Below are 72,089 nucleotides of genomic sequence, written 5' to 3'. Positions count from 1 at the left end.
CTCTTGGAAGCAAATGACGCAGAGCAACATAGGTTCGAATCCGGGGGCGTGTAATTAATAACCAATTATTATTATTATTATTATTATTATTATTATTATTATTATTATTATGTAGACGTCTCAGGGGTAAGAGTTCATTAACCCGTTGGCAGGCGCATGATTCAGAAAGTTGTGCAGAAATCTGATCGCACAGGGACGAACCAGAACGTGTTTCAACGTGCAGAGTAAGTCAGTAGGCCACACAATCAAAGGTTGCAGGAAGAGTTCCCATGACAGAAAGAAGAAAGAGAATGGCCCTGCCAAAGGGAGGAGGATACAGTGCTGAAGTGGAGAAAAACAACAGCAACAGCACAGTGCAAACAAAAGCACCACTATGAATTGAGGATAAGCAGAAATCGAGCAAAAGCAACCAGACCTGAGGTGTGATGTAAAGGAGGAGAGTGCAGCGGTGGAAGCTAGAGAAAGAGACAGAGAAGGAACTGGAGACGTTAGCCAAGCACAACTTCATTTTGCAGTAACCAAAAAGGCAACACGCAAGGGTCAAGCAAAGGCCGCCCAGAGAGCCAGGCAAGGTTCAGAAACTAAGTATTCAAAAGGCAGATACGACATGGGTTAGGCTTACTCACTCCAGAAGGCTGGCAAATAAGTAACAGCAGACCAATTTAACATTACTCCAACTTGTTGGGAACCAAGCATAAGGACATTCTGTTTATCTCAGCTGACGACAGTGCACCAGGCATGGATGCTCTGCAGCACTGGGCATGCTGGAAGTTGGAGTGCACACGCATGTCTGTGTACTCCTGTGTACTCCTGTGGGGATGGGACGTGTATGCCTTGTCCATGATTTCCTATGCAGGCTTCATTCTGGACCACTGAATGGTGTGAGGATGTTAAGGATGTTAAGGCCAGGGTGCTATCAGTGACATTAAATGAAATGCAGTAGGGGCATAGAGGTATGTGCCAGCGCCCCCTACTGCACCACTGAAACAACAAAGAAATAATGGCAAATAGCACCAGAAAATAGCTTCACTCCAGAACAGGCGATACTAAATGTGCAGGCCATATTTAGCACAGCCAGGCAGGGATTGAAATTGCTGGGCACTATTTAGCTCCTGCTTCTACCCTAGGAGAGCCGAGTTAGGTGGAAACACACATCTCCCTGGAGATATTTTTGGCTCCACAGGCCAACTAGTGCCTTACGAACATCCATATGTGACATTAACTTTGAGTGTTTCAGAAGGTAAATAAAGAATAATTTGGACACATCTAGTACACATTTAAACATAATGGTCAAAAGGTAAAGTGAGCATCTCATGTGAAAGTTAGATTTGAAGTGTGCTGTGTACTTGATCCTGGTTCCCCAGTAGTAGCACCTGCCTACTGGGTGATGCCTGACACGCAGGAGGTAGTTTTAACTTCTGTTAATGGAATCATAATTTCAACCCCTGCCTATCCAGCAGAAAATGAAAGTAAGGTGCAGGAGATGTCATCAACAATATATTTTATTAATCTGAGCACTCAGGTAACATTACAAAGGGACCTGGGTCAATGAGATCGCTCATACTGTGCGTCATGTCCGGTGGTATGGGCATGCAATACAAGCCCTCCTGGAGACACTCACCACCTGCATCTTACCCATTCTCCCCTCTAGTGATCTGATACCTGATGAACTCTGTTTGACTTCTTCATGCCTTCCACATCTCCGTGGACCAGCAATGCTCGGCCTCTTGCACTTACCTACACCAACCAGCCACCTATACATTTAAGCGTGCACCCTTTCACCATGCACTCACAGATGCACGCGGTGAAAGGGTGTACATTTAAATGTATGTATGGCTGCCTGGGTGTGCCTGTATGCTGAAAGGGTGCACACTTAAATGTATGGGTTGCTGCTTGGGTGTGCCTATATTGTGAAAGGGTACACAAAGAGCACACACTTAAATGTATGGGTGGCTGGGTGTGCATGTGTGTGTATGGTGAATGGTGTGTGTGCTTGTGTGAGCTATAGCCCCCTGAAAAAGGACCCCACAAAGGAGCTACAGCTAGAAATCTCAGAAGCAATTGCATTTGGTCACCAGCAAGGATGGATCACAGATAAAGAAGCGGATTTCCTTAATACATCTCAAGGCTGGACCTTATGTATCTTTATCTTGGGCAGTGCATGTATGCACTGCCCAAGATACATAAAGATTCGCAAATTCCTCCATGAATACCGATTGTGTCAGGGTGCGGATCAATACTGGAGATCATCTGTAAATTTCCCAATACCTTTCTGAAGCCTATGAGTATCTCGACAGAAACATACCTTAGGGATACTACCCACATGATTCAAATATTTGAGAATCTAGACTTCAAGGCAACAACACAATACTTGGTCACTATGGATATAAAATCCCTATACACGAGCATTCCACAAGAAGCGGCCTTTGAATGCCTCTGTGAGCACCTTACTAATACCAACCTGCAGTCTCACGTTCCACCCAACTTCATAGTAGAGCTCATGACAATAGCTTTATGTAAAAAGAAATGTGCGTTTCATAGCCAGTTCTATCTCCAGACAAAAGGAATCGCAACGGGGGCAGCATTTGAACCCAGTCTGGCCATCTTATATATGGCGACATATGAGAAAAAGTCCATCCTCACTGAACAGAAGCACTGGTTGCCTCATTTAAAATGCTGGTGAAGGCATATTTATGATATCATCTGCATCTGGGAGGCAATGAAGAAGATTTAAATACTTTTGTTCACCTGGGTCAAAACATGCAATTTACAATGGAGTATGACAATCAAACCATCCATTTTCTAGACCTGAAGATTAGCCAACAGGGTGGAAAACTGCATGTTGCCTATACCAGAGGCCTACAGACCAGAATACTCTTCTCCATTTCTCCATTAATCACCCAGTACATATTAAAGAGAATTTACCATATGGACAATTCCTGAGACTGCCCAGGAACCGTACTTCCCTGGATGAATTCTATGAACATGCCTCATCTCTAGAAAGCAGACTCGGACATCAGGGTTACCCGAAAAAACTATTGGCCAACTCCATCAAAAGAGCCAGATTTACAGATAGGGAAGCACTACTTAACCCACGAGATGCAACATCTGAGGAAGAACATGGACAGCTGGCATGTGTTATTTCACATGACCCCCAAACATTTGAGATCAAGAAGATCATACGTAAATATGGGCCTCTGGCACATCTCAATCTACCAGAAGAACCTGTTCCATGGTTTGCATTCAAACGGTCCCGCAACATACAAGAACATCTGGTCCATTTGCAGTACATTAAGAAAACCCCAACAACGGGCCTCTGAATTTACGTACCACCAAGGGCCACTACCCATGCGGGAATTGTGTGGCCTGTAAATTTACCAGAAAAACACAAACTTTCCAAATTGGTACTAAAACATGGACCCTCAAAGAGATGACAAACTGCAAGTCCAACCAGGTGGTGTATTGTATACAATGCCCTGTGGCTTGAGATACGTGGATCAAACCATGAGAAGCATCAATACCCGAATATCTGAGCATACATATAGGATCTGGTGCAAACATTGAACTGCTCCCTTAGTGGAGCACTACATGGACGCTAGACATATACCTGATGATCTAATGTGGTGGGTCCTAGAAAAAGTGAAGGGGGGCCCAAACATACTGGAACGTCTCCTTGACTTGGAATGCAGATGGATACACAGACATGATACTGTCAAACATGGACTCAATGAACACTATCTACCCCCACCCACATAATAGGATCAGAAAAAATTGGTTACCTCCCCCAGGACAGCCCATGATACCTCCCATGGCTCCTACTCATCATCCAAATGAGGCCATGATTCCCGGAACCCACCTGCAGGCTCTCCCCTTGCTTCCTGGCACCGCTGTCTGTGCGATTAGGCATATCTGACCACCCTTCAACCAGGTCACAAAATTACACATTAGTTTCCTTTTTCTGACAACAGGGGGAATATAAACTCCCCGTGTTCGAGCTACCACAGAGTAGGACATAATTTGGCTCACCTCTATGGAGAGCGTCCCACGCATGTATGTTGGGACAAAACGGCCCACCAATAGACTCCCCTGGGACACTTTATCTGTGAATACGAGGGCACACAGAGGTTCATGCCACTGCGTCACATATTTTCACCACAGGCAGGGAACAATGAGGGCACACAGCTTGTTACTCACATCTCGGTATTGCCGGGCACGCTGCAGCAATACGTGCTGCCAGGGCCAATATCCATTATCTCTCACCAAATGCCAGGGCCACTGATCCCTCTTAGCGCACTGCACATGCGCATGGGCACAGACCCATACAGAAGCTCTGCTAGCCGACGACCCAGCGTGAGTTCTCACAGGTCAATTTGAATTTCCAATGCAGTGTGATCAATAATCCTCTGCACAATATGGCAGGTTTGTGCATCTTCGCATAATTTATATCCGAAAGTATTTTAATCAAACACAGTCCCATTATGAACACACACAGATACTCCCACGGCCCAACATGTTCCGCATCCTCCGTTGCCCAGCAACGTGGCGCTCCATGTACGGGTTTCCATAGCTACGGCGCAAAATGGAAGCCTTTTTTGATTCCCACGTACACAGCATACTTCCCAGATGCTCCACCGCTGCCTGAGGACGCCACAGCCAAATCTAAGAGATGTGAATCTTCTCAAATGCTGAGAATGACACAAGAGCTGCAGATGCCGGTACCTTGATCTATTCATGTCTGCCATTAGGCACGCCCCGGTAAGTCTTTTCACCATCCGATTCACAGACAATAGAACCTTTTTGGTTCTACACGCACTTTGGTGCAGAGATTGCAATCCCCACGGGGACTCACCCCGTTTTTAACAATTGTTTTTAGAGTTTTAGAGCCTGACGTCCGAGAGCCCTCTCCAGTCTGCTACAGAAGGCTATTTCACGACAACGGATTGACATACTCGCTCCTCCCATTCGCGAGATGCCTCCAGGTAAGACCCTTTCCTTGGGTCTATGAATGACAGGCCTCTCTATTTTTTGTTACACCTCAGACTATTATTTAAATGTATGCACACACAACACTCTCAATGTGCTGCAACATAGAGGCATTCACCTTAGTTTTCCTCCCGCTTTGCCTCCTGTCTAGAGTCTGACCAGTGGATCTAACCACTTCTGATAAACGGACTACCACTTCCAATTCACAGGCAGCCTACAATAATTTACCAATACTAATTGCACCAGCCACATACCACAGACAGGGTTCAAGCTTCCCAGTTGATGAGAATTTGAGCACTACTACTCCATGGTAAGTTTCACCCATGGGCTACCTCTCTTTTTGCCGAAACCCCACTTTTTGCCATGATTTACTCGCAGTTTCATACCCACAAAAATTCAGACCTAACCAGATTTGTATATATATATCCATAGTGTCTTTGTAGCCACGTCCTGTAGAAGGCGGCTCTAAACCACTAAATCCTGTCGAAACGTGACTTGAATTGGGGGTCCCCATCAGCCCACTTAAGAGAACTGCATCCCTACATTGGAATTAGAACCCCCTACTGTCACATAGGCAGACCCATTGGTTTCCCCTTTCTGGTTCATAAAAACGACTCCATTTGAAACCCAGAAAGGGGCCTATTTGAAAAATAAATGGGAGCAATTAGCCCCTATTAGCTAAAACAGTAATCAAATATTCGTGAATTTCTGCTGCTGTTTTATTATTTGTTTCTGCAAGAAAAATTATTTAAAAAAGAAACATTTGAATAATTATCTGATTAAACTACAAATCCTGAAAAATAGTTCTTACTGTACAATCTAAGAATTTGTCTTGCTACGAAGAAAGTATTGAGATAGTCTTGATGATCAAGAGTATTTACCTTACTTTTAAGTTTCCGTTTCACTTTCCAACTATCTTCTGATCTGTTTGTTTCATACTTACACTGGGTCTTTTCCCTTCTCTAACACCACTCTTTATCTTCTCACTTCAATTGTGCTCCCTAGCTACGAGTAGGTTTTAAATATACTTGTCTTGTTGATGTTTTTCAATGAGTCAATGTAAAAATGTCTGAGTAAAAATTAAGGGCCTGATTCATCGAACTTTTTCCTATGGGATTGCACCATTACAAAACACGTCCATGAATCAGGCCCTAAATGTATGGTCTATTTGATACGTTCAAGTTATCTGCATGATATTATGTGGATACGAATACAAATGTAATGAATCATTTGTTACAATATGTTGATACAATTAGGTTAAAATCAATAACCAAACAAGTACCAACAATGGTAGCAGTCCCTTTCTTTTGTTTTTTGTGTTCAGGGGCGCAGCAAAACCTAAATTTCAGAGGCGGGGGGTGCTAACACTTCAAATGTTTGGAGAGGTCCTAACTTCATATTCTAATTCATACTATTGAGACTATTCAAGTGCAGATTCAATGTTACACACAGTTAACTCTCTCCTTTAAGTCTGAAAGCATGCACTTATGGACTGGTGTGAGAATAAGCGGTCTCCTGTCCCCTCTCTTCCCTTCCAATCACTTCTCTGACATGCAAGTACTAAACTCACATCAAGATTTCAATTGCCTAAACAATTATGCACTTGAATGCAGGTACCAACAGTGAAATACTTTATGTTAGTAATTGCTGGGTCTTTGTTAACAGCGAAACCCAGGTGCCGTTTAACATCTGCGTCCTGTTCTGTCTGGCAACGGCTCTGTAGGTCAGCCAGACCAAGTCAACATAGCCCAATATTTCAAGGGGGTGGGGTGGAGGGTCCGAAGCCCATTCAGCTCAATGGTGTTGCACCACTACTTGCGTTTAATCCCTTAGTTACCTATTAGTAATCTTCATTACTCATAGCCCTATTCTTCCTCGACCCAGTACTTGTGTCTGAGGCACTTTGACTCATGCACAAGTGCTGGGATGAGGTAGAGGGACATGGAGGTAATGCCTGGCTTAGTTACCTGTAATATTCATTACTCCTAGTCCCACTCTTCCTCATCCCAGTACTTACCTATGAGGCAAGGAGATTCATATGCAAGCACTGGGACAAGGAAAAGGGATGTGGAGGGAATTCTGGGCCAAGAAGCTGATTTTGGGGTTTGGGGTGGGGGGTGGAAGCGAGAGGGGATGTGTGGGGAAGTGAGGTTGGAGGGGGATTGTGCAATAAATCGTAGCGGTCATCCATGTCCAGGCTAAGCAGCCACGATATGTGGTATTAGTGGCTAGAGAGGCATTTTGGTGCAGCCAGTCTAGTCATCTCCTAGTTTGGCTTGGCTTTTTTTGTTACTGGGCATCTCTGATAAAGCAGTCTTGCTAAGTGTAATTACCTGGCTAGAATGGCATTTGGGTGCTGCCATTCTAGCCGTTTCTTACTGCAGCATTGTATATTTTTCTGGGCATCTGTGATAAAATAGCCATGATAAGTGTTATTGCTTCGACTAACATTTTGGTGCAACCAGTCTACGTATGTCTAAATGTGGCCTGGCATGCTTTACTGTAACATGTTATTACGTGTCTAGACTGGTCTACATTGTGCAGCCAGTTGGGCATGTTTTCATTGTGGCATGGCATTTGTAATAGCAAAGCATATTAATAAAAGCATTAAGGTTCCTGCATAGCACTGTAAACTTCAGGAAACAGTCAGCATCTTGAAGTGTTGTCGGAAGTGGCTGTGAGCTCTCAAGTTGATGAGACACTCTCCAGTGCGGCTTGACTCTCACTGATTCGTGCTGTTAGGTTATTTCCTCTAGTGTGGACGAGGAACGTCAGCCGAGGACCGTAGAAGGCTGAACTCCTCGAAGACTGTGCGTGCCATATGGGGTATAGGTGCCGGGCATCTGTAGCACACAGACCACACTGTAGCGGGGAAACACCGAGCTTCACTGAAGGTTCCTGAGGTTATCTCGGACGCCGGGTGTACCGCTGTATATAAGGTGCCTATAGCTCCATAGAACCCTGGGAACAGACGCCGAGAGAGCGCAGTGAGTAAAGGGGGCATTTTGTGGTGCCCTGAAGGTAGCTGCCGTGCTTTCATTCCCCTCTGCGGCATAATTTAATGAATCCAACTAATCTATTTAGCCGCTTATCTCGTCTATAATATTACACCCTTAATCCTTGCTTTTAGCCTGTGTTACCTCGTTGTGACCTTACGCTTCTAACCAGATGAGCTAAGTTTAGCCCTGCAGAGTGAAGCTCACTGGTTGTACAGTGGCTTTTTGGGGCCCTTTAATTACTGGCAAATCATTGTCTTGCTGAGTGGCTCAGGCATCACTGCTCTGACCTGAGGAAGGGGTGTCAATGTGGGGATGGTATAACCTTCAACCTGCAAAGAGTTGATTTAACTCAATAACCCTCTCTACCCCCCAACTCCCCTTCAGCTGACCTACCATCTCCCTGCGATCTGGTTACAGTGACCATAATTAACTTTGAGTACCTGGCAATAGTTACATACTGCCGTAATAAGTGGATTTGTCTAACTCACAACACTAGTGATTCAAAACAATTAACCCATTTAGCCTGTCTTGTCCATCGCTCACCTGTGAGAAGTGACAGTGGAAAAATTATTCCGGGGGACTGTCGGAGTCATCCTTTGATCCTGGCTAAGTCTGTGTGGAGTTTTTAACTCTATCAAGTGCTTATATTGAAAGATCACTCATTGGTACTAAACAGCACTGAGCTACAGGCTGTTTGTGTTCATTTAAATTGGGCTGAGCCATCTACAAGTTTAGCACAGATTAGATATCTATCAAAGCAGAGCTAAGATGGCAACGCACAGAAAAGCACCTCATACCAACTAATGATAAAATAATAACCTACAACCTATGAAGAAAAAAGGGGAAAGAAACGGTGGAAATCGCCGACAGAGCCGTGGCCAAAAGTAAATTGAAAAATCAAGCATCATCAAGCAAGAGGAATATGACCTCATTCTTCTTGCCAAATGCACAATCTGAGAAGAATTCTACTATCCTCCAGGAAGGGGAACCTATTGTACTAAATGGCAGCAATCCCAAAGACATTACAAACAAAGGTAATATAGATAACAACTCCTTCCTGGAGCTATTCTTGTCGATGGAAAGGTCGATGACACCTGTTTTTAGTAAATCATTAGAGGTAAATGCCCAGGGGCAGGCATCTGAAGAGCATCCAGTGCCCCCGCCATCAGCCGACATGTTATCCATACCCCCGAACCTGGCGGCACACTCAGGAGTGTCGGAATTGGAAACAAATGCTGAATCCTTTGCATGTTCTTCCGCAGTGGCGGAATTACAAGCTTCAGTGGCTTCAGTACAATTCGCATTGAGCATACTTCGAAAAATGTGCGGACGGATACTGGAGAGCACAATGAATACAGCTCTGATGAATGCCACAAATGAAAGCTTCAATGATGAGGTGGAGAATAATCTGTCGGAAACTGCCCGGATGATAGCTGAAACAACTACGAGCTTAGAGCCGGACTTGAATGATACTAACAGTTCAATGATATATTACTCCAGAAAAAATCGACGTCTGGCAAAAAGAGTGGCAACAAGGAAACTTCCCTGCATTATTCCCTCCCCACTTCCTGATACTGCATTACCGAATAAAGGCACAAAAAAATCTAAGAAAAAGATGCCCGGGCACGAAAAAGAAATCTCAATAGGGCCAGGCACCTGACAAGCTGGCTTATTTCAGAGAAGGATAATGACTCTTCTGAGGGTGAAGAGGAATTGCCAGAACCTGGGAGGCACCAATTAGATCTGGTACCCAATAAGATTTCTTCTAGTCATAGAAAAAGTCCAAGACAATAGGATAGGGGAAGTTCCTAAATCACTACCAACTGACAATGGAACAAAGGTTAATCAGACTGGCAACTGAATCTGTATTATCAAGAACTTATACTAAAACAGTAATCATTACTGGCTTACGAGGATGGAGTTTATGATCAGATTGCATTCGATTCCCCAGTTGGGAGTATTAAGATCTGGAGACTTCGAGTTCATAGAGCCTCTTAGCGGTCTGAACTCCAATGTTTCTGCCGTCCACTGTAAATTCTGTGTGACTACTGACTTAATGCAGAATTATAGTGAGAGACTGTTGGAAGCCAATGTCGAGATCGATGCCGACCCAGAAAAAGAAGACCCTAAATGGCCAAAGAAACTGGAACCAGAAATTAAGAGCACAACTAGAGGGCCTCAACTGCCGACTGGGAAAGAGGTCCAGTTGGCCGATATCCAGAATATCCTAAAATGGCTGGCTGAGTTCTTGCCGGTGGTCGTCCAGAAACAGTGAGATTGTTCGATCTTGTCATGGAACTGTAGAGGTTTTAGCCATTTACTGTCCCTGGAGGGCTCTTTGACTTATATAACTAACCATACTTGTACTCCAGGAGACTTGGCTAACTTCTCCAATTGCTTTGAACGGATATACAGTATACCAGTCCCTAGCTAAAAAGGGTATACGTGAACAACCCTATGGGGGTCTGATGGTTGGAGTTGCCCACACTATAAAATCTTGCCATAAACACTCCACCGTGGACAATTTCATCATTGCTGTAGAGTTAGAAATGCATTATAAAGGTGTATTAGACAAGATACTAGTGCTTAGCCTATACAGTCCACCAGGGGCCATACAGAGAGAAAATATCCAGGAGGCAATCCATGATCTCTTGATTAATTGGACACTAAATCAGGAGAACAAAGCCATGATAATTGTGGGAGATTTTAACTGTCATATGACGGGTCAGACGGGGACTCTTAGCAATCCCTATTTAAAGCCTAGGAGTCTTATCTCTCACTCGTTGTATGACCCTGAGGGGCAGTATTGGCTCAGTTGTTTTGGGATGTGGGACCTTGAAATGATAAATGGTAGGACCCCTAGCGATTACCCAGGCAAAGAAACATGGCATAATGGGAACTTGTGGAGCACACTAGATTATATTTTTGTCAGCCCAGACGTAGCTGCTAGGGTTCTGGATATGGAGATATGTTTGAATAAATGGAGCGACCTTGCGGCACTCACCTTAAAAGTAATGCTCGACGATGTTCCTTATATTATTAAACCTTTAGGGAACTTGAGGATTAACCACACTAGGACTCGTATATGTTGTTCTGAGAGAAACATCTATAATATAGTTCAGGCATTGTCTGGTGAATGTTCGCCAAATCAAAGCTCCTTTTTGGCTATGTCTATCAACGACATCGAGAATTGGATCTCCTCTTTTGCCAGTATCCATGCTATGCCGAGATTAGGTATGGTAATAAATGACACAACTGTAAAGAAACCATATGACAGAGAAATAAGAGATGCTAAAAGATTATTGCAAGCCGAGATACGTGCAACTAAGAAGACCAGTTCCGCATTCAAGTCCTACCTTTCCATCTGTAGATCTCTCAAGGTTAAGTATATATCTTGGGTTAAACAAAAACAATACACTAGGAAATTAAAACAGTGTCAGGAAACGGTCCTAGTGTTATGTTCTAAGAATACTCGTAATATATGGGATCTACTTGGTGAAGCAAGGGGCAATACAAGCACTCCCCTGATTAATCCTATTGAAGCTGATAGATGCGAGAGCTATCTGAGGGAGCGGAATATTCCAATTTATGAAGAGGGCAATTCGATAATGAATTCTTGCATTTATTGACTTCGCCCACGCGTTTCACAGTATCGATCGGGAAACATATGGTCAAAATTAGTCAGTTGGAACTGCCCTTCAAGCTTACTAATGGCAATAAGAGAACTCCACATGAATACTAACATCAGAATTCGATTAGATCGAGCTGGGAAATTATCAATACCAATATCTACTTTTTGTGGAGTAAAGCAAGGATGTCCGCTGGCATCCATCATCTTTAATCTTTTCTTGTCCGATATTGCCCATACTCTTGATTGTGCCTTAGCATTTCCAGATGATCTAATTCTGCTATATTTAACGCCCATAGGGCTACAAAGACAACTAAATGCCCTGGAAACATATGTCCAGTCTAATGGTCTCAGCATAAATGTTGTCAACTCGGAAATCATTGTCCTTGAAAAACTAAAAGGGACCAACAGGACTCGCAGGTGTAAATTTCAGTGGCACATTGAGAAGATTTCCCTTCGAGTGACATCGACCATTAGATATTTGGGGATGCTAATCAACTCAAACATAAATGATGCACCATGTGTTGCGAATGTAAAAAATAAAATGCCATCAACTAGCAACCCAAGCTTCGATCCTACACAAAAAATACGGTCGATACTCACTTCTGCCAGGCTTGGGTTTTATAAACAGAAAGTAGTATCCGCGCTCATATATTGAGCTGAAAGCGCTTTTGGCACCTCACCCCATGTGTGGAACACCCTTGAAAACATCTTTTGGTCGAAAGTTCTACGACTACCACAAGGAAATCTTACAGCATGTATCATACATGAACTCAGCTTAATATTCAAGATCCTCCCTTACAGTTTAAAATCCTGCAAAATGCGAATAACGATAATCAACAGAATGTACTAACAGCTTGGGTTGGTTGTTGCAAAACGATTCGAAATGACTTAAATACTTGTATTGACACACTGCACACTAACCCAAACCTCGTCAAAAACCTGCTGGAAAAGTGACTGGATCGCAATTGGGGACCAAAGAAGAAGTCACAACATCATGAAAGACATCCACAGTGACAAAAGATCCCTCAAATAAAACACAAAATTACTTAAAACTGTTTCCTGATCCCTACCGAAGAGACATTTACATCAAATTCATGTGTTCAAAACAAAAGAGAGGGAAGCTCAGTGGGAGAAAAATAGCTCCACATCTAAGTTTTGCAGACTATGCAGTCAGCATGATGAAACATTGAAACATGTTACTCTATTTTGTACAGAGCTGCGCTCAGTGAGAACTAGGTGCCTTGGACAATTCATCTTGGAAAGACCAACTATAAATGCCAACGAATGGTGGCAAAAACTTGTTGATGAAACAGAGAGAAAATTAACAATTGCTCTAACCTTTTTTCTGGAAATATTAAAGGAGAGACTTATAGAAGTATCTGGTAATGCTATACAGCCACTGGCCGCTGTTGTATCAATTCCAAACCCAGTTGCTTGATTATTTCTTACCTTCTCTCTGTTCTGCTACCTGAGAACTCTGTTGTGACTATAGGTCGATTTCCTGCTTATGATGTGGATTTTTGATTTCTTTCATCCTTCTTTTTCTGTTTGCTTTCTTATTTGTACTAAACTACACAATGCACTTTAAGTCTAAACTTATGAAGAAGGAAAATATGTAGTGTCACCATGCTTGTCAAATGTTGCATCAGATGTGCTCATATTTTAAAGGTTTGTAATAAACCATACACATTTTTTTTTTTTAAATAATGAATTCTATACCTCCTAGCCCACCCTTCAAAGTGTCTGCCGATAACCTGCTCTCTAAGATAAAAAAACTAAAATCATCTCGAGCGCTGGGTCCCAATGGCCTTGCTAATATAGCGTTAAAAAGCAAACCCGAATTCTGGGCTGAGCTATTAAAGATTTTGTTTGAAAAAGTTTTGATTGAAGGCAGTATACCTAAATCATGGCAGACAGCCACCATTATTCCTGTATTTAAGAAGGGGGATAGGGCTGAGCCTAGCAATTACAGACTGTTATCTATGCTGGATTGCACTGGCAATCTGTTTGCCACACTCCTATTAGACGAATTACAGGAATGGGTCGACAAAGTAGGGCTTTTGAACCACTTTCAAAGTGGATTCAGGCACGGGTACTCCACACTCACAATCTGGTGTTATTAGATACCCTACGCTCTAACACCCGGAGAAGTGGCAATCCACCCCTATACGCTCTTTACGTAGACTTTAAATCGGCCTTTGACCTACACCACAAAGAATTACTGTAGTCTAAATTGGAGTATTTAGGATGCCCACCAGGTGTGTTATACTATCTAAGGTTATTACACAAAAACAATACTGTGCCCCTCAAACTTGACACCCAGGGGACTATGATCGCCCTGGTTGAGCAGAACAGAGGAGTCAAACAAAGCTGTATCACGGCTCCGCTCCTATACAATCTTTTTGTTTGTGGTCTCCCAGTGACGTTCTTAGCCATACACAATTGCCCCCCTAAAATTGGATCGGTACATTGCCCAGTGCTCGCCTATGCAGACGATTTGGTAATTCTAGACCATACGTTTAGTGGCCTGCGTAGGCCAGCTGAAGCTCTATGGTCCTATGCTAATACCAATGGATAAATATTAATCTTGACAAAACCCAAGTGATGGCTTTTTCGGTGAAAAAGATGACCCGCTCAAGGTTACAGCTGCAAGAATCTGAGATTATATATGCCCCACATTATAAATACCTAGGGGTTGTGATCAAATCTAGTGGTGATTATACCCAATGCAGACAAGCTCAAATAATTAAAGCTGCTCAAATTACTGCATTGGTTCACCGTTTTACTATCACTCATGGTGGATTTACCATTTGGGCTGCTCGACAGGTTCCAACACTTATGATTATTTATGGTCTTGAATCTCTTCAGTCGATGGACCTCAAATGGTTGCAGGTAGTGGAAGGCAAATATTGGAAAAAGATATTAGGCCTCCCTACTTGCATACCCATGCCCATTATTCGGCTAGAATTAGGGTTACTCTCGCTGAAATCTATAGTGCTGAAGAAAAGGACGGAACTTTTTATGAGAATGCACGAGAACTCGGATAATCTACTCTTGGCTAAGAAATTTCTAAGGAAACCACTAATTCTTTACTAAAAAAGAATATGATAAAATATCTTAGCGAAATCTGCTGGACAATGAGAGCGGTGAAATATTCTTCTGTGACAAAGCACGCTTTATCAAAACGAGTCGACCTATGCGATTGGCTCAAAAATTATGCTCATCTCGATAATCTGAAAAGTTACCAATTTGTGACATATATGCTATATACATTTAAGAAACCGCAATTGCATTTAAATATGTGCCCCTCTATTGGATTAAGGCGTTTCATCCTATTAACTAGGATTAATCATCTTCCTCTTCTGGCGAATAGTGGAATAATCAATCAGCTACCTCTCTCCGAACAGTTCTGCCGGCTATGCCAGAACAAAGAAATCACAGAGAAAGGAAAATATGTGCTAATAGGCTGTCCTAATATGACTAAGACCTATAATAAGTATTATGGCAGATATGTGCATGATAAAGATTATATTGCTGGGTCAATTTTTTGGCTATGTAGCATTAACTCTGTAAATATTAAGTTCTACATAGCGATCTATAAGGTCTGGTTGGTTGTAGAGAGCTTGTTAGGAATATCCATTTAACCAAATCTGTAAAAGTTGGCACTGAATAAGCCAGGTGGTAAAAACAAACAAAAAATTATTTCTCTATACATTTTCGTCTGTTTTTATTCTGTTTAAGCTTTCCTTTTTTTTGATTTGTTTGTTTCTTTTTTTTTGGATACATATTTTTGAAGAGATGGTTTATAGTGAAAATACAGATAGTTTAACATTATATGTATAGGTAATTTTGAATTTGATTATGAATTCATTATGAAGTTTTTTATGATTTATGATCTGAGTTTGATTTGTTTTATATTATATGTGAAAAGTTTGTTTATAAACTGCACCACATTAATAAACTATTAATAAACTATATATATTAAGGTGTTCCTGTGCTCTGTTGGTGACTTGCATGTATTGGATTTTTTGAATTTGTCTTATGCTACAAAACAATTGCAAATGTTTTGGTCTTTTAGCCAATTTTTTCAGAAAGTGTGTTGTATAATGCATTAAAACATCGTTCACCTAGTGCAGTGTGCAGCGTACCCCTGCAGCAGCACATTCATGCGCATTGCGCAAGCGTGGTAATCTAGACCGGCCCAGAGTGTGGCATGACCCGTGATTTGTTGCTGAGTTGAGGGGGGCCCTCAGCATGGCTCACAGAGGAGCCCCCAGATTTTGGGTTACGCCACTGATTGCACAGTGATGAATGATAAAATGTATGCACACACCACACTACATCATAGGAGTAGAGCACATTAACAATTACAGATGCACACAGACGCAAGGGAGAGGAAAGAGTATAACAAGTAGGTGTCCCTGATGAACACATGCACATTATCATTTTGTTGGTGAGTCATTGCACTTAGGTAATGTGCAGTCAGGAGTAGGGGTGTTCCAAAATTTGGCTCTGTTTAACTATTCAGCCAAATTCCAGCTGAAAATGAGATATTCAGCTTCGGTAAAATACTTAATTATCACTCGAAGCTTAATAGTTTCCACTACAAAATACATAAAATACTACTTTGACTGTGTGCTTGGAATCATTTAGGCATGTCCCATTTATCCTTTAAAAGGAGCATTAAACAAATGCTGCTATCACTTTTTTGATTGAGTACAGGCAGAGCAGATGTTTTTAAATTCAAACAGAGTCCCTGCCTCAATAAATTCTGATGTTGGAGTTTTGCAAGGAACTTTTAGTGCATCTCTACATTTATTGTAACCTTGATACCCTACGTTGTGCCTTTTAATTGTTAACTCAACTTAAATTTGTATCTTGGACTATTGGTTAGCAAGTATTATAATGATTAATTGTTGATGATTATATCCTGTATTTATCCATTACAAAGCCTAATAAAAATTGCTAAACAAAAAAAAACAGAGTCCCTTCCCTTCATGTGCTGGACAGACAGAATTTTCTATCTGGTGGATTGCTGGGGAGGGGTGAGCTGAAGCAAAACTCTCAATATTTTGAATGTATCTGTGGTCTCCCCTCATTTTGCAGATGAAAAGCATTGAGCTTGAACAATAGTTTTGGAGTCACTATTGGAAAATGGTACTTTATGTAGGCACTTAATGATTTGCTGATGGCGTGTGTGAGAAATCTGAAAGTTACAGGTTCCAATCTCACAAATTCCCAATCCAAATAATACAATTAAGTGGATTAACATAGCTGTTGCACTTATCCCAGTAAGTTCCAAACTGTTAAATATTACAGGAGGTAGTGTACCTGGAGCAAATAACTGTATTCAGCCTGCAGGCCAAGATTATAAATCAAGTAAGATATCTCAGTGGGAAGCGCACATGCAGCAGAGATGTGCTTGTGCTATACAAACATATGTCACAATTCCTGTCCTCCAACTTCCCCATATTGCCAAAATGAGCCCATTTGAATTGAGTAAATGTGACAGATGTCACTGAAAAAGGTAGCTATATTCTTTTCACCAAAATGCCCCAGTCTGTGGCAGCAGAACTATTCCTCCCAATGTTAGAGAGTTAAAAAAAGAGGGATATTTGTGTAATAAAGAAAAGGAGATACAACTGTGATGAATCAACTTCCGGGGGACACCAGTGGTCAAGGGATGAATATTGGTTTGCAAACCATCAATCAGCCCCACACCTCTGGTCACCAGAAGGGATCCAAACAGATTGGAAATACAAGTAAATTATAAATCTTGTTGTCCAATTTTGGTAACCTGGACGGAATGGCATGCTTATCGCCATAAGGTTGTGATCGTTGGTTAGCTGCAACACAGCGAAAATACAATTATTACCCAATGATAAAAGGAACTGTGCAGTCAAGGTTGTATAAAAATATCTACTTTATTATTCTCACAACAGACAGTTCTAGCACACTACAAAATACAACCCACCTGTTATGCTCACTTAGCTCCCGCAGGGGCGTCGATCTGAACTGGACAGCTGCGGCCTCCACAAATGTGACGCGTAGTGCCGAGATGACGTACTGGACTGGCCCACCTAGCTTCGTTTGCTTGGCCTGTAGGAATATTCTTCTGATGGTTTGGAAAGATGAGCTCTCCATCCTGCATTGAGTGCAGGGGCGCGTTGATTCACTGGATCAAAGGAATTGGTGAGTTCCAGAACAATATTGACTCTGAGATTCCCGGCAAGACGCCGTAAGTATATAGTTCGTAAGAGTTCAAATGTCTGACTTTCACTCTTCTCCAATTCCTTGCAGGTTGCAGCTTGACCCGAGCGAAGAGTTCCTCGTGGCAACCGGTAATATTCAGGTAAGGATTTGTATTATCCAACACAGTTCGATAAAATAATGTCAAAATGTAACCTGTTCATTTCTCCCTTATTCAGGTGCTGAGAGAAAATATGAAGTCTCGGGGAATAATGCCTCTGGCAGTAAATCAGGTAAGTCTATTGTGGTGAGGAGGTTTCCCCTTGTTTGTCCCTTTGTTTCACCTTGCTGTCCTTTTGTTTCCCCTTAGCGGCCGGGGTTCGGCGAGGATGCAGTGGAAGCTGCGCCGACCCGTAAAGAGGAATACTACCCCCGGTGGTAAAATCAGGTAAGTCTATGGGGGTAACTAATATTGCCTTTGTGTATTCCCTTGGCTCACCATGTTCTTGTCTTCCCCTTAGGTGCCGGAGTGCGGCGGGAGCATGCAGAAGGATGCAGTCGAATGTGAAGATGCTGCGAAGGCCGGTGAGTTCAGCGCAGCGCTGCTGCAGGCAAGGCGACGCACATAAAATAACTTCTTTCTTCCAGCTCGAAGGCACGATGGATCGGGAATTCAGGTAAGGATCAAAGGTATTGCTCTTGTTCTAACCTTTTCTCCTTCTCTCCTCTTTTTCTAGGAGCTCCGGACTCGAGGCGGGCGTGGCAGAAGACTGGATGCAGACTTGCAAGCACGGTGAGCGTTACGCTGCTGGATACAGAATAACGCGAAGCATGTGCTGCTCTTTGGGCGTGGTTTAAATAGCCTCCAAAGTAGTCCCAGGTAAGTATTCCACCCCAGCCCCACCCAAGTAAAAAAATAGTCCCTTAGGTAAAGTAGTCCCTTCCAAGCCTCCTTTGGCTTGGAGCTCTTGCAGCATGGTCTGCATCAGGTGAGTTTGCAGCATGGTCTGCATCAGGTAAGTTTAAATCTATGAGCCTGGCGCCTATGGCGCCAGGACTGACTCTCCATATGAGCCTGGCACCATAGGCGCCAGGACTGCACCCGAATAGCCCCTAGCAGGGGTTGTTGGGTTTGCTTAGTATAACTTGATGCCTGCTTCCGGGGTTGCTGGACTTGGTCTGGGTCCCCGGGGGTAGGCATCATGACAGCACTCCCCCCCCCCCAAGGCCCCTCCTAAAGTCGTTCTTTCCTGTGGTTTCGGTTTGTCTGGGAAATTTCTGTGGAATTTTTTCACCAATCGGGGTGCATGAACGTGGTCACTAGGTTCCCATGATCTTTCCTGTGGTCCGTAACCTTTCCAGTCGATTAAATAAAAAAGTTTTGACTTTATCAGCTTGGAGTTCAGGATGTTCTTAACTTCAAATTCGGGTTCCCCGTCTACAAAGATGGGGTCTGGTGGCTTGGTTAGTCTTGTCCGTGGTTGCACTGGCTTGAAAAGTGACACATAAAAGACGGGGTGAATTTGCAGGTAAGTCCAAATTGACAGCCACTGGGTTGATAATGGCCTTAATAGAGTAAGGTCCCAAATACCTGGGGTTAAAGGTCTGTGTTCCCTTTAGAGGTATATGTTTTGTGGATAACCATACTTGGTCCCCTATCTAGTATTGTGGAGTATCACTTCTATGCCGATCAGCATCTTTCTTGTATTTTTCTTTCGTCTTTTTTAAATGTTCAGTTGCTTCCCTAAAGGCTTGTGTAATTGTATCGTGCAGATGGTCCACTGCGGGCATTTCTAAGTGTTGGGGTGAGTCAAGGTCTGAGGTTCGAGGATGGTGCCCATATAAGGTATAAAAGGGGCTTTGTTCAGTTCCAGAATGTACTGAATTATTGTATGCATATTCGGCGATCCAAAGAATGTCTTTCCAATTACTCTCAGTCTGATGTAACATACAACGCAGGTATTGTTCGAGAGTCTGGTTGGTCCTCTCCGTTTGATCATCGGTTTGGGGGTGGTGACTGGTCGATAACCTCACATCGATTTGCGCCAATTGACAACATTTTTTCCAAAAATGTGAAATGAATTGACTGCCCTGGTCAGAGACCAATACGGACGGAAATCTGTGTATGCGAACAATGTTTTCGAGGAACTCTTTGGCGAGGATTGAAGCTGAAGGTAATCCCTTTACAGGAATAAAGTGGGCCATCTTGGAAAAAAGATCCACAATGACTAGAATGGTGTTAAATCCATTGCATGGGGGTAGATCAGTAATAAAATCTAACGATAAGGTGTCCCATGGTGTAGGCGGAATGTCTAAAGGTTGTAAGAGTCCAGCTGGTTTTTTCTTTTGACTTTTGTTTTGGGCGCAAATGCCACAAGACATCACAAATGATTTAATATCCTTTCGCCAGGTGGGCCACCAGAATTGTCTCTTAATCTTAGCTTCAGTTTTTGCAATACCTGGGTGCCCCTCCATTAGGGTATAATGATAACGGGAAATGACTAGCTCTTGTAGTTCCTTATGTGGCAGAAATAGCCACCCTTGGTAATAAGGCAGGTCATTGGTGACAGAGTATTCCGGGCCTTTCTTTACCCAGTCCTGCAGGGCTGTAGGATCAAAGAGTTGTTGGATCTTTACCTGAATGTCCTCTAGTGTCTGTAGAGTTGTCATGCCAAGAATCCTTTGTTCGGAAATTATAGGTACTAGTTCTGGGTTCACTTCTGCCTCTCCCATCCCTATTCGGGATAAGACGCCTGCTTTACCATTCTTACAACCTGGTCGATAGGTTATCACGAAGTCGAACTCGGCAATGAACAATGCCCATCGGAGTTGGCGTGACAATTGGGCCTTGGCTGTCTTTAAATACTGTAAGTTACGGTGATCGGTGATCACAGTAATGGTATGCCTGGTACCGAGAAGATAGTGCCGCCAAGCCTTGAAGGCGGATTTAATGGCTAATAACTTCTTGTCGGTAACTGCATAGTTTAACTCGGGTGCCGAGAACTTTCTGGACCAAAATGCTACTGGGTGAAGCTAGCCAGTTTCAGGGTCCTTTTGAGACAGGACAGCTCCCATGGCTAGACTGTATGCATCAGTTTCCACTATCTATGGAAGTTCAGGGCACGGGTGCTTTAATACAGGTGCAGACGTGAATTTTGCTTTCAGCTCTTGGAAGGCATTTTCAGCTTCTTCAGTCCACATAAAGCGTTTATTTTTTCACAAGAGTGCTGTGATGGGATGTACAACATGTGAGAAATCTGGGATAAATCTGCGGTAGAAATTGGCAAAGCCAAGCATGCTTTGTACTCCTTTAACTGAACTTGGTGATGGCCACTTAAGAATTGCGTCCACCTTTCGTGAGTCCATTCAGACTCCTCTTGGGGTCAGGATAAATCCAAGGAATTCAACTTCTGTGGCATGAAAAACGCGTTTTTCCAGTTTTGCATATAGTTTGTGCTGGCGCAATTTCTCAAGGACTGCTCGAACATGCTTCACATGGTCAGATTCTGAAGAGGAGTATACTAGAATATCATCGATATATACGACAACACAAACATCAATGAGTTCACGAAGGACATCGTTCATGAAGTATTGGAAGGCTGCTGGTGCATTGCACCACCCGAAAGGCATCACCTGGTATTCGAATAACCCATACTTAGTGCGAAAAGCAGTCTTCCATTCATCGCCCTCTTTTACACGTACCAGGTGGTATGCCCCCTGGAGATCTACCTTAGTGTATATGCAAGCGTCCTTCACTTGGTCTAGTAGGTCAGGGATCAGAGGCAATGGGTATCGGTTCTTAACAGTTATCTGGTTCAATGCGCGGTAGTCTATGCACGTTCTGAGGTCACCTTCCTTTTTGGGCACGAAGAACAAAGCTGAAGATGCAGGGGACTTGGATGGGCGAATGAAGCCATTAGCAAGGTACTGGTCTAAGTATTGTCGTAGGTGAAGATTCTCAGGTTCCATAAGGGCGTAGATCCTGCTACAAGGGGGTTGTGCACTAGGTATGAGATCGATTTGACAATCGTACGATCTGTGCGGTGGTAAGGTGTTTGCCTGTTCTTTTTGGAAGACATCCTGGAATTCTTGGTATTCTGGAGGTAGTTGCACGACTGCTGTGGTTACTGGGGCCAGGCCTGCGTTCAGATTTTTCTTTGAGTAACAGGTTTGTGCACAATCCGGGAAGGTTATTCTCTTCTCTCGCCAATCAATATAAGGATTATGTGTTTCCAACCAAGGTATCCCCAGTATTAATTGGAACTGTGGGGCTTTGATTAGATCAAACACAATAGTCTCTCGATGCCCATCCTGACCCAATAATGTCATCTCTGCGGTGGAATGAGTTACAGGCCCGGAGGCAATTTCAGTTCCATCGACTGTGGTGATGACATCTGTGGTGTTTTTTTGGCAGAGAGGTAGATTCATCCTGGAAGCCAATTCGTAGTCCACATAGTTTCCTATGGCCCCGCTATCAATGTATGCCCTTACTGCGTGCATACGCGATGGCTGCCTTGGATCTACGAGGACCATTGGTATAATGTAATGCGAGGTCTGAGTATTCTTCTTCAAGCTCGGCAAGTGGACCTCTACGTTTGTCGGGCGTGGTCGTTTCCCGAGTCTGACTCCATATGGCTTTTATCAGCAGCTCCTACCACCTTCTTGGGTGGTTTTACAGGGCAATCTCGTAGAAAATGCCCAGACGTTCCACAATATAGACACAATTGCATTTGCCGTCTCCTTTCTCTTTCCTTCTGGGTTAAGGTTCTTTAACCCCTCCGATTTGCATGTGTTCTGAAGCATCTGCTCCTTTGGGGTTAGTGTGGGTCTTGACCAACACCCGATTCTCAAACTTGGCTCGATCAGCCTTTCTGTTCTGAAGTCTGTGATCTAACTGGACCACCAAGTCTATATATTCAGCACAGTCTTGAGGTGGGTTCACAACTTGAGCCAAGACATCCTTGAGTTCTCCTCGAAGCCCTCGATGAAATAACGTGATTCGTTTTACCTCAGGCCAACCAGTTTCCACTATCAATCTATTAAAGGTTGCGATGTAGGATAGAAGGTCCTGGTTACCTTGTCGTAGTGACAAAAGTTCGTTATCCAGGACCTGTCCTTGGGAGTGCCGGGCAAATAGTCTTTCCATGCTCATTTGAAAGCCCTGAAAATCCCGAAGAATTGGGTCATCCTGAGTAACTAGTGGAATTGACCAATCAGCTGCACTGCCGCTGAGAAATGACAATACGAAGGCTACCTTGGCTTGATCGTTTGGGAAGGCTCCGGGTCTGCATAAAAAGTGCAAGCGGCATTGGTTCATAAACACGGCAAACCTTTTGGGATCTCCGGCAAAGCGTTCGGGCGGAGCTAATTGAATACTTCCCGGTAGGTTTATTTGCACAGGGTTACTCGATGACACAGGAGCTAGATTCCCCCCGGGACCTGGTAGGGGTGTTTGTCCAGCCTGGCTTTGCAGTAGTTGCCTAGCAAGGTCATCAGTTCTCTCCTTTGACAAAATCAGTTCTCTCCTAAGAGCATTGGTTTCTTGACGGGCGGAATGCACTTCAGCCCTCAATTCCCCTAGTAATTGGGCCAATTGATCAGTTTCTGAGGTATCCATAACCCCCGGGTGGGAATTTGTGGGTAGGCTTCACGTTCTGTTACGCTCACCTGGCTCCCACAGGGGCGTCGATCTGAACTGGACAGCTGCGGCCTCCACAAATGTGACGCGTAGTGCCGAGATGACGGACTGGACTAGCCCACCTAGCGTCGTTTGCTTGGCCCGTAGGAATATTCTTCTGATGGTTTAGAAAGATGAGCTCTCCATCCTGCATTGAGCGCAGGGGCGCGTTGATGACCAGTTGCTTCACTGGCTCGAAGGAATTGGTGAGTTCCAGAACAATATTGACTCTGAGATTCCCGGCAAGACGCCGTAAGTATATAGTTCGTAAGAGTTCAAATGTCTGACTTTCACTCTTGTCCGATTCCTTTCAGGTTGCAGCTTGACCCTAGCGAAGAGTTCCTCGTGGCAACCGGTAATATTCAGGTAAGGATTTGTATTATCCAACACAGTTCGATAAAATAATGTCAAAATGTAACCTGTTGCTTTCTCCCTTATTCAGGCGCTGAGAGAAAATATGAAGTCTCGGGGAATAATGCCTCCGATGGTAAATCAGGTAAGTCTATTGTGGTGAGGAGGTTTCCCCTTGTTTGTCTCTTTGTTTCACCTTGCTGTCCTTTTGTTTCCCCTTAAGGGCCGGGGTTCGGCGAGGATGCAGTGGAAGCTGCGCCAACCCGTGAAGAGGAATAGTACCCCCGGTGGTAAAATCAGGTAAGTCTATGGGGGGTAACTAATATTGCCTCTGTGTATTCCCTTGGCTCACCTTGCTGTTCTTGTCTTCCCCTTAGGTGCCGGAGTGCAGCGGGAGCATGCAGAAGGATGCGGTGGAATGTGAAGATGCTGCGAAGGCCGGTGAGTTCAGTGCGGCGCTGCTGCAGGCGAGGCGACGCGCATAAAATAACTTCTTTCTTCCAGCTCGAAGGCACGATGGATCGGGAATTCAGGTAAGGATCAAAGGTATTGCTCTTGTTCTAACCTTTTCTTCTTCTCTCCCCTTTTTCTAGGAGCTCCGGACTCGAGGCGGGCGTGGCAGAAGACTGGATGCAGACTTGCAGGCACAGTGAGCGTTACGCTGCTGGATGCAGAATAACGCGAAGCGTGTGCTGCTCTTCGGGCGTGGTTTAAATAGCCTCCAAAGTAGTCCCAGGTGAGTATTCCTCCCCAGCCCCACCCGGGTAAAAAAATAGTCCCTTAGGTAAAGTAGTCCCTTCCAAGCCTCCTTTGGCTTAGAGCTCTTGCAGCATGGTCTGCATCAGGTGAGTTTGCAGCATGGTCTGCATCAGGCAAGTTTAAATCTATGAGCCTGGTGCCTATGGTGCCAGGACTGACTCTCCATATGAGTCTGGCACCATGGGCGCCAGGACTGCACCTGAATAGCCCCTAGCAGGGGTTGTTGGGTTTGCATAGTATAACGTGATGCCTGCTTCCGGGGTTGCTGGACTTGGTCTGGGTCCCCGGGGGTAGGCATCATGACACCACCCAATAAAGGAATTCAGAGGACATACAGTTTCAAGAAGGAAAGGGGATGCACTCTGGATGCACAGGAGGGTAGTCGTAAAGTAATTAATCGCAATAGCTCAAGGAAACCTGGTTTCAGCACAAACGGAGCAATGGGTCGTAAAATGTCACTGGGGGCCTTCCGGGAAGGACCACGGGGACCGAACCCTAATGTAGCTGTAACGCTCACCTGGTATCCACGGGGACGTCACTCAGCCTGTTCTGACCTCTTTCAACCTTGAACCCTTCCCTGGAGTCTACTCGACTGGAGACTGGGCCTGAAACACAGGATTGGCAGAGTTTAACTCCCTATTGTCTTTGTGTGCTTGAACCCCTTCTTCCCCGGGGTCTAACCCCTCCCTTTGATCCACAACTCACCTTGTTTTCTTGGAAAGTGTGCTCTCCATCCTGCTTTCAGCGCAGGGGCGCGTTGATTGATGCTGGCTCGTTGCTGCCTAGTTACTTCACTGGCAAGAGTCCAACAGGTAAGTATAATGGGCCTCATTACGACCCAGGCGGTAAGTTACCGCCTGGGCCGTGACTTTACCACCATGGCGTAAACTACGTTTACGCCATGGTGGTTGGCGGACTTACCGCCCCATTCCGACCTTGGCGGGGCGGTAAGTCCCCAATCCCCATTTACCCTTCCCCATTCTTGCCCCATAGGGCATAATGGGAGTGGGGAAGGCGTTAATTACGCCACCGTAAATTACGGTGGCGTAATTAACTCCATGGTCCCTTAGCGCCATGGATTTTAACACCTGCTAAAAGCAGGTGTTAAAAGCACCATGGCGCTAAGGGACCTCGTACTCAGGCGGTAAGGGTCGGCGCTGTTAACGCTGCCGTAAACCCCTTACCGCCTGGGTCGTAATGAGGCCCAATGAGTCTTTTTAACAGTTCTCTAACTTTGTTCCTTTCCTTCTTTAGATGATGGCCGGCGTCCGGGGATGGCGACGTGCTGCTGAGATGAGTAGCGCTGAAGGTGGGCGAGAGCGCGATGCGCAATGCAACCCTTTCGTATTTGTATTGAACTGAGTTATTTTTCTGTGTCTTTTAGGTGCCGCAACGTTTTCAGCGTGGATGCCGGTTATGAAGAAGAAATGCGGTGAGTAAGCGTGGTATGCGGCGCCTCTAGATGTTTCCACCTTAACCTGGAGTGTCTTTTCTCTCTTGCAGATGGATGAGAAGTTCCAGAGACAGAGTTCCCTCAGAGCGGCTGGGATTCAGGTAAGCGTTTGAAGCTTGTACAGTCTTTAATAAATAAGCGAAGATTTGCTGAATGCTTACTAATGCCTTTTTTCTGATCTTTTCCCTTTTCCTTAGGAAGCGGCGTGCCGGGATGGGAATGACACCGCCGAAGATGCCCGCAGAACAGAAGGAGCGATGAATGATGGGCAGAAGCGCCGCAAGGTAAGGCTGTTCCTAACAGTGTTTTTGTTCTTGCAGGAGCTGAGTGCAGAAGAAAGATACAGGCCTACTGGAAACCGATCCGAACACGGTGAGTGTCACGCTGCAGGCGCAGAAAACACAAAGCATGTTTCTCAGCCTGGGCGTGGCTTAAATAGTCTCTGGGTATCCCAGGTGTCTCTGGGCTGAACCACACCCAAAAGACTAGACTGCACATGCAGTTCTGGGAACCAAAATATGTGGGGGCATCCATCTTGTCCCCATCAATGCACTACAAGTCCAATCCCCAATGTTATCCTACGGAGTGAGTGAGTCTGGTGCCACAAGCATCAAGTCTGACTCCAAGTGGGTCTTTGGAGGGATGGAGAGGCCCTTGTGGGCCATGTAGATGATCGTGGCCTGGCTCCAGCCTGACATCTTGGAGGGCTGGGGACATGAGGGTCAGGAATCATGACAGTAGCTTGTGCTTGTAGACGTTCTTGGTGTTCGAAAGGGTTGAGTCGGTTCCAGGCCACTTTGCAGCTTCTGCGACAGAGTTCAAAGCGGAAGACAGCTGCGGGTATCAGGCAGCAGGCAGTTTGGCAAGCATGGCTGGGCGGATGGCTGCAGGCTGGCTAAACGATGGCTCAGCGTCAGGAATCATTGTCTTAGTGCTGGTTGGTCGTTTGAAGCACTTGCCGAGACGTCTCGGGTGGTGTGAGCGACAGTGGCTTGACAACAGTCAGCAGTATAGTCAGTTGCAGCGTGAGGGGCCTGAATGCCTTGAAACTGTCCTTAAAACTGAACACTGGTTGATGCTTGTCTGTGCACTCCTCCTAGCTTCTTAGCTGCCCTCGGGTTGTCCTTTAAGGCAGATGGCCCAAAGCTGAGGAGAGTGTTGCAGGCAACAGCCGTGTCCTTTATTTGGTTCAGAGACTCTCTGGCACTCCCCATCTAAAGAGCTTGCTGGCAGAGCACAGCAGGGCACGCTGTGTGCTGGCTGGGTACCGGTTCTGGGGCTGCTTGGTGGATCCTCTGGATTCAGTATCTCCCTCTGTTCCCAGTGAGATGTTTAGGGGAGGGATCTCTCTTCCCTCTTGGATTTCCTGGCCTTCCTTTACTGGCAGAAGCTGTAAGGCACACTGTACCTTCAGCCATGGTCCAAATGAGTCATTCTTCTTAATCCTTTCAAAGTCGTTGGATGATCTGCCAAAAGAGGGTCTGAACCCTCTTTTATAGCCAAATGGGCCCCAGTGATTGGTGTAGGCTAAGCCTACCTTAATGAACCAATCCTGGGTCCCCACCAACAATCTTCTGTTATGCGTGAGGTCATAACCAGAGTGCTTTGCAACAGGAAAGGTAAAGGGGTGACAACATGTACTACTAAGTCCCACCAATCTTCCTGTCTTTTGTGGATAAAAGTGTCTCTATGGTTAATTTAGCTCTCTGTGGTTACTAATTAAAAGTGGCAGGTCTTTCTTGAAGCGGCAGTCAGACCAGACTTATGGTTGCCGCCAAATCACATACTCGTACCTTACTGAATGGGTTCCCCCTGTGAGGATGACAACTGTAAACAGATGTCAGCCACATGACATTTCACTGTCCTTGAAACTAAGGGGCGGGAGATGACTTTAGGTTGACACAGATGCATATCAAAAGGGTGTTGGGTATCCTGTCCTTTGTCAGTCCTGCGACCAGGCCTCTCGCAGGCCTGTTTCAATTAACTGCTCATCAGTATGCGCCGCCACCAGCAGGCCTTCAATGGATAGGGCAGATGCTTGGAGCCTTTGTCTGTTAATGAGGCTGGCTATGGCAGGAGGAAGGTTTTGCCTTCCCCTTCTTGAGATGCTTTGATCTACCCGTTGCTGTTACATTCCAGCTGAATATGACAGGAGGAAAGCGCCTGTAGGCTGTGTCCACCTAGAGTACACATGTTTATGTGTTTGTTGTGCGACGAGCATAGGAAAATGTGTGTGGATTAACCCCACACATTTTCTAGAGGTTGATCTCCGATCATTCAATTTCAATATAATTTTTTTTTAAAAGCCCAGGCGGGAGCACCCTCCCTTTGCGGATGGTCGAATTCCTCACAACAACTTTACAATTTAGAAACATTGGACCAAATGGAAGTACAAGTGAAACAAATAAGTAAATTAAATATGCACATGCTAATTACCGATCTGAAAATCATCACTGTCCCTTCCCAATAGGGTCAGCTGGGAACCATGGAGGACTCAGCCAGTATTACCTATATATTTTTGTCTGGTGTCTTTTACCATGCCCCAAAACACCACAAGCATACCCCTATCCAAAAAGAAAGATAAATATTATCTAATAATTAAAAGACAATTATCAAATGCCTCATCCCCACAAGTAGAAAGCATGGCGTTAGCATTCCAAAGGTTTGTATTCAGTAGCACCTCAGCAGACAGCAGGGAGCTAATTGATGTAATTACTCCTTTTGTGTTTCAGTGCCTTGCTGGAGCAAGAAGGCTAAAGATGGGAGGCCCAAAAGGAACATTTCAAAGTACAAGTAGAGAAATTCCAATCTCCCCTCACAGGGATTGCATACATGCATACTCTGCTTTTGGGCTAGTTTTAGTTACTTGGGTCCTGTTCTTCAAGTGACACCTATGAATGCACAAAAATACAAACTGTGCTGTTATTGAACAGTTTATTTTCTCATAATGTATTCCTTAAATGGTTCACACAATCATCTTTCAAAGACGACAAAGTAAAGAAATGCAATAAAGAATGTATATACATGTTTTAAAGTATCTTTAATTTACAAAGTGTTTTGCTTGTCTACACAACTTTATTTATTGAAAAGGCAACTATTCCGCTCTGTATTCGGCCCCGGCCGAATACTTGTCCAACTATTCGGTATTCGGCCGAATACTTTAATGTACTATTCGGTACAACCCTAGTCAAGAGTGACGTGTGGGCAGATCCCAGTGTCACATTGGAGTGTAGGACTAGTAAGAGCTGCCAACGGAGATAGATGCCACTTGTGTGGTGCTAATGTTGTCTATAGTCTAAGAGAGAGTCATTTAGGAATAGGTTTGAGCACTGATGTGAGGTTTTGCAAAGTGTGACTCTCTGTTCTTGATTAGGTTAGTAGCTCAGTAATGGTGTCATGCTGAGTGTGTCTGTCCCAAGTAAAGTACAGCCTCTACTGATGTTTAGTTGCTATCGAAATCTAACCTTTCCCAGTTCCACTGTGTCTTATGAGCATGAACCCTTTATGTACTTATGTGTTCAATGGAATGCCAGGGTGGTTTGATTATTCATAATGTAATTTGTTAATTGCTAGTGTATTTAGTTAATAAGCATGAGCGAGCCATTTTGAGCAAAACTCACACCCCTTGGGTTTAACCAAGTTCAAGCTTTTTATGCTTTTCCTGAAGTTTGAGTTAGGTTGTTTGACAGTTCCTGACCCCCCCCCCATATCTATATAAATGCGAGCATTTAGAACATGGGCCAGTCAGTGGTTGGTGATTGAAGAGGCAGGAGGAAATCCACTTAGCTATGGCTGGGGAAGGGATTTTGTCTAGCTAGGGGTACAGCTGGTACCAGCAAATAGTATAAGCGCTAGTGTAAGTGCTATTGTAGGCAACGTTACAGTAGTTTGAAATCATTTATAGGACCTAGCTAGAGTTAGGATTTTGGGAGGAAGGTGGTTGGGAATTGGAGTACATTTGTTGTGAATGTAAGGGTGAGCACACCCAAGTATTCTTAGGGACGTGTTCATTTATTTAGGTTGAAAGAGAGCATACTAAAGCATTCTTAGGCACACGTCATGTTTTACGTGTCAAGAGAGCATGCCAACTCATTCTTAGTCACACAATAATTTCATAGGCAGATGACAGCATGCCAAATCATTCTAAGGCACATTACATTTTTGGAGATGGGAAAAGGGCATGCCAAAACATGCTTAGGCACACATAATTTCTGCAGGTGGGAAGAGTGCACGTCAAAGCATTCTTAATCACACATTCATTTTATAGACAGATAATATGAAACCAAATCATTCTTGGGCACACCCCATTTTTGTAGGTGGGAACAATGCATGCCAAAATATTCTTAGGTGCTCATCATTTCTGTTGGTGGGAAGAGAGCACACAAAGCATTCTTAATCACACATTAATTTTATATGCAAAGGAGAAAGCAAGGCAAAGCATTTTTTTGCACACATCATTTTTGTAGATAGCAAGACAGCATGCCAAAGCAGTCTTAGTCACACTCCATTTTATAGAAAGGGGAGCAAGCATGCTTAATCACACATTGATTGTATAGGTAGAGGAGAGAGCACATCAAAGCATTTTTATTCACATTTTATTTTGGTAGGATGGAAGAGAGAATGCCAAAGCAGTCTTACTCACACATCAATTTTATAGACAGTGGATAACATGCCAAATCATTCTTAGATATGCATCATTTTGTAGGGGGTGAAGAGAGCATGCCAAAGTATTGTTAGTCACAAGTCATTTTAGAGATGGAAGAGAGTACGCTAAAATATTCATAGCTATTTCTCACCTTCCCCCAGAAGCACACTGTCTCCAAAGCCCTGTTTCTCTCCAGGCTGGACTACTGCAACAGCCTCTTTCTCAATCTTCCTAACTCTACTCTTTGCCCCCTGCAACTAATCCAGAACAGCACTGCAAGACTTATTCTTGGCCTCAAGGCCAGGGACTGCATCTCTTCAGCCCTGAAATCTGTCCACTGACTCACAGTGGCGGCAAGGATCAAGTTCAAGACCCTCTGCATCATCCACAAGGCTTTCTGGTGCCGAGGCCCTCACAATATCCAACACTCTGCCTAAATACCTTCCCTTTATAGCCCTTTGCTCAGCTACCTTTAGCTATCTGAGGTGAGGCACTTCTCCAAGCAGAGAGTGGACAGTAGATCTCTCTTCTCTGCAGGTGCCTCACTCTGGAACGGCCTCCCCCCCCTCACACTTGAGCTCGACCACCTGAAGGTCCAGAAGCAGCTCAGGACCTTCCTTTTCTCCTCTGGCTTCTCCCTCTCATTTCCTCGCTAACATATCTATCTGCAGTGCCGACTGTTTGCTTGGTAACACTCAGAGTTTCACTGGGTACAAAGTTCCTCCATGACCAGCCTTCCTTGCACTGCCTCTTGGCCTACCACACACTTAGCCCCCTGCCTCCTTGCACTTACCCAGTGCTGTGATGCCTTGACTGCACCAACTCAGAGCCATGCTGCCCTGTTTACACTTCTCCCTTCCTTTCCCCTGCACTTCCCAATCTCCCTTCTCCCTGCACTCTTGATGTCGCACTTGGATGATCCGGATGTCACAGGCCTAGTAGGCCTAGTAGGATCGCTTGTCTTGTTTTCCCTCTGTCTGCCCTCCCTTGCCTTGTGACACCTAGAAACACTTGTGTACAGGCGTGTTATCAATACCATATCATATCATTAGTTGCATGTCATTTTATAGGCAAAGAAAAGAGCATGCCTAAACACACCTCACTGCATGTAATTCCTGTAGATAGATCATTCTTAGTCATACGCTCATTGTATAGGCGGAGGAGAGAGCATACTAAAACATTTTTAGTAACACATTCCTTCTATAGGCAGAGGAGAAAGCATGCTAAAGACTTTGTATGCACAATTTATTTTTGTAGCAAGAGCATGTCCAAGCATAATTAGTCACATATTCATTAAATAGGCAGAGGAGAGAGCATACCAAGGCATTCTTAGGCAGACATTATTTTTTTTGTAGGTATGAAGAGAGCATGACAAAGCATTCTTCGTTACACATTCATCTTATAGCCAGAGAAGAAAACGACAAAGTATTCTTACTTAAATTTAAGGCAGAGTAGAGCATGCCAATAGTCATTATTATTATTATTCTTAATCTTATTATTCTTCTTCTTATTATTATTATTATTATTATTATTATTATTGTTATTAGGCTATTTATTGAGCAAGTGTGGACATAGCTTTGGGAAGCAACGGAGTGCTTTACAATCATAACACATTCGTATTTTAGGAAGAGGAGAGAGCATGTCAAAGCACGATTAGGCATGCTTTATTTTTGTAGTTGGGAACAGAGCATGTCAAAGCATTCTTAGTCGCACAATCATTTTATAGGTGGAGGATTACACAAGCTTCCATCTGCATAGCCTACGGGAAAATTTGCCCTTCGGACAATTTCTGCGCTATAGGCGCAATTGCTCGAGTCTACAAGAATATGACATCAAATCAAACATCTTGGCAGACAAACTATCGGAACGTGGATACCCCAAAAAACAATGAAAATGGCCAGAAAAAGGGCAAGAAATATCCCAAGAGCAATCACTTTACAGCAGAAAACACGTCCGATAGGCGAAAAAACGATTACAGGTGTGTTTAGCTATTCCAACAAAGAAAACCAAATGAAGAGAGAAATTGTGAAACTCTGGCCACTACTGAATATGGGCCCAGTGACCTTTCCTTTACCATGGTTTGCGATCAAAAAGAGGAAAAACCTACGAGATACCCTTATACATTCATACATGCCACCTCAGGAAGTCACCACACAGACCACTCTTTGGGAAACAACACCGGCGTTTGGACATACACCATGTGGCCAATGTAACGTCTGTGGCCTAACAAAAAAATCCCAAACATTAGGTTTGGGTCTAACAACACTGTGGCGACAACAGTCGCTAACTAACTGCAATACTCCAAATGTGATATACATGATCAATTATCCGTGCAACAAAAAATACATAGGCATGACCACTAGACCCGTTAAAAAACAAATACAAGAACATATGTCATACATAAGAAATGCACGACAAAATGCTCCCTTAGTTGAGCACTTTCAATCACACAGACATAAGGCCAATGAAATCTCTTGGACCGTAATAGAGAAAGTGATTTGTCCGAGAAGAGGTGGAGACATGGCTAGTTTGCTTTTAAAAAGAGAGCAAAAATGGATTTTCCGTCTAAAATTAGACCAAGTTGGGCTCAATGAGAATATTCTCTGGCACACCTTAGCAATGACCAGTTGAGCCCTGGTAGACGTGATATTTTAGTTCTCAATCTGGATTCCCCCTACATGTGCTCCTATAAACCCATAGGATTGGCACATGATTTACACATAGAGAATTCTCTAACACTGGCCTACTGAAATATCACAAGCTGCACTGCCCAGTAATTTACATATAGAGGAAGATGGAAAAATCTGCACCATCTCATGGCCTTAATTGACCACTGGGCCACGTGGTTATAAATTTGTGTAAGAAGCTATTGCATTTCTGGTTCACGAATCTGATTTTTTTAACACCACACGGTTATGGATCTTTAATATATATACCTTTTCAGAAAAACATCTCCATCCGTTCACACTATGTTTACATCTTAAGAATGTGACAAGCTGGCCGTCCAACAACCTAACGATAGAGGTGCCTGACTTCCGGGTTTACGCGCGCGTGTCATCCATGTACACCTGACGCCTCCGGCACCTATTACATGACCCGCTATTTATTTCAGAACGGGTCCTGTATACGCTTCACCGTGTAATCAGTCCGCGAGTTCGGGAGGACACGGACAGAACCGGCGCATGAAAAACAGCCCGGTAAATACGAGAACCCAGACACCGCCCTTATAAACATAGTGCGAAATGCATTTAATGTGCCGGGAAATGGCTTAGAGTGTCTCTAGAGCCCCGGCCATTCACTTTTACTAATATTAAGATCACTTGTGGTTCAAATATCGCGGCAAAAACAGACAGTGATGACAGCCTGTTTTTTCTTTACTTTTTAACCAGGCTTAAGACAATTCACCTGTACTCCAAACCCGGAGGAGACAAGAAGGCCTAGCACCCCCAATGCTCAGGTCAGTGGCATCATTGGGTCTCAATCCATATGATACAAACTAAATTATTTGTGCTACTTTAGACCTTTATAAATATGATGTACTGATTATTAATAACAAACTATTTGCCAAAAAATGCACAGAATGCTTCGGTGTTTCCTTTTTCTTTTTCTTTGCCACATGTACTAATGGACAAAATGTAGCACAATTAAGCAATGACTATGATAAAACGTAAAACCACACCACGCTCAGCGTAGTGTTTTTTAAAATATGGATAGCACTAACAATACTGCTCATTCATAAGCCATTCATTGGCAGTGAATAACCAACGGTGATGTGTGTATATATTTTGTGTTTTACACAGGTCACCCGTCTGCCCCAGCCCCGACATACTATGGAGGTGGTAAAGTATAAATCACCCACCTTCTTTCCCAGAATTCAAAATGGTGGTATAGAAATCAGTAGATTTACCTTTCTGTTGAAAATACCAAAAGATTGTCCTGAAGAAAGTGGCCACAACAAACATGCTGCCACTGAAACCGGTAGACAGTAATTGCTACAATGTATAGATAACAATTCACTCTCTATACTTGAGCAATTGTTTACCACTCTCCACTAGTTGCGATAACAATAAGACCTAGGAAAACGCATAGTGGAATGTGTATTGTCTTTTGTCTTTCATGTTGGTTTAAAACACGATTTCTGAGTTCTTGGAACCTGGATTTATTTTTTCCCTTTTTTTAATAAAATTGCGGTGCACAGGGTCTACACACAAGCCCTGGGCCATTAAAATTATACACAACCCAGTGGATGTCTGTACACCTTAGTATAAAAGCACCGACTTTGCTGCTGGGTATTTGTCTCTTCCAATGCAAACACATAGTGGAAGAGAGTGGTTGAAGGGCATGATTTTTACAAGGCTGAATGTTTTTTAACATTTAGAAGTAGATAGTTTATCTTCTTATCCTGTCCCTTTTTGTAGGCGATACACCAGCGCTGCATAGGGACAAACGCGGGTAAAAGGAAGGGACAATTAGAATTCAACTCTTTGGGCCTCATTACACGGAAGGCGGTAATGGTTAACGGCCACCGTTAATGGTAACGGTGACCGTTAACCATTACCGCCTTACTACGAGGTCCCTTAGCGGGTTGGTGCTTTAACGCCTGCTTTTTGCAGGCGTTAAAAACCAACCCGCTAAGGGACCTCAGAGCTAATTACGGCACCGCAAAATTGCGGTGCCGTAATTAGCGCCTTCCCCATTCCCATAGAGCCCTATGGGGCAGAAATGGGAATGGGGAAGGGCAATGGCGGAAGGGGGATTTACCGCCCCACCAACCTTGGAATGGGGCGGTAAATCCCCTTTCCGCCAAGGCGGTGCCGGTATTTTACCGGCATGAGCCATGGCGCTAATAGCGCCATGGCTCACCGCCTTCCGTGTAATGAGGCCCTATCTTTTTCTGTCCTCCTACACAGCCTTGTCACTGTGGGTGGTAAAACCCACAGCAGCACCTTGCTCTCTTGAAAAATAACTCTGCCCTCAACCACGGTGGTTCTATCCAAAAAAACAGGTCGTTGACCTGGTTTTGGAAAACAGACTTGATTTGGTTTTTTCACTAAAATCATACCACAGTTGGTAATTGCCCAATATTTTCGTGTTACTCAGTTCATAAAGTAAGGGCTCTTCCCTGTTAACCTAATGTTCTGCCCCCCCCCATATGGTGTTGAAGGAGGAGAGAGCACACCAAAGCATTTGTATGCACATTTTATTTTTGAAGGTGGGAAGAGAGAGAATACCCAAGCATTCATAGTCACATGTTAATTTTATAGACGAAAAAGGAGAGCACGCCAAAGCTGTTGTGTAGTTTGCTTATTGTTCTAAAGACGATATATATATTCTGAGCTTCTGTAGTAGCCTAATGAAGTTGGGTGACAGCATAGAGTCCAGATAGAAAATGTATCTGTTGGTCATTTTACATTGGGTGCAGTTGACATTGAAGAAGTCCACCTTGTATGTGGGTCTGTGCACCAGCTAAGCCATTGAATTTCAAGATCACACAATGTGCGCAGGAAGCAAGTTGCAGAGCCTTCCCATGCTTCAGGCTACAGTGTTATTCCAAAGATGCTCAGAATACACAAGTGATCGTAGGTATTCGAGGGGGCATGGCTAGAGACCATACTGTGAAAATTCATGGATCTGGCATATGATCCTTTCTTACAGTGTACGAGATCCTGATTCCACTTCATTTGGCTGTGGGAACATCGCAGCAACTGGACGCTGACATTTGGAATCAATTGGGCAGATAGAAAAGCTGTTCCTGAACACCCAATTCCAGGGTGCAAAGTTGAACGCTGAGGGAGACAGCATGGTGGAGGGTGAAGCCAGACGATTGTCCCAACATAGAGAAAGTGGAGCGGATCAGGCGGGTAGAACAGCAACAGTGTGCGCTGTCCCAATGACCTATGGGGAAGCCGAAGCAGCCAGATTGTTGAACCGAGGAGTCGCTGGCATGGTGGCTGTGGGGTGCAGATAATGGACAACGACGAGGAAGAAGACTTGGGACTAGTTGACAAGCATCAAAAAAGAGCTGCAGCCCCGGATGTGAGGCGAACGACGATGGCTGCACAAGGAGCCTGACACTGCGGAGCAAGCTGCTGCAGAGGAAATGGGTAGAGACGGAGGAGCAGTGATCATAGCAGTCGGGAGATCTTGCCTCTGAGGCTGAAGGTGTGCTGCCTACATACACTCCTAAGAGTTTGTAGGTAAGATTAAAGAGTGTCCAGGGAATTTGAAAGATGGCTGGGCTCGAAAATTGGATGACCTCCTTGATTGCTCATAGTGCCAAGAGTACAAATTGAATGGTCTAATATAACCTGTGGCTATGCTTTAAGTGGCCGTGGACTAGGTTGCCTGCTTGATACTGGCATCATTTTGGCTACTCACAAGAGCTCTGGGAATCCTGCACTGGGAGGCCATTCAGGCTTAGTAAGAATATTGCGTGAGCAGAAGGAGAGCCCAAGCATGAAGTATGAGAATCTTTGTTAATGCCCTAGTGCTTGGCAACAGTGCCCGTTGCTGGATACTATACTACACTTGGTGCGGCCCTGGGTGCCAGCGTTGCGGCACTGCTGCCTGGCAGGGACTGTACATAACGTAAGGGAGCAGCCATCACAGCTATAGCCCATTGCCCTAGAACAGTTGATGTTAGTTTGGTCCACATGATAATAGACAGCTCTGCACACCTTAGCCTGGGAAACCCCCAAAATGCTGACTACTGAGAATAAAGGTTGATAAAAAAGGATCCATTATGGAATTGTTCACAGCCAAAGGAGCGCAAAGAGATCCTGTTCCATTGGCAGTAGGGACACATACAACAACCCAGATAGTTCAGGAATTGGGACATGGAGATAAGGTCCTGGCAGTGGCCATGTGCACTTCTCGAGAAGGCAAAATAGATGAAGTCAAAGATGATGTCACTTTGCTGCGCTACGATGTACCCTCACTGGCCAAAAGAGTAACAACCAATGAATCAATGCTCGCTGGAAATGTGACTACCACTCGTACCTTGGAGACCTCTTTCACAGACCTTTTAAGCCTGCACTGTGTTTTGCATCTTTCCTACCTTAATCGCCAGATTGACTTTCACTCTTACCTGCAAAAACTATAATTGCTTGCCTTCTTGCCTGATGTAGTCCCACACTCCATGAGGTGAGGCTTTTCCAGTCTGCAGTCACTCATACCTGCTTCTCATAATTGCATGTTTGGTTTTTCCTTAATGCAGTTTTACCTACTTGTTCCTGCACTTTTTAACTTGTTTTTCATCTGTTATTCCTCTCCCTCTTCCCCTCCTTCACTTCTCCTCCTCCCGCTCTACCCCTTCTTTCATGTCCAGCACTTGCACGTTCTAAATAGTCTCACAACCTAGTCAGAATGTTTTTATTTGTTGTCTTCGCTTTCACCCCCTTCCTGCACTTCCTTTCCCCTCCTCTCATGCTATAGCTCTTGAATGTTCCGAATGTTTGAAGACCTTTTAAGAGCGTTTTGATTTTGTTTCATACCTTACCTCTTTTTTCTTTTTTCCTCTTCCCTTTCCCCCCCTCCCTGTCTTGATGCACCTTGAAACACAATTTTGCTGTATAGCGCACATTACAAATCACCAACAAATAAAATAAATAAATTGAACAAGTTCTGGGTAACTTTTTAATCTCTGTACAAATTACCCAGATAAATGAACAAAGATGTTAGGGCAATAGAGACCGTTGAATGTTCACGTTTTGGGGGGTGCGCATTAGAAGGTACTTTGGATTAGGGTGCAAATGACATGTGATACTACTATACTACCCAGGCAGACAATTCCAATTTGAATTCAGTCTCTCCACTGTAAATTCATTGTGTACTGACTGTGTAACGATTAAGCATGTTTCATTCTGCTCAGTCTCCTCATTAGCCGTAGGGCTATTCAAGTCTCTGCCTATTTATTTTCAAGTAATAGAGCAAGTCAACATGGAAGAACACCTGCCCCATCACCTTCTCCATATTGACTTCCATTGTGTCATCAGTCATCCACTAGGTTGCACTTTACTGCAGCGTTCCTTGCTCTGTTAAATAGGGATTGGTAGGATTCTTTTTTTGCATTGGTCTTGTCCACCCAATTTGTTTACTTGTGGTAACTGCCATTTTTGGGGGAATCCTTTGCAATTTTTGGAGGCATCTTTTTCTTGCCCCATTCCGATGTGGGCATTGCCTTGGAAATAGCTTCTATCTCCCAATCATTAGTGGCCCAATTCGGCAGTGTCTTACAAATTGTATGCACATGGGTGAGGTTAAGTTCACTGGCTCAGTAAGTGGTGGCACACTCCCAGAATAGAGCCACAATATTGCCTCCTTTCCACACAACTATAACCCTAGTTTTCCACTTGGGCCAGTTCCTTTGTAGTCACAGTCTCATTGTATCTAACCTCTCTTCAGATTGCTCCTGATTAACAAGCACCTCAATGTCATTTGCAGATTAAAATCGAAATTGGTCCGGGCTGTCACCTCTATGCAGCATGGACAACCATTTTAACCATGGGGAGGACTTCAAAGAGGACGCGCCAATTGGCCGCCAAACAGTTTTTATGAAGTTGGCTCCTCATGGTGATCCAATCCCCTTGCTTGAATCAGTGACACACATTTCAGGTTAATTTGGCCATTCCTGCTGAACCTGCAAATATATACATACCCCTGACAATATTGACCAGCTTCTGGCAATGCAGAACGATTTTATGGTCTAGCAAGTGAACATTTATTTGACTCTGTGGTAGTGGATGTGACTCTATTAAGTCCATTGCTCTACCAGTGAGGACCTCTAAAGGGCTCAAACTTGTTTTCCTGTTTGCACTGTCACCCATACTCATTAAAGTAAGCAGACGAGCATCCGGCCACTTCAAACCAGCTTCAGAACAACTTTTTGAGATGCTGTTTTTCAGGATGTTTCCTTTTCGTTACTCCGTGATTGTGAGTAATAGGGATAATGGGGCTTCTGCAAAAGATGTAGTACTTGACAGACCTCCTGAATTACTTTCCTTGTGAAGTGTGTTTCGTGATCACCTTTAAAAGTCGCTGGTTCTCTGAAGTATGAAATAAAGTTTCTGATTAATGCTTTAACCACGGCCTGAATGTCCACTCAGCGACAAGGACACACTTCTATCAAGTTTGACAACATATCAGGAATTACTGAAACACATCCTCACCCTCCACTATAGGAATTTGGATAAAATCACATTGAACACAATTGCTACTTGACTGACATTTGCACCTTTGGTCACATTGCATATCTGACATGCTAGTACCTGCCACTGAAGAAAAAACAGACTCCTACCAATCTCTCAAATCCTGAGCCAGTCTCTCGCCTTTGCCTATGTGTGCAAACCCCTGCTGCAAATGTGCAGTAGAATGTAGGAGGGTTTGGGGTACCACTGGAAGTGCATCTTCTGAATGACACAACTTGTCAGCATGTAGTGTAAATCATGCCTTGCTCCAGGCTTTCTTTTCAACATCTGAAGCATGTTCTTGTATTTCAGCAAATTCCTCAACAGCAGAGCAAGGGGTGCAAGTGGCTGCACCTGCATGTGGGGATACAGTTGTACAGCCAAAGGAACAGGGGAAAGGGCAGCCTGCTTTGCGGCTCTGTTGGTGAAGGCATTCCCCGGGCCGTGTGACATGGTGTTTGGGGACTTGATGGGTGGCATGCTTAGCCCAAAGTCATGCACCACCCCAAAGGCATACTGCAAACCGGTATACAGTGTCACACGTTTCCGCTCAGCTGGCATACATGCAGTGGGTACAGCAATGAGCTGCCCATATTGGGTAGAAAACACATCAGGGATGTAAGCACTCTCAATGATTTAATATGTGGTGCGTACTTCATACCTAGACTTCAATTCCCCTTTCGTGTCTCTTAAATATTTAAACAAGACAAAGCATTCCAGCTTTATGGCATGTATTCTTTCTACATTCATGTCTTATCTATGCATATTTATTTTTCAGTCACTTTATCTGTATTTATCCACATTTATACTCCTTTAAAAATAAAACGATTGCAACTAGTACATGTCTGCATTAATACAAATTATAAATGTAGGACTTTCATACCTGTGATGGAAGGCTCTTAGAGATGGGTTCTTGCACAGCAAGCCAAGATCCATGTTCACCCGTAACACAGACATCTGCTACTAATGCTGATGTGATAAACATCGCTGGCCCTGTAAACAATTTCAAAGGAAAATTAAGCACTTGTTTTAGCTTCTGCATTGTAGTACTTTGCACAGCCATTGGCCTGAAAGCCATAGGTGACAAACTGAAGAGCTAAAAAAGATAATAGAATTTTTGCTTTTCCCCATTTTTTACAGCTAAATAGAGAAAGGAATCAGAGTGATTCTCATCCGTAATTATGTGTAAGAATCAGTGAAAATGTAAAACTGTGAGCCCTAAACATGAACCATCCGCATAGTGCCCCTTCTCAGGATTCTGAAGTGGGACATTGAATAGATCCTTTCGAGGTTTTGTAAGCGTTGCTGTTGCCAAAACGTAATTCATTTATTAATCTTTTATAATGATAATGATGTGTTATTTATATAGCAACTTTATCCAAAGCGTTTTACAGAGCACATATTTACATACAATATCACCAAACCGAAATTGGTACTCATTTATTGACCGCGGAAGGATGAAAGGCTGAGTTGGCCTTGCCAGGATTCGAACCTGCAACCTGCAGATCATGCTCAGATCGCAGCAGCGAGCGCTCAACCCGCTAAGCGATCTTACCAGCTATAACACACTTAATATGCAGAACCAGTCTCTAAGCGCGGGACCGGGATTTGGACCTGTTTTGCTGAGCTTAGGGCACTTTAGGAACATGCATATGTAATGGATGGAATCATACAGAATAATTATGAGTCCAAATAACCGAACCAACTCAGGAAGATGGCCAAGTACTCTTTTATTAACACTTATCTAAAACAGGGAGTTTACAACGAACATCAATGGACGGACACTGTCTCTCAGTGATCTTTACACAAAACATTGTTTTTTGTACCAAAAATACATCAGAACTGATGTCATACTATGTGGCAATAATGAAAAACTTATCAGGGGTGGGAATTGGCTAAGGGAAACATCTAAGTATACTTTTCTATATAGGCTATCAGGTGGACAACACATGCCTACCTCTAAAACATGTAATCTTCAGAAACATTAGATACACAGTTTCTCATTGGTCTTCAGACTATAAGGTCCTTCGTTATATGGACTAATATAATTGGTTGGCACGCGTGTGCCATGTCTGGAACATTCGGTTAATTTAGCAGCACGTATGCCCATACCGAGGTGCAAGGTGATGGGGTATGACACTACCTCCCCACGCAATTAAGCCAGCATCTCTCATCGCCCATGCCTTCTGTCATGAAGATTATCTTTGTACTTGACCTTGCAAAGTATCCTTGTCTTTGAGAATGCACAGGAGTGGGGGCACTCACTATCGTGTCTAGGACTCCAAGTTTGAACTCTATTTTCATCCTTGGCTCATGTGACAGGAGACCACGATTTGGTCCATTTTGTAGGTTTTAAATGTTCTAAATGAATTAAACGTGGCACTCTTGGTGTTCTGTCTTTGCACCTTAACAAGGGATGATTCATCCTCTGCACGTTCGCTCATTTCCAGAATAGATAGCTGACCTTGCTGCTTCAGTCTTGACTCCAGGTCGAATACCTAGCCATGCAGCTCCACGATTCTGCTTATTCTTGCTGCAACACTGTTTTGCCTTCCCGCTTCATGGGTCCTGGCTTACTAAATTCATGATAACGATGTCCAGCTTCGATATAATGGTGGCTTCGCCTGCGTTCTATTCCCTACGTATAGGCAGCTTCAATGATGACTTAATCTACCTTGCGTTTCAGCGTCTGTACATTTATTGAATGGTTGATTTTCTGCAGCACCTTGTGCACGAGTAATCTTCTTCTTTGTATTTAAAAGTTCACCTGATTCTCTACTTCGTCATTCGTTTCTTTAGAATCTATACATTCTCTTCAGTCAGTATCTCGGGACTTCGTACATACGTTTTATGACATCACTAACTTCTTTTCTTTGCTCTTTCTCATATTCCTTCAGGGAGTTCCTCCCTTAGGTAGTCATCACTTCGAGGGTACATTCAGTAAGGTTTTCTCAACAGTAACTTCTTTTGAACACACGCTGCGGTATTGGCACAACGGCTGGTGTCAAACACAGCACGGTCTCATGTTTCCAACATATGGGAGGTAGGGGGCGGGATCTCCTGCAGAGGTATACAGCTGCTTCTCTACATTGCTCTCCATGCCCCTGAGCTATCCTCCAGGCCCCTCATCTGCTGAGATTGGAAGCAGCAAAGGAGGATTTATTATTGACCACTGTATTAAACTAACATTTGCAGAATTCAATAAAGCAAGTTCATACTTCATGAGATGTGATATGATATGATATGATATATGATATGATATGATATGATATGATATGATATGATATGGCATTTCTAACGCGCCTATACACAAGTGTTTCAAGGCGCGACGAGGCAGGGAGGGGGAACAAGGGGAAGACAGACAACGATCCTACTAGGCCAGGTGTCATTCAGACCGCGCAAGTGCAGGGGTAGGGGGAAGGGAAAAAGTGCAAGGGGAAAGGGGGGGGAGTGCAATACAAATAAGTAGAATAGAAATAAAATAATAAATAAATAGGGCCAGCTGGTGGCAAGTGCAAGGTAAGTGCAGACAAGTGCTGGAGGGGGGGGGGCTGTAGGGATACAGAGACAGTCCCGCAGTGCAGGGGTTGCCAGGGAGGCAGTGCAAGTGAAGAGTGACTGGGCCCAGGACCGAGGTTGGTGAGAGTGGCCCAGTTGCAGAATCAGTGCAGTTTAGGTGAAGAATTTAGCAGGGGAGAGGGAGAGAGAAAGCAGAAGTGAAGAGGAAGGTTTTGAGGTGCTTCCGGAACCGGAGATGGTTCTCCTCAAGTTTCAGGGAGGCAGGAAGGCTGTTCCAGAGGGAGGCCCCTGCCGCAGAGAGAGATCTACCCCCAGCTCGTTGCTTCGAGAAGCGGCTGACCCTGAGGGAGTTGGAGACGGATGAGCGTAGGGCTCGGGAAGGAAGATATTTAGGAAGAGAGAGTTGAAGGTATTTAGGCCCCAGGCCCCAGAAGGCCTTGTGGACAATGCAGAGGGTTTTGAACTTAATCCTCGCAGCCACTGGGAGCCAGTGTAGAGATTTCAGTCCTGGAGAGATACGGTCCCTGGGCTTGAGGCCAAGGACAAGTCTCGCAGTTCTGTTCTGGATGAGTTTCAGAGGGCGGAGAGTGGAGGCAGGCAGCTTAAGATAGAGGCTGTTACAGTAGTCCAGCTTTGAGAGAACCAGGGCTCGGGAGACAGTGAGCTTCTGGGGGAAGGAGAGGAAGGGAAGAATACCTCTGAGGAGGTGCAGCTGGTAATGTGACTTCTTAGAGACGTCAGATATATGAGGCGAGAAGGAGAGTGTGGAGTCGAAGATGACCCCAAGGTTTTTTGCCTTGCAGGTAGGAGCAGGAAGAGGGCCAAGAGAGGCCGGCCAGAGAGCTGCAGGGAAGGAGGGAGTGGGTGTGCCGATGAGTAGGATCTCAGTCTTACTAGCATTAAGGCAGCGGTCATTGGCAGCACACCATTCCTGGATAGCAGACAGACAGTCAGAGATGAGGGAGGGAGAGGAGGAGGCCGAGGGTAGCCTGAAAATGAGCTGGGTATCGTCCGCATAGCACTGAAAGTTGGGGCAGAGGGTGGCGATGTGGTGGGCAAGGAGTGCCAGATACTGGTTGAACAGCCAGGGAGAGAGATTAGATCCCTGGGGAACGCCACAGGTGGAGAAAAAGATGTCAGAGAGGAAGGACCCAAGTTGGACCTGGGAGGGTCGATTGGAAAGGAAAGAGGTCAGCCACGCCAGAGCCTGACCAGTGATACCCAGGTTATCACGGAGACGGTTGAGCAGGATGGCATGGTTGACAGTGTCAAAAGCAGAAGAGAGATCGAGCAGAATGAGAACACACGGAGTGTTGGAGTCGAGGTTCAAGAGCAGGTCCTCACGGATGTTCAGGAGAGCAGTTTCCGTGCTTCTGGCCGCTCTGAAGCCAGATTGATGGTCATGGAGACTATCAACAGCTTCAGCATGGAGGTTAAGCTGGGAGATGGCCAGTTTTTCCAGGAGCTTGCCCAGGAAGGGAGTGATGGAGATTGGGCGATAGTTAGCCAGACAGGAGGGGTCGGCAGAGGGTTTCTTAAGGAGAGGGTGCACAAGGGAGTGCTTGAGGGGGGATGGGAAGACTCCAGAGGCGAAGGGGTGGTTGCAAAAGTCAGCCAGGGCAGGAGCCTGGGAGTCGATGTGGTCCTTGATAGTTTTGGAGGAACTGGGGTGAATCTGTTTAGACGAGACTTTCATAGATCGGACTTGTCTGGAAACCTCGTCAGCAGAAAAAAGGGGAAAGGCAGAGAATGAGGGAGGAGGGGTGGCTGCAGAAGGGCCAGAGGAAGAGCAGGGAAGAGAGGGGGGGAGGTGATAGGAGGAGAGTGAGGACAGGATGTCCTGAGTTTTAGAGATGAAGTGGGAGGCCAGTGCAGTGCAGAGGGCCTGTGAGGGGACAGGAGAGGTAGAGTCTGCAGCAGGGTTGCAGGTATATGTTTTATTTTTATTTCAACCTATAACGCTGTAAGTAAATGTCTTACTACTACAAAAGGAGGTGACGCTAACATAACATTTTCTCAAGACTGTACAGCTATAGTAGTTGCTGTGAGTAACGCAAGCAAGGCAGTAGACCAGTTGCAACTGGATCCAGTGAAAAGCTGTAAGAGACAATCGGGTGATGCTTGTCACCATGTTTTTGCGTTAACACTGCTTGGGCATTTCCCCCTTTTCATGGCAAAAGATGACAAGTGGCTTTTTGTAATTAGGCAAAGCAAGGGCTGTGGCAATCGCAAGTGCCTATTTTATCTCAACAATCACGTGCCCTGCTGCTGGCGACCATTCCAAGGGCTCTGGTGTGTGCAAACATGTAATTAACTCCAAGGGGCACAGCATGGCAGCATAACCAATTATCGAACGCCAACAGTATGAAGTTGCTCCCAACACAGATCTCATTTGTGAAATAGTTTAGGGCCTAGGCAATTTTTTAATTGTTTCTATACAGGAATTGTTCAGACTTCCTGTACCTGCTAAAATGTTGTGGCTTAAATAATTTTATTTAGTTTTGGACATCTGCAGTATTTGATGTGATGACTCATGCCCTTTTTTCAGCTAGTGCTCTTAAAGTACCAGTATGTGTGTCTTTCACATTTCATAGGGAGCGATGCAACCAGGATGTCATCCACGTAGTGCATCATTACCAAACAACCTGGAAATTGTATGTCATCTAGTTCATTCTTGGGCATTTCTGAAAAGGGTGTGGTGCTCTCTTTGTAAACTAGTGGAAGCCTAGTCGAGGTATGCTGCAAGCCAGAATGAGTAGAAGTGAACAATTGGTGACTGTCAGGTTGCATGGGTATAGAGAAGCAAGCAGAACATAAGTAAACAAGTGAAAAATTAGTTGCCCTATGTGGAATGCAAGAGAGTATTGTTGAGCGTTGATGAGTTTGAGACCAATGGAAATTTAGGAAGAACTACTGCACTGACAGCTCGTACATTTTGCACAAAATGGTATGCGTCCCTACTAGGCTTCTTCACTGGTAAGATCAGGGTATTAACAAAGATTCCTGATTACAATAAATTCTCTATGACCACTGCTAGTCACTTTTCTGCTTCTGGCTTCAGGGGATACTGGAGATTTCATGGTAATGGTTTCAGTAAATTTACCGGAATTCATATTGGTTTAGCGTTTCTGATCAGCCCCACCTCATTTGCATGTTGAAGCCACAACTTGTCAGGCATCTAGGATAATAATGTAATCAAATTCAAACTTAATTCCCCATATTTATGTGATTGAAGTAAATCTGTCAGTAACATTGCCAAACCCTTGTTTTCAGTTTCACCAGGAATATTGCAAAGCAGTTATTCTGGGTTACAGTCAACTGTGCATCTCGGGTTACACAATGGGTCAGGCCCTAACAAATTCACTGGAGAAATGGGGTTTAATAGAAAAGCACGTATAACTGAAATATGACCTATTGTCACTGTCACGGGGTGTATTATTAAGAGTTAGAAATACCAACTTTGTTTACATTTGTAGAAGAAAGCAGCACAGTAAGAAAATCTTAATAACTGATTTCAGAGTGATTTGATCCAGTGTCTACCACACAAGGTACAAACTTTCTTTGAATTTCGTAATCAACAAAGGGTCATTTTTGGACTTATGGGTATCAATGTCTGAATGAGGTTGTTGCTTTTCCCTGACTGTCCTAACCCTCACATTTTACCTGAAGGTGGAAACTCTGTGCATTCATGCTTGGAAGGGAACAGCAGCAGGGTGTAACGGAGCCTAAAGCTGAGATCTGTTGGGGCATTCAGCCATCCAGTGCTCCTCCTGTTTGGAGTAATGCATGCCATACAGCTTGTCACAAATGCATTTTCAAAGCCCTGCACACCATGAGGATCAGGGGTATCACCACTCGGTCCACCACGTCTGCCTCTTTCGCGGTTGGGACCCGTTCCACTTAACTGTGCTCCACTATTTACATTTGTGTTCACATCTGTGATCTGATTGCAGGGTGCCAGACACTCCAGTAGAGAGGGGGCCAGATTCTCAAAAATGAATGCAAATGAAAAAAGCGCAGAGGCACTCTATTTAGTTTTGGCTATTAGGAAGTGAAACAGCTGCACCAATAAGCCAAAACTATTCTATGGGAGTACAGCTAGGAGAGAGAGGGGACTTGAGAAGGGAGAAACAGCGTTTGGGTGTTGTTTGGCTATTTATCCACCCATTGACTTCCCATAGCCATGCTGCTATTTATGTTCCCACTACCTGCTCCTTGCCCCTTCCCACCCAAACTACATCCTCTTGGAATCTCTTTCAGCTAGCTTTATCAAGCAGTAAGATTACACTTTATAATCTAAGTGCTTTACAGTGTTTTTCAAAGCAGTTTTCAGAGAGCTGATGGCTTAATTGTAGTCATCACTATAAGCAGCACGCATGTCCTTGCACTGAAGTCCTATTAAAAACAAGCATTGGAAAAGTCAACAGTTTTGGCTTGTGTATAGTTATTAAGCATTTCCCAGGAACTGCTTTCATATGCCCTGATACTCGCTCCATTTTGCAGGTGTTACCATTTCATGGTTAGTTAGTTCCATTATGGAAGTGGCTCGCAAATGGCCATCATCTGCACACCCAAAAGCCAAAACTGTTGGCGTGGCCAATGCTTGTTTCATTGTTTCAATGCTTAGGTCACCTTATTCTCAAAGCAAAGTGGCACAAAGATGTGCTGTCCAGCCCCCTTGCATACATTAGGGTCCGGAGCGCACTCCTGATACCAATATATGACCTGCTCTCAGCAACCGCGTGGTGTTTTGTAGTGCTTTTCACCAAGACAGGCCGTTAAAGGGTCTGTCTCGGTGAAATTATCAGGAAAAAAAAGCATTTCTATCCCTGTTTGGGGGGAAGGCAATGCAAATGTGACAGCCACGGTTTTAAAAGTCACAACAATTTTTTAATTCATTTTTATTGTGTTTTGACTCCCACAAGAAAATGCAATTTAAAATAATACTTTGAAATTAAGTATAAAAACAAACAAAAAACATCAAACATCCAAAACAAAAACAAATTACCACATGATAATATTAAAATTCATCAAGTAATATCAAAACAAGTTCATCACATTATTAAAAATCAACTTTGGTCTCCTTCAATTTTAATGCATCTTGACCAGGTTTAAACAATTCCAACTTTTTCCATATTGTAGAGAGAAAACCACATAATACCAGAAGTAAACTCTGTAAATCACCCCCCATCAAGCTACTCCAAAGGGCTACCTTGCCTATGGCAATGCTTAAATGTTTACCTGTATCTTCTTTCAAGGCCGTACAACCCATCACCAGTTGTGTTATTGCTTCTCTCATTTCAGTCCCACCAGAGAACCTAGAGTTGGTGTTACCCTCCACATCAATCCACCCAGTCATTCTCTCCAAAGTCGGCAACTGGTTTAAACTAAAGCGGAGATACAAACGCTGCAATTTTGGCCATGGGAGGATCTGTAGGTATTTTAAGAGGTGTTCCCTTTTATCATTAAGCTTTGCATATTCCTTATAAAGCTTATACGTAGCCAACTCATCTTTTGTTTTTTCCCAGTCATGTTGAATTTGTTTCTTTTTCACCCTGAAGGGGTTAACAACGAGCTCTTCTTTGGAGGAGCCTACCTCAACCAGGAGGTCAATCATTTGGTGCTTAAACTTAGTAATGGTCAGACCCGAGGTACGAGTTTGTTCTTTTCCCCATCCTTCATACAGTGATTGGGGAGGCGGGTTTAGCATTTTAGCATAATCTGTTAACTTTCTCCATTTTGCTCTGGTAGACAAGGAGACAAGCCCAAACTTGTCTCTTATCACCACATTTGGTACATATTTTGCTAGTCCCAATGTCTTTTTCCAAAGCATACCCTGATTTATGTTGAATTTATCGCCCAGTTCATTTAAATTAATATCGAATCCATATAATATGGTAGGTTACACTTGCATCAAGTAGAACTGGATTAGTGGTTTCAGGGTAAAGTGACATAGGTGGGTGTATAACTGTTTCATTTTTGCTAGTAACAGACTATATTTAGCATTGATCTGCCGAATCCCACATTGTATCGAGGTTATGTTGGAAACCTTGTATCCTAGGTAAATCTGTGAGTTTACTATCTCTAGATGTTCTTCCCCCACCCGATTAAAGTTTTCGGAGTTCACTTTGTCGAGAAGATTAAAACTCTTGTTTTTTTACCATTCATATTTAAGTTATTATCTACTGCATAGGTATGGAACATAGTAGGTTTCTGCTGCAAACCGATTGTAGTAAGGTCAAAGAGCACTATATCGTCCGCGAATGCTATCCAGCCAGGGGACACTGTGCCCAGCCTGACTGGATTTGTGTGACCCCCCCTTCCATATCTTCCATAGGTCCGTGCTTTAGAGGTTGCACAGGGTAGATGCTACAACACATCCCTGTCTCAGCCCAATGTATGTCTTAATGGGGGCAGTCATTGCCCCCTCCGTGTCCAGTCGTACTATGACTGTAGTATCAGTATGTAACAGTGCGAGCAACTGCACGAAATTAGAGGGAATTCCTGCCGCCACAAGCTTCGACCACAGCCATCCTCTACTGACAGTATCAAACACATTTGACATGTCAATAGATGTCATATAGACAGTACCTAATGTTATTTTCTTAAAGACTTCCCACATATGTGTCATAGCAAAGGCATTTAGAGGGGTACCCATCCCTGCAGGGAATCCAACTTCAAATTCAGATAATAATTTAGATTTGGAAATCTGGATTTTTAGTTCTTTTTGCAACAGTGTACCAAAGATTTTACTCGAAAAATCCAATGGTGCAATTGGCCTAAAGTTACTTGGGTTTTGTCTATCCCCTTTCTTAAAGATGGGGATTATAAGGGATTGTTTCCACGTGTCTGGGACCTTATTAGTAAGACATATGTGTTTGAAAAGTTCCCAGAGAGAGGGGGGCCCCAAAGTTACAATTCATTTTTAATAATTATTGACAGGATGTTATCCGGCCCCGGAGCTCTCAAGGATTTAGCTTTCCCTATTGCCCAACGGACATCCTCATGGTCCCAGGGACATGGTTTAACTAGTTGGAGCCCCCCTCCCTCAAAATCATATGCCTTATCGTTTGTAGGCAAAGAGAGCTTTTCCATTACATATTGTTCACAGACATGCCCTTAATCGGGCAATCCCCTGATTTGTATTCTTACCGTCCCCCAACATTGACCTCAAATTTGGACGCATCATTTCAAACCAGAGACTCGATCATCTCCTGATTTCTTTTAATGTGCGTTTCACGGCTAAATATTTTGAGTGACTTTTTATATTCTAAGATGATTTTTCTCTTTGCTTCCAGAAAAAGTTTGTAAGTATTTGTCACTCTGTAGCATGCTCTAGTAGCGGATCTCTTTTTGGCCTGCGCTTTCTGGACACTTGAATCATAGTAGTTTAAATTAATAGTGTGCTCCTGCATGTAGCCATTACCAGAAAGTAACTTCAAGCAGTTCTGCAGCTTGTTATAATTACAGGCGGTTCATTTTTCCCCCATTTCTAACAACGTTTCAGTTCTTTTTCCCATGCAGTGATAAAGATTCTACAGGCTCTCATGTTCCACCTTATAACACCACCCCCCACCTGGCTGTTATGGTAAAGGCTAGGGTGGGTACACATTCATATATTTCCAAAGATAAGTGTATACGAAGGTTTATGGGTAAGCGATTACTCCCTGAGAGTTCACCTCTAGTTAAAGAGTCAGATATTTTGCCAGATTTGGAGAAACAAAACATATGATCGATCCAATACTTTTTATCTCCCCTCTTCCAAGTATTGAATCCCTCAATGTTTTCCTCTACAGGAATACAGGGCCACAAATCCCATCTCGCCAGGAATTTTCTCCACAGCCAGCCAGAAACTCCACAGCCAGCCAGAATGTTCACTCTTAGATTTAGTTTCTCCCATTAGGGCCCTGACCTGTCCCTCTTAGTTTTCACACAAACTACATTTAAGTCTCCTCTGGCAATAATGTGTGGATTTTCATATCTCCCCAACCAATCTCTTTGCAAGACATCCAAGAGATCATGTATGGCCACAGTAGAAGATTGTTCATGGTTAACATAGATATTTACAATCAGCAAATGTATTTGCGTTTGAGAGATATAGATATTGATAGCCATCAGGTTGCCTGAGGTAAGTTCAATCTCCTGGTGTACACAGTCCCAGTTTTGTTCCACAGCGATCACCAAACCTCCTTTAGGGCGACCCTTGTCCCCAGAATTGGCGGTTTACAGTAGGTTGAATACCGTACCATTTCAAAACTGTCCATGGCCATAGTTTCCTGCATCAGTATGACATTCCGTAGTATGAGGGCAGTCATGGTTTTACCTATCAGTTTGTGAAACCCACAAATATTCCATGTCATTACTGTAACGTGTGATCCTCAAAGTTGTTGCTGGCTAGATTTTACTCTCTTAAACATTTCAATGGCACCTTCCGGCCAGGCGCATTCATCACGTGTTGAGTTTGCATCTCCTTTCTCCCCTACCATTTCATATAACTGTGATGGTATCAGTTCCATCAATTGGGTTGGGTTTAGGAAGGAGTCAATTTCTTGTTGGGAGGTAAGTTCATCCAGTTGATAACCTAGAGTGTTTAGAGTCTCGCTATAGTTCCAAACCATTTGAGCGATTAAGTTCAAAGCAAATAAACTGACGGACCACTCTGCACCCCTTTTCGGAAAGGCCACTCTTAGAATATCAGCTGAGCATAATGCTCCGAGCTGAGGCACAGCCTGGAATCCATTTATTATTTGCCCCCTGTTCATGTAAAAAGTAGTTTCTTTGGTTTCGCGACAGTGTCAAAAATTATCCTGTAAATCATCTGCGTCTCCCACCTGTTTTAAAAGGTACAGGGGGAAACCCTCCTTTCTGGGCATGTAATAGCACATCTCGTTTGGGAATTCGGGAATGTGCTTTTAAATGCCCAGAATTGCCCCCTTATTTGTGCAAATACGTTGCTGCTTTTCTAGGCACAGGGACCAAGGGGGCTCATCTGTGCATTTACACAGGAACCTACTGGCCCATACATATTTGGCCTCATTACAAGGTCGGCGGAAACCCACTGGTGCTACCGGCTAGTTGCCGCTGACCTCCTAACACCATTCCCACTGCCTGATATCCCGGTACCAACAGGACATTACAAGTCGTGGCAGCCCGGGATGTCAGGTGGCGGGAACTGTAAGTCTCATAGGACTCAATGGGAGTGGGGACACACGAAGCACCGGCACAACTGCATGCCTGCAGCGGGCGGTACTCCCGGCTGGTCTGGCCTGCAGGCATTCTCGTAGTCTGGTGGTCTGGAAATGGTGCCGTAAAGTTGCTACCGGCAGCCTTATTTCCAGACTGCCAGACTTAGAATGAGCCCCATTATCTTATCATGCACTCTAACAGTAGGCATGGATGGACATTTCCTTGTAGATCTTAATGTTGTACATAATATCAAATGCTACAAATATCCTCACAACCAGTCTTGGCTGGGTTTACGCATGTACCTAAATGTAGTTGGTGGTTATCTAGCCATTGGGAAAGGTGCTCGGAATTACCAGTGTACTGGCCCTTTAAATCAAAGAAATATGCTTGCCGGGATGACTGCTTCATTGTGAAAATAAGCCATTGTTGAGCGAAGACAAAGGAAGATTGGACTATTGCCACACTATTCAGCTGATTCAAAGCACTTTACAATTTCATGCAAGAACCAAAGGTGTTGGAAATTAATTGCAAATCAAGGAGACACTTTGAAAAAACAGTGGTGGTGTCAAAGGTGGGTGAATTCTATACGAGTCATTGAATAAGCAAGATATTGTAGGCAGATTGGTTCTTGTTTTGTTAAGGTGCCACCTCGTTATGATCCCCCGACAGAGGACAGAAAAGGGGTTCATGTATGATACTCACAGTGCAAGGGAACTAAAGATGGGCTGCATCTTCCCACAAGGAATGGACCACCCAAGCACTGACGAATCGAACCCTCAAAAGGTTACAAAAGGTCACAATAGCCTTGCAATGACAAACAAAGAATTATTAGAATCATATGTAACGACAAAGAAAAACCGAGTGCATCAAAACACTCACAGTTAGTTCCTTGCCAGGCACTTTATATAAGTAAACTCATGCAGAACAAGTGCAATGAAAGAGCATATACCTATGCGCCTCCAAAATTCTCCACACTGGTCCTCACCGCTCTCACTCCTTGTCAATCTGTCAATGGGAAGAACAGTCCAGGGCGAATGCCAGAAGTAGTGGTTAGAGCGAAAGTAAAGCTCCAAACAACTGAAACAAGGAAAAGAACTATAATGCGTATGCTGTGTTTTCAACTGTGGTGTCATCACAGCAAACACCCCTGTTGCGTAGTGATACGCTGTTGGGCGCATGCGTGAGCCAGAACGAGGCTCACGCATACGCAGTGTTAATAAACACGGCCCGTGCGGCAGTTCACGCCGGGGGACCTGAACCATCCACACGTCTCCGGCGTAGCTCCTTGGATGTATGCGGAGCAAGTGTGTGTGTGATTGCGTGGGCCCCCCCAACGCCCCCACGATACTCAACAATGGCGACGAGGACGGCGAAGAGACATCCTCCGCTCCGGCAACGTTCTAGGAGAAGAACGTTGACTCGCGTTCACACAAGTCCACGCATATGGCCGGCGGCCATCTTGGTCAACACATGAAAGGCAGTGGTAGCGGCCCGTGAGGGTGCTCGTGCGCCACTTGCACTTTTGCTTTGCCCAGCAGCAATTTTTGGAATTCCACAGCCCTTACATTTACAGGGCTGTGGCACAGGTGACCAGGAGGAGAAAAGGGTGCAGGAGGAGCCCCACATCGCAAGGGGACTCAACAAACCAGCCCAGCAGCCACAGAAGGTATCCAGCAAGTACCGGTGAGTGCTATTCACCAAGATGGGGGAAGAAGATGACCTAGATGGTGCAATTGCCCCCATCCCACGCAGGATGAACAGCACGCTAAGCCCCATGCCTGAATTTGATACCACAGTCCCTCCATCTAAGCTGGGTCCAAAATGGCTCCTGTGGGTGAAACGGCTAGAAATGTTTTTCACGGCAGCGGGGGTCACAGAAGATGCACAGAAGATCGCCATCATGGTATACTCAGCAGGGGTGGAGGTGCACAAGATCTATGACTCGCTGACCATCCCTGTGGCCACCTACGTTGCAGTGAAACAAGCACTCAGGGATTACTTCCTCCCCATGGCAAACGTAGACTTTGACAGGTTTGTCATGTGCGCGGAGAAGCAGCGAGAAGATGAATCATTGGACAAGTTCTGTGCTCGACACCGAGCAAGCTCCTGTAGATGGGGTAACGAAGAAAAGATGGTTCGTAACCAGTTGCTGCAAGGGTGCTGCTCCTGAAAACTGCAGAGGCAGGTTTTGAGAGAACCTGGGCTAACCCTACAACAAATCCTAGACATGGGGATAGCATATGAACTGGCTGATGCCAGGGGGGGCAAAGATGGACGCAGCTACTCATGCAAAGAAGGAGGAAGAAGCTTTTGCAGTTGGTCGCTATGCACCAGGGAAGGTAAGATGGGCGCCAAGAGGTGGAGACCCACCCACAGGTCACAGCAATGCTCCATCATGCCAATACTGCGGATATGACCTGCCACATGTAGGTGAGTGCCCCGCCAAATCAAGAACCTGCGGCAGATGTGGCACTCCGGGACACTATGCGAGAGTGTGCAGGGCAACGACACCAGTCGCAGCGTCAAGAGGTCCGGAGAGAGTTGGCCGAAGCACCTCTAGGAGGATACGGGGTGTGTCGTCCATTGAACAGGGCATGCAAGACTTGAACATCGCAGAAGAAGAGGAAGAGGAGGACGAAATCGTCTTCATCTCCAGTACCGCCTAAGGTCCTGGGAAATGGCGTCAGCCCACGTGCACAGTGAACATTGGGGAAACACCCACGCCGGTCCTGATAGACACTGGAGCATCCGTCTGTGTGCTAGCGACTGAACATTACAACGCGTTGCCCGGCCCACCAGGGTTGGCAGAGTCCACGGCACGCATATATGCTTTTGGTGGACACACTCCGCTCCCCATCCAGGGGGTATTCGTAGCACTGGTGACTCATGGACAGACCAGAATCAAAGCAAGATTCTTCGTCACAAGTGTGAGCCCACACTCACTCCTAGGTTGCGCCGCCGCTGAAGCGCTAACCATTGTCCACTTCTCATTTGCGGTGTACTGCGCCGACCTGGAAAACCTACTGCAACGGTTCGAGACAATCTTCAATGGCATAGGAAAACTGAAAGCTGATCCAATATGCCTCCACATAGACGGGTCAGTGAGACCAACAGCTCTCAAACACAGCCGCATCCCGTTCCATCTGAGAGCACAGGTAGAGAAAGACATTGAGTGGGTGACACCGTGCTAGTGCGTAACAGAAGGCCGGAAGCAAAGTTGGCACTACCATATGAGACGCAGCCACTCGGGGTGACGCACGTCAAAGGGTCTATGGTCACCGCCGCCAATGCACGAGGGACTGTCACCAGGAACGTGTCCTTCTTCAAACGCATTGGAACTGCGAGCTCGGAGGAGGCAGTCACACCCGACCCGGAGCAGAATGCCGAGTCAACACTGAGACACGATGAACCGCCCGAGACTCCAGGGACACCTGATGTACCTCAGGATGAAGCACGCAGGTACCCGAGCCGGGCGGGGCGCAGGCCGCCGCAGAGGTTCCAAGACTTCCTTATGGACCCTGCTTCGTAATCAGTGATACACTAACAGTTTAAGTTGTATTTGAGCACTGTTAATTCTATGTTTGTTCATGTTTTCTGTTTCGGGGGGAAAAGGAGGGATGTTGCGTAGTGATACGCTGTTGGGCGCATGCGTGAGCCAGAACGAGGCTCACGCATGCGCAGTGTTAATAAACATGGCCCGTGCAGCAGTTCGCGCCGGGGACCTGAACCATCCACACATATCCAGCGTAGCTCCTTGGATGTATGCGGAGCGAGTGTGTGTGTGATTGCGTGGGCCCCTCCAACCCCCCCACGATACTCAACAACCCCCATCACGTGGCAAGTGACTGGGAGCCACGGGAAGGTGAGGGGCGGGCGGTGGGAGGGGAAAGTTCAGTTCACAGTTGGAGTTGATTAATAAAGTCCTGTTGAATCATCCTCCTGTACCCGCCTCTTTTGTAATGTCCGTGAACGAGGCCGTGTGGGTTCCCTGACAGACACCAGTCAGATTCTCCATCAACAGGGTCACTTTCCTCGTTTGCACATTACACATGTATTTTTACCGTGGTCGTTTTCAGCAATTTTTTTCTTGGGGGCAGGGTGAGGTGGCGGTTAGATGGGGCTGGGTGTGGGCCCCTTCTTTAAAAAATAAATGAGACCGAAACGACCATGGGAAAACATGCACGAGTAATGTGAAAACGAGGAAAGTGACCCAGTTAAAACACGTACCACCCCATAACGCAGATTCAGTTTGTGACACATCAGTAAGAGAATGAACAGAGGACCATGAAAAATGCAATTAGGGTCTCTGGTAAGTGTGGTGTGCTATGTGCCCTGGGGCTAGTTTTCTTCTGGCAGTATTAACTGTATTGGCACTGCCCCTTTTGCTCTGGCAGGTGGATGGCTCATCCTGTGGCCCCTTTCATTGTGGATGGCATGCAGCAGCATACCTTCACTTTCAATTCACTTTGCCCAACTTGCAGTGTGTGACCCTCAGACTAATGGCTTCAGTGTGCTTGTACCCATGGTTCGAGGGCTGGAAGGTGCATAAACAGCACTTTCAGGCTGTGGCTTTGACACTCAGAGCACTCACTTTTTCTGTGATAGTTGGATTAGCCCCGGGACCCCCGTGGGAAGGCCTTGCCCCCAGTACCTTAAATGAGGGACACTGAACTCTTCATCTCGGGCTCCCAGCACGCACTGCCATGTCGCGGGACTGCCCCCTTTATTACAATACATGCACGATGGCAGAACGTTGCCATCGCACCACGTGGCAGTATCACATTCCTCCTGTTTCATAACAAAGAATAAACATAAATTTTCAGACATAGTCAATGTCAACATGACAGACTTCAACATGGTAACATACCAAACTGTGATGGGACCAATGTGGGCAATGGTAGGTGACTTGGTCCTTTCAGCCCTGGTGGCCCATTATGTAGTCTAGGAATCACACTGGGCATTTCCTGCCCTCTCAGCTGAGATATCTTTCTCACCTCCTCCTGGTGTGGGTTCCGCATCTTCCACGCTCTCTTCAGGGGTTCACTTCCACACTGGTGGTGAGTTCCGCGTCACTGTCCCCCTCTGGTCGGCGGCAGTCACCATAGAGCCCTTGACTTGGACCCCTGCCATGGGAAAGGTCACATACGTGAGGGGCAACTTCCCTTCGGGATGACAGTTTTACACATGTGCAGTGTAACCTACCCCTATTTCCGGTGGTCTACGGTGTCGTCAAATGTTTTCCCCCCCATTATGAGTTATTTGGTCTTCCGACGTCTTCTCATCATCAATGATACCTGGGGGCCGACCCTCCGCCTTTGGGAGGAGATCTTGTGGGCATCCCCATAAGAGTTCTTCCGCTGGGGGCACGCCTGTATATTGGTGAGGGGTGGCTCTGTACTCTCTTAGGAACTGATAAAGAGTTCTCCTCAGCTCGTTTCCCGGGTCTTGGGCTATGCAGAATATTTTATTTAGTGTTTGCATTAAAGCATTCACCCTCTCCATTGGCCCAAGGCCATCCCGGTGTCACTCTCCTGGGTGCGATTCCACAGTCCACCATGAATTCTGCAAAGTTTCCCCCATGAAATGGCGGTCCATTGTCCAAGCAGATAACTCTGGGGAAGCCATGCGTGGCAAATATTTTCTCCATGACCTGTATGACCTGATCACATGAGGTGGAATCTACAAGCTCGACCTCTGGGTATCTGGACCATTGGTCTATCATTACGAGGAAATACATCCCTCGTCCTGTGGACCCAAAGTCAATGTGGAAAACATCCCATGGTTGGTCACTCCGGGCATGGACTCAATCCTCGGTTCTCTGTTGGCTGTGGTGGTTGTTTTTCACCAGACACAGTTGGCAACGTGTCCATATACTTTTGCTTCCAGACCCGGGAACCAGACCTTTGATCGTAGTCGCGCTTTCGTTTTTGCAGTTCCCTGGTGGCCGCAGTGTGCCATCTCCAGTACTCTTTCCACAAGTGCGTGTGGAATCACTATCTGGTGCCCTCATAGTAACAATCCGTCGTCCATTGCTGACAGTTCGTGCCTGACTCGCCACAGTTGCTCTAGATCTTGCTGCTTTTCTTGGCTCCTGCAAGCGGAATTAGGTAGAACAGTCTCCACTCACCACTGATCATGGCCACCCAGATAACTTGAAAGCACTCATCCTATCTCGAGGCGTCTGCCACTTCTTGAATTGTAAGAGCCATGGGTTTTGCTGCTCCCACCACCAGACGAACATGCTCTTCAATGTCCACAGGTGCCATTTCCTCTTGCTCTCCTCCACTTCTCGGATGTCGTGATAGGTAATCAGCAGGATTGTGGGCTCCTGGTCTGTAGGTCAGCACCACCCCATACTCAATCAGGGCCAACATCCGACTTTCAATCATGGGGGCGGCTTGAACGATGAGCCCGCCATGATAGGAAGTAATGGTTTATGATCATTAACTACAGCAACAGGTTTCCCCAGTATGTATATCCGAAAGTGCCGGCATCCCCATACAAAGCTTCTCTCTCTAACTGGGAGTATCATTGTTCCGTGCTTGTAAGTGCCTTGCTGGCATAGGCAATTGGCCTCATCTGTCCTTGGGCATCCGGCTCTGAGAGAACTGCTCCTAAACTGACCAGACTGGCGTTTATGATGATTTCACACTCCTTCCTCGGTTCGAAGAATGCCATTGATTCTTTCCACGTGAGTGCCTTTTTGATGGTCTCAAAGGCGTTTTGTTCTTTGTCGGACTACTCCTAGGCCTTGTCTTTCCTTTTCAGCATCCGGAGGGGCTCGGAGAGGGTCGCCAGATTTGGTATGAACCTACCACAGTACATCACCATCCCCAGGAAGCTCCTGACCTCCGACACATTCCCTAGTGGTTTTGCCTCCTGGATGTCTTTGATCTTTTGCAGGTCTGGGGAGATTCCTTTCTCGTGGAAGACAAAACCAAAGAACTCAATGCTGTCCTTTAGGAACTCCCACATTTCACGGTGCAGTGTGAGTCCAAGGTTTTGAATCCTTTCTAGAGCTTTCTCGAGGCAAACCATGTGTTTGGCTTCTGACGTGGCGTAGACCAGGATGTCGTAGCTTAGGTTTGTGACCCCTTTGAGACCAGCCAAAGCCCCTCAAATTACATTTTGAAAGACCTCAGCTGCGGAGGAGACACCGAAATTTAAGCATTTCTACTGATACAACCCTTGGTGGGTTGTGAAGGTAGTGATGTGACTCGAGTCCGGGTGTAGCTCCAGCTGATGGTACCCAGACTGCAGGTCTAGTTTTGAAAATCCCCTTGCCCCTTGCAGCTCTCCCACCACGTCATCCAGAGTAGGTGTGATGTGTCTCTCGCGCTTAATTGCAAGATTGGGAAGCCTCATATTGACACAGATCAATGAACAAAGGACTATCCCCTACTGTGGTTGGAACTGGGGAAATATACAAGATTTATACACAAAAAATTGTCCCAACCAGAAAGTTATTTATCACAAAGATTCAATCATATCTTGTTTTAGATTGTGGTGTGGTGTAGCCGAGATGTTAACTGCTCAGCACTTGTGAGGCCCAGTAACTAATTGTTTCTCAGCCAATGTGTTCACTAAACCATATTTGAATCATAAACAATATTTGACAATGATTTACACAGTTTGTGCATTTATTGTTATTCTATCAAAATCACACAATTTATGCTTTCAATTTTTACACTTAGTTACTGGGCCTCACAAGTGCTGAGCAATTAACATCTCAGCTACACCAAACCACAATCTAAAACAAGATATGATTGAATCTTTGTGATAAATAACTTTCTGGTTGGGACAATTTTTTGTGTATAAATCATATCGACACAGATGCAGACAGATCCGAGTTGCTTCGGCTTAATAGCCACACTGATGCGGGACACCCATGGGGTGGGCCCCTCCACCCTTTCTATAATGTTGAAGTTTACCAGGTTTTGTAATTCACTCTCCACCTATTGTCTTAGGTGAAACAGTATTTGACGATGCTTTAGTGCTGTTGGGCGTATACTCTCATCTATATGTAGTTTAATGGGCTCACCCTTTAGTTTGCCGAAACCTTGAAACACTGTTGAGAACCCCTCAAGAACCTCATTTATATCCTCAGCATATATTGTGAGGGCGAAGTGTACAATGCTGAGGGCCTCTGCTTCTGCGCAGCTCTATAGAGCGTGCATGCTGATGTCCATAACAAAGAATTTCGCTCGGATTTCTTTTCCATCATGGGCAACTTTGGTCACATACGCGCCTCTGAGGGGTAACGGTTGAGTCCACCCAAACAAAAATATTTTGGCTCATGTTTTCACTAGTGTTGAGGGCCCTGGTAACGCCTCATATTGGTGGGTTGCCAGCACACATACTGATGCTCCGGTGTCCACAAGAACAGGTGTCATTGTTCCACCTATGGCCACTGTGCACATGGGTTGCCTCCTCTTCTTCTTGAGAGAGTCTATGTTCGAGATAAATAAGATCTCTTCTTCCTCTTCTGCCAGGTCTGGACTTGGCAAATCTTGCTCTACAATTGCCACCTGTTTCTGCCGTCGCAGTGTGTCACTGGGCGTTCTGCTGGGCTCTCTGGGAATGGTGACTGTTGTGGAGGCTTTGCACATCCTCGTAAAATGTCCCGCATACTCTCCCTTTCGTCGGGCATTCCCCTGTGTGTGGAAGCTACATTTGGGGCATGGCAGTGGCGTCTCGGATCTCCTTGGGGGCCATTTTGGCCTTGATAGGCCAGCATTTTGCGGTCACCCTATCACGCATGCATCTTCCACTTTTAGTGATTGAATCACAGCATTCATTTTGGTGGCACGGCTGTCTGCCAGTTCATATGACCTCCCCATTTCTAGAATTCGGGCTAATAACAACCCAGGCTGACGTAGGACATGTCGGCGTAGTTTCCCTGAGCTGCGCCCTTGTATTAACTGGTTTCCTCCTCTCTCTGTTTCTCATTGCACATGACAAACCTCTCAAAATCTTGGTTTGCTAATGGCATGAAGTGTTCTTTGAGGCTATCCTTGGCAGCCTGGTAGGAGTTGTTGACGAGAGCAAGGGACTTGAATATCCTGTGAACCTCCAACCCGGCTGAGTATATGAGGGTTGCAACTTTGGCATCATCAGCCGTTTCGCCAGTTGCTATAAAGTACATGTCTAGCTTCTCGATCCAGAGCAGCCATTCCGGCTCCAGCTTCGAGGGATTGCCTGAGGTGTCGAACACTGGCATCAGGGCCAATGTATCTTGTTGGCGTGGGGCCTTTCTTGCTTGCGGGGCCCCTGCTACACCTTGGCCGGTATCCTAGGGGTCTCCTGCTTCACTCATGGCAGCAAATGGCACAGGCACCTCCTACATGATCGAAGCCTGCAGTCTGTTTCTTCTGGCGCACTTTGGTGGTGGCAAAATCGCACAGGCACCCTCTTTGTGGTTGAAGGCTGCAGTTTGCACCCGTAGGCGCACTTCTTGGACCCACTGCGTGTGTGCCACTGGGCACGTCGGCCCTTCCAGACCACCTCAGGATGGTTGATGAAGTGGCAGTTGTGGGCACAGTATACTGTGTGAAGGAAAAAGAGAAGAAACATTTTCTGTGAAGAAATTCTTTGTTTTGTTTTTTAAGCGCCACTCTGGCCCTGGTATGGCCCCTTTGGCCCTCCTGCTTGGTTTTAGCCCTTGTGGGCTCCAGAAATTGCCCTCACGGTGCACAAGCATTCCATGTGTGGAGCCGCTATCGTTGGGGCCAAAAACGGCGGTGGTTGTTTTTTTCCCCACAAGGGTTAATGCCTCTGCCAGGCGTCGGATCGAGCTACCGAAGCAATATACTGCATTGGAGCACCTTCCCCCTTCCCAGCTGCATCCTCATCGTCAATGTGATAGTTGGATTAACCCGGGGACCCCCGGTGGAAGGCCTTGCCACCAGTTCCTTAAATGAGGGACACAGACACAGAACTCTTCATCTCGGACGCCCGACACGCACTGCCGTGTCACGGGACCGCCCCCTTTATTACAATACATGCACAATGGCAGAACGTTGCTGTCACGACATGTGACAGTATCACATTTTCTACAAGCACGAGGATGGCAGTCTTCTCATCTTTTTCAGCTTCTCTGGTGTATTGGCTTCTTTTTATTTTAATGCCTATTTTAAACAGCTTCTTCTTACATTTGTCTCATTCACTTTCATCCTCATGTACCTTCAAACCTTTTTACTATTATTCAAGTGGGGGGTAGAAGTATATTTTGTGCACCGCCCTTTTATAGGCTGGGGTAAACAACTTGTATCCTCAGTCGCTGATTGGAACAGCTTTTCTAATGGCTCTGAATGATTTATTGTGGATGTATCGTCAAATTGAATTTTCCATAACTTACCCTTGTCGGTTGCAGAGTCCTCTGCAGTGTGCTGGTGCTTGGCGTTACAGCATTTTGATCTTTCTTTGCTGCCAATTGAGAAAGGAGCAGGAGGCAGTACAAAGACTCCTTTCAGAGACGGAGTGCCGCGGAGTCAGCTGCAGAGTCCTCTGCAGTTAGTGGCAGTGTGCTGGTGCTTGGCGTTACAGCGTTTTGGTCTTCTTCGCTGCCAATTGAGCAAGGAGCAGGAGGCAGTACAAAGACTCCTTTCAGGCACGAAGCACCGCAGAGTCAGCTGCAGGGTCCTCTGCAGTTGGTGGCAGTTTGTGGCTGGAGGTGGCAGCCTCCCACTCATCACCTACGACTGTTGGCCCCCACAAGCAGTGTGGAATGGTCATGACGGAGACAGAGACAGGAGCTATGGGAGCCCGAACTCGGCGCCAGGCGCGGATGCAAGGTGCGGCCTCAACGTACACATCTACACCACTAATGCACGAGGCAGCCGCAGTTCTAACCTCCGACACGGCAAGAGAGGTGAGACCAATCCTAATTGCCCCACTGCCCCCAAAGACACTCAATAAGTTGCTTCCCTTGAAATTATTGAAGAGGGCCATGGCTTCTTTGTTAGATGTAACTGATGAGGAGATGCTTGGGGTTGAGGGGGGGCTTGCTTCCTCATATGTCACCTAGAGGGGGTAATACTAAGGAAAGCCCTAGTGTGAATTAACCGGTTGATGACTTCCCAATGGAATCATCAGGAGGGCGGAAAAAATCTATAAATCCACCCCGTCTGTCCCTGGAAGTGACAGAACCCCTGAATAAATCACCTAGGGAGAAAAAAGGCACTTTAGATCAGACCAAATGCGAGAAGCAAGAAGAGACTGTGGTACCCGGGGAATCCCAACTCCCTGACAAGGCATCCCAAATGCCTGTGGGGAACCCCCCCCCCCCACCATTATCACTCATGGAAAAAGATCAGGATGAACATCCCAAGGCTATGTCTACCTCTATGTTGACTCTGAGATTATCATAGGACATTGCACTCATCCAAGCTTCTTTAAACAACAAAGCCAACTGGAAAATGTATAACCACTCCATGTAGGTCTCAAACCCACTGACAGACCCATTTGAGACAATCTACAACTGCCTTAACGCTCCCGGCGACAAAGGAAGGAGATATTTTGTAGTGCAAAAGAAGACCCTATCTGACTCCCGGTGAGGCGGAGGAGGTGGGGTCCCTGGCTGTCAACTCACCGCGATCAGGGCCCACTATCATCCTGACAGATGCCTCGCAATGGCCTCCCTTGCCCTCAGCAATTCCACCAAACTCAACACTGGCTTCACCTGTGTCAAGCCTTAACGACTCAGTCTTCTCCCCAGATATGCTTGCTCAAGAGCCTGAGGGAGTAGGAGCATGGACGTCTCAAATCCAAAGCATGATTAAGTCAGCGCTGACAATTTCATTCTCTCCGTTCATGTAACTATATGAAACAATCAAAGAAAGACTTTAAAGATCAAGTTACCCTCCTGGCAATGGTGCATTCAAAACTGATACACCTGGAAGGAATTTGCAGCAACAGTCCAAACTAGACTTAACTATGAAGCGGAGCAATCCAGCAAATGGCAAAATCGGCTTTGTGACATGACAAGAGCAGCTAAGACAGATAAAATGGCAGCTATGGAAGCTATCCTCGAATCTCAAAAATGGATCAGACTAATGACTGACTCAAGACAACAACTGGGGCAGACACAAAACGTCATCTGTGACAAGAAGCCATCAAAAAGATACATAGGAAACAAGTTTCAGCCCTTAAAAGAGCCTTGGCAGAGAATCCAAAAAAAGCCAAGACGGCTGCTGTCCTCGACTGGAATATTATATGGGGGAAACATGGGCGGGTGGAACACTCCAGCCCAATCCCAAAGTGGAAAATCAAGAGCCTTCTATGGCCATGTGCAATCCAGAGATCAACGATGCAACTTACACACTGCCAACTCAGAAGACAGCCCCCAAGAGATTCCAGCCTGGAACAACAGTGACATCTCCAACAGAGGATGAGAGATCAAAAAATGGAAACACCAATGGCCCAGAGCCAATTTTCGCTATCTTTGGGATAGCATCCTTCCTGCAGAGCGCCGAGCCCTACGGTGGATCTGCGGGCCCCCATGGTATGACCCGCATACAAGGAAGCAGATCAGAAGCAGCGGAGGACAACGTTGGATCCGGCGGTTACGGGGTGAGTGGAATGCTCTCATTGAGCAGGAGCGAGGCAGAGGCCTGCGCACGACAGACCGGTGTCCCGTGCATCCTCCCAGCCTCTGGCACCGAATCTCCTCTAGCGGTTCCCACACCAACGCGCCCCAGTGGGCCCCCGCCAAGGTGGAAAATGGTACCCTGCTAGACCCCCAGGGAGGAGGGAGACAACGGTTCCGTGGGTTGGGCCCAGATAAAGACGCATCCTCATAATGTGCATAGAGGCCCCAACAGCACGTAGGAAGGCCCAACTCACCATAAGAAGAAAAAAAAAAAAAAATGGCGATCACTCACGGGCTCCTGCGTGACCCAAATGCCCATCCAAACGAGAACCATTACAAGGGCTCATCCAACCCGAACACGGAGCACATCTTCGCCAGTGAGGCCCGGGTGAGACAGCGTAGGAGAGAGCCCATGCCCACCAAATTACTGAATAACTATTAAGGCTGCAGCATTCCAGCGACCACGAACGGGCGCCCCTTTGTCTCTTCCTCAGAGGACGACTGGACACAGCTCTACTCCCCACACAGGCGGCGCACACGAAGGAGCTAACAGATGGCATTCAATGGAGCACTGGGTTAAGGGCGACAACATTGCAAATCCTGGAAAAGTAAAGGCACCACACCTGGACTGAAGCGCTAAAAAGATACGCTTCTATCTCCTGGAATCATACTGGGGCCATCCGTGACTGAGGTCACACCTGTGGAGCACTGGACTGATTAATGCTGTTGCGCAAGGGAAAGAGGAATCAATATATGTCCAATAGAACACGTAGAAAGTGTGCAGATACTAGGCATCAAATTTAATGTTATAGAGACACCAACCACTTCACTTCTAACCCAGCGGCCACGCAATTACCAGGCACAATTTTCCCAACAACGTCATAGGACGACTGGCACGTGGAGACAGAAAGGACCGCCTGAACCCGGCAACCACTGAGAACAAAAGTTATCCCTGCTGAATGACTCTGGCATTCCAGCTTCCAATCCTGACGTATTCAGAATTTCCAGGAGGCACCATAGGGTGCTATCTGCGGTATATGAATGCACAACAAAAGCTGGCTATCTTTGCTTATGCTGCGGCATCTCACTGCACCGCCAACTTCAAAATGGTAACCACAGCAATCGCGAATGTTGAAACTGCTGCCACAAAAGGGGACATTGCCGCCCTACTAAGTGAGATAAAGAGCATGGGGGCCAACACAAGCGGAAAAATTAGGATCACACAACGCCTAGACAATATTGAAGATAGATTAGAAGGAGTCGAGAAAAAACAAGTTTCGATAGACACCCTAGAGACACAGGTGGAACATAGAATAACAGACTTGGAGCAGAAGGAAGAAGATTTCAAACTTAAAATGGCTGGTTTGGAAAATTGTGAAAGGTGGAACAACTTATGCTTCTTTGGAATTCCAGAACAAGAAGGTGAAACGGAGGAAGATCTCAAGAAAACGCTTCACGACATCATTAAGCTTCTAGTCGCTGATGATGCAATTGACAAACCCAAAACTGAACGTATTCACAGGGCTGGTGGTCCCCCTGGAGGCCCAAGGTCGGTCCTCGCCCGATACCATCATTACCAGGTAAAGGCCAGGGTGCTGGAGAAGGCAAGGAGTGGAGGTGCGATCACCCTCGGAGGGGCACAGATATCGATATACCAAGACCTGTCCTCCCGATGCTAACTCTCAGGAGAATGTGTGGACCCCTCACGAAGTGGCTGAAGGAACGGGACACTCGCTATAGAAGGGGATACCCCTTCTCCCTCTCTTTTGAACATGGATGCTCAAAGATTAGACTAAGATCTGAGAAAGAGATAAAAGCGTGCATATCGGAGCTGGTTGAACCACACGGACAAAGGGATGATCGAGAGGATTTGGCAAAGGATGGAAGAGAATGGCGTATTCAAAGCCCAAGGAGAAAGCGGGTGAAAGGCTCAAGGAAATATCGAAGAGGCAACATCTCTCCAGAGGGGGACAATTAGGCCTTAGCAGACTCAGTATATTTAAGTTAAATGCACTATAAAGCACAAGGTTTGATTACTGGTCACTAGATTGACATTGTGACTGATGTTTGGTTTCGAATTATACTTTTGGAAGGGGGGGGTAGTGGGGGCTCATTTCTACTTTGATTTTATTTCCGCAAGGGACCGTGAGGTAACAGTCTCCGCTGGTGGTTTGATGCCGGGCCAGTGTTTTCAGCTGGACTTGATCAGACGCCACCAAATGGGGAGAGGGAAGGTGGGTGGGGGGAGGCAGGCGGGGCACAGGGCAAGGCTAGGGGATGGGCAAAAAGTAACATCATCAGAGACAGAAGAAGAGAGAAACGAAATGTGGTTTGTTGAGCAGATGGCATGTTGGTGGTTGCGGTTGAAAATCTCGTACACTCTGATATTGCACAATGACGACAACCGCTACATTAATGTGTAGAAACATGTTTAGAAGCTGACTCTGCTACCTGGCTTGTCACCTAACATCCTCCCAATGCTTGACACTGTCTCATATGTGATCCAAAATGTGATGAAGAAATACAAAGAGGTGTTCCCCAACAAGGGGGTCCCCCAGAACCTGGAATGCGACCACATAAATATAAGACCACACAACTCTTGTAAAATGAATGCCTCGCCCTAGGGAGTATAGGGGGGACGGGAGGCCGTAGAGGGAACGGGAACGGTCACTCCAAAGACTTACATACTGAACTTGAGAAAGTATAACAAGTTTATGTTGAATGTTGATTCTCGACTGCAAAATTCCCAACTCTGTCTTGTAATCAAATGCTTATCTTTATTTTTCTTTTTTCCCTTTTGTGTGATCTGTTAGTATTAAAACCTAATCAAACTAAATTTAAAAAAAAAAATCATGGTTTTGAATAGTAACAGGTGAAAGGAAAATCAAAAATGTGGATGGTGCTTGGGGAAAGAACCGTTGGAATGCATTGGGTCTATTAAATATCTGGGAGTGTGTGTTAACCAGAATTTGTAGGAAAACCTGTGCAGGGAGTGATCCAACATCAATGGTTCCGAATGTTTTCCATGATTCCACTGCTTACCTTTTACAACCAGAAAGTAATTCCTATTCTCTCATACAGGGCTGAGGCTGGTTTAAATCTACAGTGGCAAATATGGGAGGTTCTAGAGTGCGGTTTTTGGAAGCGGGTCCTGCGGCTGCTGAGAAGCCTACCGGTGGCCTGTATTAGATTCGAATTAGGCCTCCTGTCCCTCTATTCTGTTTCACTTTGGAAGACCTTCAACTTGTTTCTGAAATCCCTGTTGGTTAATACTGCCCCCCAGCTGAACATCTTGGAAGATAGTTTGCTAGCGACAGCTGAACATCTTGGGAGATAGTTTGCTGGGAACATTAGCAGGCCCCTTAAATCATTGGAAAGAGAAATGCGCTAGCAGTCTGGCAGAATTAAACACTTCTACGGACCTCTTGATATCCAATCCTATGGCTGTGAAAAAGAAACTGTGAATATGAATCGGAAGACAGTGTAGATAACTCAATTGAAACGAACATGAACAATACCTCATAACCATCAAACAAGCTCAAGAGCATCTGGACCTTGTGCTCTTGGAACACCAGGGGCAATGCCCATCTCTTTAACGATCCATCACCTGAACTTGAAACGCACCAGATCATCTGTCTTTAAGAAACTTGGCTGACTCATACCCCATGCTGTGATGGCTTTCTGGCTTTCCTCAACCCAGCACTCACAAGATCCAAAGGAAGACCAAAATCAGGCTTACTCACCCTAATCAAGATCAACCCGACATGGACCATAATTCAATCTGAAAACATCAACTCGTGGATACAAAACACTGTCATAAAAATAAAAGGAATCTTAAACTCTGCCTTTCCAAACCAACAGCAAGAAAGAATAATCTCTATCATGAATCTCTACTGGAACCCTGCAGCTATAAACAACGAAACATTTATTGACGGCGTTTTCTTAACAATAGACAACCTCATCAGCAAGTACAAAACAATTGAATTTATGATATGCGGAGATCTAAACTTTCACTTATGGCATTCAGATGAAGCTATTCCACACAAAGATCTGACAAAACGCGCCAAAAGATGGACAAAAGAAATCATCATCTGCAACCTCTCACTCATCGATTACCCCACGGATGAGACGAACAAGATACTACCAACTTGGTACCACAGAAAATCGTCAGCTGTCATCGACTACATCTACCTTTCCAAAGTAATAAGCGATTCAGTAGAAAAAGTTAGCATAATCAAAACAACAAAAAGTGACCACAACCAGCTTGTTATGCATGGTCGAAACATGCTGCAACAATTACAGCCTCACCAAACTATCCCACTGGATGTTTGCACAGCAGGCAGAAAACTATGCATAACCCAACAAGCAACTGCTACGCTTACAAAGCAATTTCTCCAAAGAACACTGCCTGATGTCCAGAAACTAAACTATCAATGGCTATTAATTCCCTACTACAAGCAGATGACACAACAACCCGAGAAACACACTTTCACTCCTACAACAAGGTGCTAGCCGAGAAGAAAAAGATATTGAGAAATACCCTGCGACATATAAAGAAAACGAAAGACAAAGACTCATTCATAAAAATCAAAGCGGCAAAACAAAACTACAACAATTGGACTAAATCCCATCGTATGACTCTTCTACAAGCCGACGAAGAGGCCATCTTAGAAACATACAAAACCCACAACCTCAGAGAGTTATGGAACATACTGAATAACAACTCAGCTAACCAACACAAACTCACTGGAAACGTGACAGAACAACGATGGACCCAGCACTACTCGAACATATATAAAGCCTGACACTCAGAAACGGACAACAAACCTCTGATCAAGAAGACAAAGTGGACGGTACTCTGCGACAACCAAGACATCTTGGATATGATACAAAAACTAAACATATCCCGTTCTCCAGGCCCCGATGGGACCTTAAATGCAATATTTAAGAAAGACCCACAATCATGGGCCAACCTTATGAGTAACATCCTGGTACTAATAAACAACCTCAACCAGATACCCTTGTCATGGAAAACCGCAGCAATAGTACCCATCTACAAACAAGGACCAAGAGACGACCCAGCAAGCGTTCGTCCAATCGCACTACTAGATCCTCTGGGGAAGCTGTTTGCATCTATTCTTTTCCAAAAACTCAAGCAATGGGCAACCGTGACACACCGGTTTGCAACCAGACAAACTGGCTTCACTCCAAACGTTGGCGCAAACGTCAACTTACCTTTGCTGAATTTGATTAAGCATGAAGCAATCGAGAAAAAAAAAACAACCATATATGCGGCCTTCATAGATCTGCACATGGCCTTCGATGGTATCTCCAGGCAAAAACTATGGGACAAACTCGAAATATGAAATGCCCAAACAACATCTTGGGACCAATCAAACAACTCTATTCAAACACCTCAATAACAATAAGACTTACTAGAGAAGGACAAACGACAGTGAATATCCCCACCTCTAATGGTCTAAAACAGGGCTGTCCCCTAGCAGCCACTCTCTACAACCTTTTCACAACAGATATTGAGACCCACTTCCAACTAGATGCCTTGAGTCCTCCAAAGATCAACTCAACAGCAGTGAAAATCATGATGTATGCGGATGACACCATCCTACTGGATAAGACAACTTCCGGCCTTCAAAATAGTCTATCACAACTAAGCCAATACATGGATCTCAATGAACTCACAATCAATACAAAGAAAACGAAAGTCATGCCACTAACCAAAATGCACTACAAGAAGGAAAAACAACTAACACTCCGACTAAAGGGTAATCAGCTACACAAAGGCCCTCATTACGACCCTGGCGGAAAGTGACTGACCGGACCGCCACAGCGTAAATAGCGTTTCCGCCATTGCAAGAAGGAGCAAAGTGCGGCCCATTCCGACCCATCGGGCACGAGCACCACGGCATGGCGGAAGTGCAAAGTCCGCGATGGCGGAAATGAACCCAAAACGGCCCACACCGCCGCCGTACGGCGCCCTAGGTGCAATACCGCCACCCATCACAGCGGACACCGCAGTGTGCGCCTACCGTAAAGTACGGTGACCGGAAATATACGGAAACGGAAGTTAAAACACGGGCCCGGAACGGGAAACAACCCGCCGTACACCTATAAAACCACTAAAACCACACAACCACTAAAATCACTACCCTGAGACACAACCCAACCCGTCATCCACCCTAGCGAAACCAAGAAAAATGGGAAAAGTAGCGAAGAAAGCGTGCGACCGCAAGCGGCAGGTCCACTTCTCCCGTGAGGAACTCACCGTGCTAACAGAGACCCTCCAGGAGAATGCTGCCGTCGTCTTCTGCACGCAAATTACCAGGACGGCACTCGCAAACAAGAAGGCCATATGGGCTCTGGTGGCACAGCGGGTAAGTGCGGTGGGGACCGCACCCCGCACCCCACAGCAATGCCGTAAGCGATGGGACGACCTGCGGATACGCGTCCGCAGCATACTCTCTGCCAACCGCAACATTGCCACAGCCACCGGGGGAGGGTCGGAATCACCCATCAAGCTGACCCCCTGGGAAGAAATCTGTGCCTCCACCATCGGAATGGAGAGCATAGAGGGAGTCGGAGGGATGGAGAAAGGAGTGCAGACATCCGAAGAATCAGGTAGGTGGGCCTAATGAAACAATGCCAAAACCACAAAGTCCATCCATGTGAAGCACCATGTGTCCCCATAGTGCAACAGAAACACATGTCCAGGAGAACGTCCACACACATCGTCCTGATAGCGCACGTTAAAACCCACAATAAATACATAAATAATTAAAAACCCCTAAAACACGCACTACACGTGCAGCAGGCACACCCTAACTGCAGGCTGCCAAACAACTGCACCCTCACTCCACACACAAATGGAAGCACCTCCAAGGCCCCGACCCAAATCACCCTCAGGT

The sequence above is a fragment of the Ambystoma mexicanum genome, chromosome 2q (genome assembly GCF_040938575.1).
Source record: "Ambystoma mexicanum isolate Mex_15411 chromosome 2q, UKY_AmexF1_1, whole genome shotgun sequence".
Classification (NCBI taxonomy): Eukaryota; Metazoa; Chordata; class Amphibia; order Caudata; family Ambystomatidae; genus Ambystoma; species Ambystoma mexicanum.
The sequence above is the reverse complement of the archived record's forward strand: the minus strand, read 5'-3'. Positions refer to the sequence as shown.